Raw genomic sequence first — 72089 nt, forward strand, 5'->3', positions numbered from 1 at the left:
ATCAAGAAACATAGATAAACCGTAAATAACCATAAGTATCTACGAATTAAGGTAGCATACAAACAAAAGAAACATGTTTAAGCCAAATGGGCCGAATTAAACAACATGATTAAGAGCTACTTGGGCCATAAACACAAGTAGGATGCCAAAAATGGACCGAATGGTAGTTAGTTTAGAAGGCAAAAGAAACGTAAGGCAATAAGAGGAAAATGCAAAAACAGGGGAGAGGTAAGGCAAAGCTAAGTGTGACGGGTTTTATAAGGATTAACGTAATCGGGACGAGTAAGAAATTCCAAGGCATCAAGACGATCAAACGAACTCCGCACAAGTGTAGCTTGGGCTTGAAGGCTTGTCTCGAAGTTAAGAACCTTCAAAGACAAGGCCTTTGTCGCCTCCAAAGTAAGAGCTTGATCCGCCATGATAGCTTTTCCGTCTGTAACTAAAGCGCCCCTTGACTAGTAAGGTAAGAAAGACGATGACCGTGTTAGAACACTTCCTCGCGAATAGCCGCCAAATCCCTCTCGAAACCCGCAAGCCTCTTATCGACCCCTTCCATCCACACATAAACCCGAGCACTATCCAATCCTTCAACCGAGGACCGTGATGGTCTAACCAGAGACATAGCCGTAGCCAAGGTGGTGGTTTGCTCCTCAAACATAGCCATTAAGACCCCATAAAAGCATCTAATTTGGCTTCCATAGCCAATGCTTTTCCTTGGTGACGGTTATGCTTGTTTGAACAATTCAGTTAAACACAAGAATAACCAAATTAATTTTCCGACCCTCTAACCATGAAAACACAATTATAGCCTCATAACTCGACACTTTATCCCGTCCACCCCTTCTTGGAACAATGGTATTCCACAAAAAGTTCAAAAACAACTTGATTTTAGCCGAGAGAGGACGGACCACAATGTTGCTATTTTCGGAAGCAACATCATCAAAGTACCTTTTAATGACCAACTGTTTATCATCATCAACATTAGACCACTCCAAACTCGGATTAATATTGATTCCGTCATGAGGAATCTTAAAAGCAGAGCAAAAGTCGTCAATAGTGACGGTGATATCGACACCAGTCACGACTGCATGCAACACACCCTCCTTAACTTTTACCGATGCAAAGAACTGTATAATCTCGATCGGGTAAGTGGGACCCGAGAACCTACTAACATCACTCAAACCTTGAAATTCAAGAAAATCGACAAAGAACTTAAGAGACGGAATTTGAGACAACCAAGATTTAGGGTAATACCTTCCACCATGAATTGAATATTGCAAAACCCGAGAGACCAAGATGCTTTCTCGCTTGGTCATGCGAACCTGGTTCAAACCGGCCTTGGTTGCGCTTTTCGAGGGCTCCCGAAATAGAGTCCTTGAAATCCCGTCCCGAACAACAACTTTGGGTTCATGATCTTCCTCAACTTCATCTACTACCATCTTATTTTTTTCTTTAGTAAGTCGACGCCTTTTCCCTTGGAAATCGTCTCATCCCGACAACGAAATAGGATAGTTGATTTTGACGGTTGTGGGGTTGTTGAATTAAAGGTAGAGGAATTGGGATGATGAGATGGTGGTTGTTGTGGTCGATTGCATGGGTGTTGTTGGTGTTGATTTTGGGTTGAGGACCGTGTGTGTGTATGTGGAGGTGTCATGGTCAAGAGGTTGAAGATGATGATGATGATTGAGATTGTGTAAAGATTTGGTAAAGTAAAAAAGTTAAAGCAAGTGGGGGGTTTGATCAATGTTACAAAGTTTAGGGGGTAATTATAGGTTATAGTTTAGGAATCTAGGTTTAGGTATAGGGAGGTAGTTGTTTGCATAAATATGGTAATTAAAGATGTAGAGTTTAGGATAGATATGGTAAGTTAGACGAGATATTGTATATAGAAGATTTAGGAAAGATTTTGATAGAATTTGGAAAATAAAATAATATGGTGTATCTCAATTTTGGTAAAAGATAAAATTTTATGCCACACAAATTCTTAAATACAAATAGAATATATACGATAAACCAATTTCTATAAACGTAAATATTCATGCAATACAATATACGGACACAGTCATACAATCTTATCTCTACTAATCAATCATTGAGAGATTAAACATTTATAGAAGCTTAGGTACCATCGATTAAACCAATTTCCAACCGTAAAGTCTCAAAACGTTCTGTTGCTTAAGCCATGATAATTGAGTACATACCAGTCCTGCTGCAATATATTTGGCTTCTGTTGTAGAAAGGGCAACTAAATTTTGCTTCTTTAAACCCCATGTAATAATGCAAGGTACAACAAACGTGGCAACACCTGGCGTAATTTTCCTATCTAGTGAGGATCCTGCGTAATCGGCATCTGAGTATCCGACAAGATCGAAGTTGCATTCCATAGGATACCACAGATAGAGCTTGGCCGTCCTAATAAGATATCGTAAAATTCTTTTTACGGCTGTCATATGCGATTCTTTGGGAGATGATTGATATCTCGCACAAACGCATACGCTGAACATGATGTCTGGTCTACTTGAAGTTATATATAGCAATGACCCAATCATTCCTCGGTAAGTTGTTTCATTAACTGACTTACCGTCTTCATCTAAGGTTAATTTCTTGTCTGCGACCATCGGAGTAGACATAGCATGAGAATTTTCCATACCGAACTTTCGAATTAATTCCTTAATATATTTCTGTTGATGAATTTTGATGCCTTCTTAGGTTTGTTGAATTTTCAGACCTATAAAGAATTTCAATTCTCCCATTATACTCATCTCAAATTCGGAAGTCATCAACTCCGAAAAATACTTGCATAGGTTGCGGTTGGTTGATCCAAAAATAATATCGTCAACGTAGATTTGAACGACCAAAAGGTCAGTACCCTCGGATTTTAGGAATAGGGTTTTATCAACAGATCGTCTCTTAAATCCACTGTCAAGTAGAAATTTTAATAATATGTCATACCAGGCCATTGGTGCTTGCTTCAATCCATATAGGGCTTTGTCTAACTTAAAGACATGGTCTTCAAATTTGTTATCCTTAAATCCAGGAGGCTGTTCTACGAAGACTTCTTCTTGTAGATAACCATTTAGAAACGCTGTCTTGACGTCCATTTGGAAGAGTTTCATTACCTTATGGATTGCGAATGCTATCAGAAGTCTAATAGCTTCAAGTCAAGCAACGGGAGCAAAGGTCTCGTCATAATCTATTCCTTCTTGTTGATTATAACCTTGTACCACCAATCTTGCCTTATTTCGAACTATGACCCTGACATCATCTAACTTATTTCTGAACAGCCATTTGGTTCCAATTACAGATTGGTCCTTGGGTCTAGGAACTAAGTGCCAATCATTGTTTCATTCAAATTGTTGAAGCTCTTCTTGCATAGCTATAATCTAATCTGATTCTTCGAGAGCTTCCTTAATATTCGTTGGTCCAATTGTTGATAGAAACGAATAGAAGGAGCAGAAAGTTTTCAAGGATCGTCGCGTTTGAACTCCCTTCTTAATATTACCAAGTATACTTTCCATAGGGTGTGAACTCTTATATTTCCATTTTGTTGAAGTACTTGGTTCTTCATTATTTGAACTTGTTCCAACATCATTTGGCTCAGAGTTTGAGGATGTTCCCCCTGAATCCAATCCTGGTGTTGTAGTAGAGTCGGGTATAACTTCAGACTCATTACCTTGATTTAGATTCAATGTTATAGTAACATCATCTATAACATTAGACTAGAAATCCTTATCTTGAGACAATGTTATACTATCATCAACTATAACTTTAGTTTTCTTCTTTTTATCTTTAGAAGAATGATCAAGCTCATCATTAATTCCTTCAATCTCATTTTCTTCAGTTTCCAATTCTAGTGGATCATCTCTAGAAAGACGAAAATTAGGTTCATCCATGTCTTCTTCCTCATCCTGTAAAGGCTTATCAAACACATTATCTTCATCAAAAATAACGTGTATACTTTCTTCAATACAAATTGTTCTTTTATTGAAGACCTTATAAGCCTTGCTATGGTCCGAATAACCTATAAAAATAGCCTCATCACTTCTAGGGTCGAACTTACTTAACCTTTTTTTACCATTATTATGAACAAAACACTTACTCCCAAAACAACGAAGATGAGAGATATTAGGTTTACGACCTCTTAAAAGTTCATAAGGGGTTTTATTTAGGATGGGTCTAATCATAGCACGGTTATGAATATAACATGAAGTACTAATGGCTTCAGCCCAAATATTACGAGGTAAACCACTACATAAGAGCATTGTACGATCCATATCTTCTAGTGTTCTATTTATACGTTCAACCATACCGTTTTTTTGAGGAGTTCGTGGTGCAGAAAATTTATGTCCCACACCATTAACTCTACAATATTCTATAAAAGCTTGATTGTCAAATTCGGTGCCATGATCCGTACGAATAGAAACAAGGTTAGTCTTATATTTATTTTGAACAAGTTTTATAAGACAAACAAATTCATCAAAAGTCTAATATTTTGAATGAAGAAAGATAGGCCATACATACCTGGAGTAATCATCTATGAGGACGAAGACATACCTGGATCCTCCTCTACTCCTTACCTTCATAGGACCATACAGGTCCATATGTATTAATTTCCAAGCTTGATTCGTGCTTACCACTCTTTAAGGTTTGAATGATGATCTCACATGTTTGCATCGAGCGCAAGTGTCACACATCTTATCTTGATCGAACCTGATTTTAGGTAGTCCTTCAACCAAGTCTCATCTCTTGAGTTTACTCAAAATAGGTGAGCTAATATGACTAAAAAGCTTTTGCCATAGACAAGGATCATCAAGTGTAATTGTCATACACAAAAAAGAGTTAGTAGGCACAACATTTAAATCTACCTTATACACATTCCTTTTCCTATGGCCTTCAAGGACAATATTACTTGTACCTTCAATTATGATGCGATAAACATCTGTATGAAAAACGACCTTGTTACCTTTGTCGCATAGTTAAGATATGCTAAGTAGATTATGCTTGAGACCATCCACTAGATAAACATCACTGATTGCGTGTGATTTAGAAATTCCAACTTTGCCCACGCCAATCAATTTGCCCTTCTTATTATCCCCAAAAGTCACCTTTCCTCCAATGAAAGGTTTGAGTGAAAGAAACAAATTCTTATCTCGAGTCATATGTCTTGAGCATCCACTGTCAAGATACCATTGATAGTTTTCTTTCACCATCACCTGCAAAAGGATTAGATACAGTTTTTAGGTACCCAAGCTAAGTTGGGTCCTTTATGGTTAGTTACCCTATATACTAAATCCTTTAGTACCCAAACTTGTCTAACAATCGTGTTTCTAAACTTTGGGTACTTTTGTTTAGGAGGAGTTCTAGGTCTAGGGGATTCCCTAGGTCTCACATATCTGGTCTACTTGTGTTTTGGTCTATTTTGTTTAGGTTGACAAGGAGTTTGTGAAGTGCTAGGCTTTTTGGTATAATCAAAGGCCATGTCATAGAACTAACGAAAGTTATTATTCCTTTCTTCATTAGGTTCATCTATAAGGGATTCATCATCCTCGACTGTTGTGTCAACCGTTTTAGCAAAATCGGTATTTTTCCGAATATCATGTGCTCGTTTGACACAATTGTCTTGGATGTGACCCGTATGACCACAATAATTGCAAATCAGATATTCAGGAAGATCATCATATTTTCTTTTTCTGAAATCGTGATCAGAAGGTGTTGATTTGCATTTAGAGTGATCTCTACGGCTGTAGCACTCATGTCCTAACTCCATCTTCATATTATTGCCATATTGTTCGGTTAGGAAGTTTAGGACTTTTGTGCTACCTTCCCATTTGTCATGGACCTTTCTTGCGTGTAGGAGTAAGTCCTTTAGGGTTCTAATCTCCTCAAGACATTTTGTGTGTATCCTTCTTGAAATTATCACGAAAGTCTTGGAACCTTTTGTTAAGAATAAGTACAACATCCGAATGTTGTTTCTTAACATTGATCATGTTAGTTTTAGATTCCTTCAATTGCTTTGTGAGAGAATCGATTTCTTTCTTTTGGTCTAAAATCACTGCTTCATCAGATGTGATTTTAGTCTCTAAAAGTTCTTTGGCTTTTCTAAGTTCTAAAGTTATAGCTTCACTAGCTATAACTTTGGCTTGAAGGTGCTTAACTTTAAGCTTTAGATCTGAAGTTATAGCTTTATTAGCCATAACTTTAGATTATAATTCCTTCTTTTCAGCATTAGCAATATCTAATGCTGTAGCTTTATCAGCTATAACTTTAGATTTCAACTTCTTAGCTTTTGCCTTTAGAATGTGATTCTCCTCAGCAATATCAAAAATTTGTTCTTTTAGATCCTTAAGTTCCATATCCTGTTCATGACATTAATGTGACTCTTAATTGTGCCCATTTAGTCCCCTAATTGAGCCTATTTTGTATACTATTATAACATTTCATGGCCATTTTATCCGTCAAATACTTTCTATTTTGCTTTCCTAGTGCATTTTATATGTCGTATAGGAAAGGAGATAATAAGGCGGAATTCCCATCTCTCGCGCATATTCGGAAGCTTGTTGACGATCTTATATGGACTAGTATGAAGAGTAGGCAAGAACGATGACCGACGAAGTAGGAATAAAGAGTACACGTAGATCATAGGCCCTAAAGCAAGACGGTGGAAAACTGCTGCAGGATCTGTGCGTCTTAAGCACAAGACGGTCGGATTGCCCTAGCCAGATCCGAGCGGACTCCTTCACAATCCGGACGTGCTCCAAGATGATCCAAGCGGATCGTGGTAGGAGTAGCTACGTCATATGCGCATCTCCTTCGAGACTTGCAATTCCCTATTTAAAACTTAGCATTGTTATTTACTAATCCACCCTTGCTTAACCTAATGATGTACTACTACTCCCTCCATTCAACTCCACTTTACATGTTTGCTTTATCACGTTTGCCAACACGATTTTTACGCGGTAAATATCTTTAGCTACGTATTTGTAAAAATTATAAAAGTTAGATATTTTTAAAGTACTCTTAAAGACGAATCAAATAAGATCTCACATGAATATATTTTAACTTATATATCGAGAGAAAACTGAAGTTGAATGTCCGCTTGTAAATAGTGTGCAAAAGAGAAACCTGCGAAGTGGAGTTGAATGAAGGGAGTATATATTTACTCCATTTGTAACAATAAAAGGAGGGGAGGTTCACACAAGAGAAAATCCTCTTAAATTAGATTAGGAGTAGATTAGAATAGATGAATCTCAACCATTCCACATTAATATTTCCTTAATTATTGTTCAAGTTTATTATTATTGGGTAATTGAAAACTAATGGATTATTTATTGGAGAATTGACAACTCTTCATCAATCAATCAAGTTCTCTTCTATTATTCTTTCCTTTCCATTTATTCACCTTAAGTTTGGTATAATCTCTTTACTCCTTACTGTTAGAAATCTATATCTCCTTACTTTACATATTCATATATGGGATGAATTAATTTAGTCATAAAATTAAATATTGATCTTATGCATGCAAACAAGAATAAAATATAGAGAAGAAATCATCATCCTTACATTGAGATTTCGAATCAAAGGGCACAAATGAGTTCTCCTACTCACTTGTTCTTGAGCTTCCTAAAATGGATGAACAAAGGATTCAAGTAGAGAATCCCTCCCAAGGAATAATACCCAAGATAACCTCTTAATAAAATTAATATTATTAATACTAGAACAATATTAATTTAATTGAAATTTAGCCAAAAATATTTATTTGAGTCTCTTAATTTCGGTTAAGGGAGAAAAGAAGTGATTTTTATCTCTCTAAAAACTCTATATTTTTTAGATGATGGAATGAAAAATACACTAGCATTCAAGTAGTGTATATTAGACAAATTATAGAGAAAAACCCTTTGGCATTTCTCTATGAAAAACCGGGTAGGGGGGGTGGTATTAGCCAATGCATGATTAAGTTGCTCTTCACAAAAACAACTAGGTTTGCATGGCTATGTATTAGGTTAAATGATTATGTTTTCCACTCAATAAATCAACACAATATTTATCCTAATACACCCTAAATTTCGGTACATTTAGTGTAAAATGGGAAATCCATTTTACACATTATTTTGTCAATTTGTCACATGTAACATGTTTCATGACATTAGGTATATCAAATGTATTTTTAACAATTAAAAAATCAACATATTAATAAAATATGTCACTTATAAAATTAACCTAGTAATTCATAATTACTTGTACCGTAATGGGTTCCCGAGTCATAAAATACAACATTCTGTATCTATATTAATCAATTCATTCCGTTTCATTTGTTTCCGTAAGCAATCATTTCATCTAAGTAATAAAACAATTCGATTACTTAGACCGTATCTAATTTAATCAAATTACAATGAGACACGTAAATATAACTTCAAAAATCGTCCTTCAATTTTAAGTAATTTAATTAACCCGTATCGTTATACGATTTAATTAAATAGTCAATTAAGAGTGTTACCCTTTAGGTATGACCTAAGGGGATCAACTGATCACCACCGTCGCACGACAGTAATGTCAAACTCTAGTCAGCCAATCATTACCGATATGTGTGGACCGGTTGATAGTAAAATATTACTTCCCACATGTATTCTTAAAATGAGACTTAAACATGTGATCATCATGATCGATAGTTGTGATCGCATTATTGTCGAAGGACACATATTCCAAAAATCTCCCACTTGTCCTCGACAAGTGTGCGTCACCAATTCTCTTGTCCTATTACTATCTCCTACTCAATGCAAGGTGTCTTTCAGGTCGTACTTGCAAGTGATCATATCGAGAGTGATTTCCTCGATCTGGAGAATAACTGATTGACCGGATTTATCTACCATAGATATCTTCCGAGCGTGGCCACGCATTTCCAGTTCATTACTCCTCGAGTGGCCCTGAGATATTGTTATAACCCTGACTAGGGGTAGACAGTTCCTATCGCACTTATTCCCTTCGACTAGCCACAGCCATCATAACCCAAAATATGCCCATTTGACCCCATTTACGAAGGTCGTAGTAACACAAATCAAAGTTAATCTAAAACTGTGCCATCTTAGGCGAACAGTCTTTAGTCAAAAGAATCGACTCATTAGAATACTATAGTAGCTCTCGCCACGACCAGGCTATATAAATTTGTCAGAACTCTATAAGCGGTCAGAAGGCCCGACAAAGTGTTCCTAACAGTCTGCCTATGTGATCGACTAGTCATCTCACATGACTTCATGGCACTTGAACTTGCCATCAATCGCATCACACTCTAGTCACTTCGAGACGTCACCTCATGTAAGTAACTATGGGCGAATACAATGCTAATCCGCGTTCACTTTAATGGGGTTCAATTGTCTCTAGAGCCCGTTTGGATATAACAAAGTATAAGGTGAGTTAATAAAAACTCAAACGACGAATGTCGACATCACATCTGGGTAGTCAATACCATATTACAACCTTGTGATGTATATCGTAAGCGTGTAAACACTAGTCGATTGCAATAGAAGTTTAACATACCATGTGTCCATGTGTTCAAACTTCTTTTATTATATTTTTCTTTATATTCACGTTATCTTTTATAGCATGAACCTTACCAAGTACACATATAGGTTCCCAACCTAGGTTTGGGTTCTTTATCTTGAAAGAATTTTCTGGTTGTTTATCACATAACAACCGAATTTGTGGTGGTGATATAACTTGCACTGGTCAAGTGTTCAACCCACTCACAATGCACTAGGTACACGTTTTGTAGAGTCTTGCAACAATTGTCAAGGTGATTAGCCTAGCACTTCTCATAAGTCCTAGCATATTAGAAAATATTAGTTTTGAGTAACTTCTTACTTTAACTAAGTATCTTTCCAAACTTCTTATTTCTCCTTTTAGCTTGAATAGCTTAGGAATTTCATAAATCTTTACGTGTGTTTGAACTTCAATATGTGTAACCTCTTGACACATAACAGAGTGTTCTGTCCAACACTGGAATCGCTCGTTGGTTCTCCTCGAGAATTTATGACGATTCTTCTATGGCTTGCCAATGAATCATCATGCTCTTATGCATATGATTCATTAATGGACATGTGCATGATTATTCTAATGGCGGAAACATTAGTAACTAATAATCATTTGATCAACCATTCTTAGGTTCAATGAACGACCATGACTGCTAATGGCAATTCCATTTTCATTGACGTGAATAACCTACGTTTCTCGTTGATTCGATGTGTATATCTCAATACTTATCCAACATCTCATGATGTGATTGAATTCATCATAGTGTTGGGGCTGGTGTCCTTTACAGTTAGTGCAAGGACTTATAAATCTCTAAAAGGATCAAAGGGTATACTTTTGTATCATAATCAGTTGGTCCACGTTTATCAATAACGGTTGGCTTGCTAGATAAGTTTGACGTTATTGTCATACAGATGGCGGTGATCAACTGGTCCCTAAAAGTCACACCTATAGGATACGTTTGAGAGATGTGACGGTATGAAAATACAGTCATGTAGATGCCAAAAAATTGACTAACCAGTTAGTCTGAGTTATTTGACTAATAATTAGTCAAAATGTGATGTTGAGATATTTTATTTAATACGGATTAAATAATAACGGCTAAGGCGAATTAAGCAATTAATTCGTAAATTAAATATAAGCGATTTATATTTGATTAATGTATATTGAATATAATTATACAATATCGTCTTTGTCGGACATGTATTAATATTTCAACTAATCCGTATTATTAGTTGATGCTTTAATAACCGATAACCGATGACGATTTATAACAAAACCGCGTCATATACATTTTAGCGATTTGCGAACCAGACCATGAGCTAAAACTAAAAGGAAGTGGAAGCCCACTTCCCAAGGGAGCCCATGGCCAGCCAAGTGAGGACAAAAGAGAGTTTTTTCTCTCTTTTGAAACCTAATTCATTTTGATAAAAATTTTAGGGTTTTGAGAGACATTTTTCCTCTCTAAACCTAGATCTCTCATCTAAAGAAAAACTCACAAAAATAATCCTCTCAATATTGCAAGGCAATTAGAGGATTCATTCTAGCACAAGGGCATTTCTCAGACGATCTTGGGTGCATCATTTAGGAGGAGATCTACTTTGATCTCTCATTGCCAATTTGCACTAGGACCGAAGGTTAATCCTTGATCTTTATCGTTTCATTGTTGTTTTCGTTTATGACTATAAATCACGTATTAAATTTGCGTTATAATCCTTCAAATTATGGGTTTTATACGGATATTACCCTACAAGTGGTATCAGAGCGAGGCCACGTAAATTTTTCTATGTGATTTTCATCAAACGAAATGGATCGATAATTTTTTTTTTTGCTTTAATCCACACGGCTGAAAATTTTTCCACGGCTAAAATTTTTTTTTTGCACGGCTGATCTTTCTTGGAAACCGTGTCTAATTTTTACACGGCTGTTTTCTTGAATTCCGTGCCTTTTGTTTTCGATTTGATCTTTGCATATTATTTTGTAATCGATATTCATTGTAATATGTTAAAGATCTATCAATTGCAATTACATTTCTATACGGATTAGGTGATATAGCAATTGGTTTTTATCAAACCGTGTGGCTTTTTGTGTCTCGGCCTGTTTTGCGTTGGGAACCGTGTCCAGTTTACACGGTTGCATTGTCGATCTTTTGTTTTGTTTTGTTTTCGATTTGTTCTTTGCAAATTGTTGTTTTAAACGATAATTACAACAATATGTGAAGATCATGTCAATTGTAATTTTGTTTTAATCCGGATTATGTTCAAATTGCAATTGAGTTTTGTCAAATCGATTCGGTATTGGATGTTTTGCTCCCGGTTAGAGCGGCTGATTTTTTTTTTTCCTTTTGCTCACGGCAATGAGCATCTTTAATAAAAAAAAAAAAAAAAAAAATTTGGTACTGTTCACGTAATCAGACGTGAAGAAGAAAAAAAAAAAAAAAAAAAAAAAATTTTAAGTTTTTTTTTTCGTCCATAACTAGTGTACAATACGAATTTTGTGCATTTCGCTTGATAGTGAAACGGTTCACTCACGTACCATTTAGTTACTTTAAAACGATTTAAAGTAACGGATTATCATGAATTAAAATTAAGTTGATGAAGCGGTTTTGTCACATAATTTTAATTATCTTTGGTGGTTTGGATAATTTAACATAATTACGGAATTATGTCACGAATAAATTTAATTTAGTTGATGCATTTTATTTATCGTTTTTGATTATTTTGAATGCTTTTAATTACGTATTTATTTATTTTTGCAAACGGTTGTAACTTAGTGTGGCCTTAGTAGAACGTGTTACCGTAATGATGGAACACGGTCTTGGTTGTATTTTGAGATCTCGTATCTCCCTTTTTTTTATTTCTTTTAATTACAGTTTTTATTTAGAATGTAAATAGGTTTATATTTTGTAAATTTTAATTGTAATTTTGAGAAGACTAAAGAAGGAGATCGGATGCTCACTCCCGCTGCATGGACTAAGATGGAACATCAAGACAAGCTATTCGGGTCCAACGGTGGATTCCAAAGTTGTATTATGTTCTTTTTACTAGGATAGGCCACACTAGGAATTTTATTTACGTATTGCATTCTTTTATTTATTTTCATGTAACGATAGTATGCATCATTTTCCGCCTAAAATCCAAACCACCTAATTATTGCATGAAAACTGACACATATAGAGGTCACGAGTTAGTTTTCTTTGACATTCTTATGTCACATGATTTTAAGCCATCACCCAAATTAATTCATTCACGCAGACGCTAGTTATTCGTTCACTTAATATGAATTACAATTTAGTTGATGGGATCTTCCTCGTATAAACAAAAATTGAGAAAAGTCTTTATAGGTCAAACTCCAATGAGTCCCTTCTTCGTCGGTAGGCATAATATGACCCCTTCTACGTCGGGTAAGTTGGAACCGATTGACCTATTTTATCTCAACACTATGGTCACTCGTACGATCCTGTGATCATGGTGGACTATAGATAGGATTTACAGAAATCTATCGACCAAGAGTTCTTACGGAAGAATTAGCTAAACAGTTGGCTTATCAATTTACGGAAATTGAGTCTTGGGATCACTTGTATTATTCTTGAGGGAGATCAATTATGCAAGTGCAATGAGTCTACACGTTAAAATGAATTTTAAATAGACTTAAATCACCTCGATTAATTGCTTAATTCGGCTTTTTGGAGGAAGAGTTGTACATGGTACAACCCGAAGGTTTCGTCGATCCAGAACATCCTAAGAAAGTGTGCAAGCTTAAGCGTTCCATTTATGGACTTAAGCAGGCATCTCGGAGTTGGAATCATCGCTTCGACCAAGTGATTAAAGAAAATGGATTTACTCGATCGGTCGAGGAACCATGTCTTTATATCAAGTCGAGTGGGAGCAAGATTGTCTTCCTAATATTGTATGTCGATGACATACTCCTGATTGGGAATGACATACCTCTCTTAACTTCGGTGAAAGTATGGTTGAAAAACCATTTCCAGATGAAAGATCTGGGAGAGGCACAAAGAATTCTAGGCATCCGTATCTATCGAGATAGATCACGACGGATGTTATCTCTCAGTCAGGAGTCTTACATAGACAAAGTCCTAGAGAGATTCAGCATGACTAACTCCAAGAAGGGGTTTCTTCCTATGGCTCCGGGGTGCATTTGAGCAAGTCTCGGTCACCGAGACACCGGAAGAGAAAGAGCGCATGACACGGATTCCTTATGCCTCGGCTATAGGATCAATCATGTATGCCATGATATGCACACGTCCGGACGTGGCATATGCATTGAGTATGACAAGTCGATTCCAACAAAGATCCAGGTGAATCACATTGGATGGTCACAAGAACATTCTTAAGTACCTACGGAGGACTAAAGATTGGGCATTGACTTATGGAGGCTCTCAAAAGCTATGCGCAACCGATTCGCAGATGCTAGCTTCCAAACGGATCGTGATGACTCGAAATCTCGGTGCCTGGATTCGTTTTTACTCTTAATGGCGCTACATCACCGGAAGAGTTCCAAACCAATCACTGTTACAAGATTCTACGACGAGTCCGAGTACTATGCCGCGTCTGAAGCTACAAAGGAAGCGATATGGATGCGTCAATTCTTACATGGACTATCTGTAGTGCCTAGTTCGAATGACCCGATCACCATTTATTGCGACAATTGAGGTGCCATCTTCCAAGCTAAGGAGCCAAAGTCTAGCAACAAGTCTAGACATGTACACCGGAAAGCTCATCTAATCCGAGATTACGTGGAGCAAAAGGAAGTAGTGATAGAAAGGATTGCTACAGATGATAACATAGCAGATCCTCTCACTAAACCATTACGACAAGATAAGCATGAAGGGCATGTTAATTCCATGGGAATTAAACGTGTTCCTAAGTTGTAGTACTCTTTTATGGATTAGATTCATCCTCTTTTGTACTCTATACGACATCATCGTTTTGATATTTTATATATTTTGTTTTTTCATGTGGATTTGTACGACAAATTTTGAACACCACAAAGTGAACTGAACAAACATTATATTTTTGGTCCTTAATTGCCCACGTGAGCTGATAACTCAATGTAATTATTTTGTGACGTTGGTTGATGGTGGGTTCAACGAGCCATAAGTCAACAAAGTTGACGACCAATCACGAAGCGTGTTATACGGTTATCACGTAGGACACAATTGTGACATCAACGTGGAGTCCTAAATGTTTTATAACATTCGGTGCCCGGTCGTGGATAGGACCTCCATGGTGATCCTAAGAGTCGATTCTTTTGACTATCGACTGTCTCTTGAGACTAAGGCAGATTTTGGGTGACTTTGGTTTCTTTCTCACGGTCATCCGTAACAGGGGGCCAAGTAGATTGTTGTCTTTGGGTCATTTCATGCCGTGCTTAGATCGGAAGGAGTTCGAGTTGAAGGAAATATTCAGCCTTTATCGGTACTCGATATTTCTCGGGGCCACTCGAGGAGTCAGAATCGAAATGCATGGCCATGCTCGAATACGAATTCGTTTTATCAGTTAAGTTACTCTCTAGTCGGGGAAACCACTCTAGATACAGATCGATTGTAAAATACGACCTTTGCGGATCCGGATCTGCAAATTCTTTTACATTGAGTGGGAGAAATTTTAAATGAATATGAGAATCGGTTATCGCACATACATTTGTACGGACAAGTGGGAGTTTGTTGGAGGTGGTGTCCTCCAGTTAGTGCGGATAACGTCATTGCACATACACTTGTACGGACAAGTGGGAGCTTGTTGGGGCTGGTGTCCTTTACAGTTAGTGCAAGGACTTATAAATCTCTAAAAGGATCAAAGGGTATACTTTTGTATCATAATCAGTTGGTCCACGTTTATCAATAACGGTTGGCTTGCTAGATAAGTTTGACGTTATTGTCATACAGATGGCGGTGATCAACTGGTCCCTAAAAGTCACACCTATAGGATACGTTTGAGAGATGTGATGGTATGAAAATACAGTCATGTAGATGCCAAAAAATTGACTAACCAGTTAGTCTGAGTTATTTGACTAATAATTAGTCAAAATGTGATGTTGAGATATTTTATTTAATACGGATTAAATAATAACGGCTAAGGCGAATTAAGCAATTAATTCGTAAATTAAATATAAGCGATTTATATTTGATTAATGTATATTGAATATAATTATACAATATCGTCTTTGTCGGACATGTATTAATATTTCAACTAATCCGTATTATTAGTTGATGCTTTAATAACCGATAACCGATGACGATTTATAACAAAACCGCGTCATATACATTTTAGCGATTTGCGAACCAGACCATGAGCTAAAACTAAAAGGAAGTGGAAGCCCACTTCCCAAGGGAGCCCATGGCCGGCCAAGTGAGGACAAAAGAGAGTTTTTTCTCTCTTTTGAAACCTAATTCATTTTGATAAAAATTTTAGGGTTTTGAGAGACATTTTTCCTCTCTAAACCTAGATCTCTCATCTAAAGAAAAACTCACAAAAATAATCCTCTCAATATTGCAAGGCAATTAGAGGATTCATTCTAGCACAAGGGCATTTCTCAGACGATCTTGGGTGCATCATTTAGGAGGAGATCTACTTTGATCTCTCATTGCCAATTTGCACTAGGACCGAAGGTTAATCCTTGATCTTTATCGTTTCATTGTTGTTTTCGTTTATGACTATAAATCACGTATTAAATTTGCGTTATAATCCTTCAAATTATGGGTTTTATACGGATATTACCCTACACATAGTCCATTTTCATCCAGAATTGAAAACTCAAATACTTCTTTGTGAAAGATAGTATTAGCTCGTCATTCTCAATGAGTAGTGAGTTATAAATTTTACAAGATGATTGCTCCCACTAAATTCCATGTCTTCACATGATAATTTCCAACTCTCACTTAATTCCACATGTTTCGTAGTTGACCACTCAATCGAAACAATACAATTTGCTTTGCCAAGTTATTAAGATTTAAACCATATATGTTCCCAACATATTATTTCAAAATACCTATTTAGAAAAGGTTTCAATCTTAAACTTATGAAAAGAGATTTTTAATCTCTAACTCATTCATTTTATAATGATGCGTAGCAATGTCATTATTTAAATGTGAATTTCATTTATTATACGTCCTTCTCAAAATACCCTTTTCGGAAGGAGGTTTAACCATTTCATTTTCATTATTGAGGTTAAGTAATGACACTAGCGTGGTTAACAATTAATATAGCTTTTGTAGATATCGGCATATCGTTTTTTGCAACTTTTAGTCATAAATCACATTTATTTTCGAGGATGCAACTTTGTTTCATTTAGGCTCTTAAGTAAATATCAATATTGAAACTACTGGTCAAAAGTCGTTCATATACTAGCCAAATCTCTTGATAAGACTTTACATTAGTCATTCTTCTTCCAAAACTTTCTTTTGGTCTCCCCATGTAGTTATCTTGAGAACATATTCTTTTGATTACTTCATTTGGTCTCTTTTGTCATGTAGATTTCATCTATTCGAGACCATAGATCTCATCTATTCGTGTACACTATCTATATAGGTATACAAATCATTCTTTCTTGCGTAGATCTCATATACACAAGTACACAAATTTGCTTTGTGTTCTTTGTGTCTTCATTTTTCTCCCACTCTATCTTTAGAATAAATACACTAGAGATTCAAAGATAGCTTATGAGACACAAATAATGATTTAGATGTATAAGGAGGACTATCTCATAGGTTGACTAATTGTTTTAGATTTGATAAGTGTACTTGGTGATTGACATTCCTTTAAGAGAGTTCATCAACTCAACATCACTTTATAATTGATCATATACAAGCCTTAAGCTTCTGGACATATAATGAATCCCATCATTATATTTGCCTATTAGATCACTTTAAGTGGATGATCATATCTTTCTATGTGCAAGCATATATAGACGAATTTTTAGAACAAGAAAAAATACGATAAAACGGGTGACTTGGGTTGCAAACCAAGCCACCATAATCCAAAATACAACAATTGTTTAGAAAGGATCAAACATTTCCATGTCGAACACGGAAATCAAAATAGTTCTAAAAATCCGAAACATAAATTAAAATAAGACAATAAAAAGCCAAGCTTCATGGAAGCTACTCCTAGCTTCTTGATGATTTCTCAAGCTTGCTTTTCCTTTCCCTTGTCCTTGCTTGGTGGAGGCCCTATTTACAATAAAAAGGGAATACATTATCACAACTTTTTATCACAATACCATAGTTGAATTAGAAACATAAAAGAAAGGATAGTCATTTACCTACTGGAGTGATCTTTCCAGCTTTGATGCCACCAAGATACTTGGAACAATTTCTTTTCCAATGTCCAACACCATTACAATAATGGCATTTATCAAGAGGACCCTTCTTGATCTTGGAAGTGCTAGCTTCAAAAGTCTTAGCTGATACCGTCGTAAAGTATCAAAAATAAAATTTATAATACTGACTACTACTATAGATAGTGGTAGCACGGGTCGATCCGCAGGGAGGTAGGGAATTTATAGTTGATCTAAATTTTAGTCTAAGGAAGTTGGGGGTTTTGGATTTTGAACTATATCTAAATGCGATTAAAAATAAATATAACTAAAATGCAAATAAATAAGGAAAATAAATAAGATGATTGTTAACTATAACTAAAAGAATGCTAAGACGTTTGGTTCAGTGTAGCTGCGACGACGGTATCTAAGTAAGTCTGATAAATCACGATAGGTGGACAAATAAGAAGTCCTCTCGGTCCAACTTAACAAGTATCGCTTCTCGGCCTATGCTACTGGTCCCTAGGTCTCACTAATACTAGCTCTCGCCCTAAAATGTGATTCCTAATGCCTAAATTACTTATCTCTCGATCTTAGCGTAATTTAGTCGTTTCAATTTAGTCTATTTCCCTTCCCTATCTCTCGATTTGTGGGTTGGTCAATTCCTCAGTATTTAACAAGTCTCCTCTCGGTCTCGTTGTCAAATATTGCAATTAAAACATTGAAACGGTGCTAATCTATCGCGCGTCAGTCGATCGACTAGCTAAGCCAGTCGATCGACCAACGGGTCCAGTCGATCGACCGACTAGGTCAGACATCAGGTTTACTAATCTCCGTTGTCTTCGCTGCAGATCCCATCACACCTTAGCACGGGGTAATTAGCTACGCATATTTAATCTAACTATAACTACGAGATTGATAATAACGATAAAAGGGTGCATAATTGAAGTAACTAAATGATAGAATTGCATAAATTAAAACTAGGGCTGTAGGAACTAACTACCAATTCCATACTAATGAAGGAATTAAAGTAAAATAAACTGAAATTAGGAAGAAGAATACCGAAATAAGAAAGGCAGGAACTGAATCCGAATGCTAAAGATAACTTTATTGATAAAACTAAACTAATTGAAATCCGATGTAAAACTAAACTAATCTACCGTTCTTCTCTCATGCCAGAGAGACCTCCCCAAACTGATGAATGATGTTTTGTTTTTATAGAGAAGTCCCGTAACATATTCCTAAACCTAATTACAATTGGGCTTCGAAATTCTAATTTTAATTTGCGCGTCAGAGTCGTGGGGTGGTCGATCGACCACTGAGACCAGTCAATCGACCAAGGGTGCTGTACAGTAATGCATTCTGACGAATTCTGCAGCGCGCACCGATCTTAAAACAGCTGCCATTTCTTCGTTACTTGGTCAAATCAGGCGTTCTACACGGTCTTGGAAAGCTAAGAGGATACGCTTTCACCTACAAGTGGAATTAGTCGATTATCTGCTATAGAACTCGAGTTATATCCATCTGAATAAGGCTGCAATGTCGAGAAGCACTTCTTCGCATGTTTAAGCTTTGCAACTTGTACGCAACCATGCTTTTGCTATCTTTTAGGCCTTGAAACGCACACCAAGTTCATCTCTCGAGTCACTACTTCATGTCAAATCCTATGCCAAGCACTCGGGGACGGATTCGGTTCGATTTCCGCTGAATTCTTCACATTTCTGCAATATTACACAAAAACACGAAAGTAGACGGAAAAAGGGAATATAGTAGAATAAACTACACATTTGAGCTCTAAAATGCGTGTAAAAGAGGGTGTAAAACATCATATTTTCGACACGCATCAAACTTCCCCAAACCAAACCCTTGCTTGTCCCTAAGCAAGAACTAGACTCAATCGTAGGACCTAATGGAACAAGTTCAATCTCAGAGCGAAATGCAAATATAAAGCCTAAACCAGTTTAATGCAATAACTAACAATCAATTAGTAATATGAATCATGCAAACGAGTTATGTAGTCATTAAAAACTGCTGAACCGTCAACTATAGAGACTTATCATTATGAACTCTCACGGGTCGCTCATATCACACATAAGCACAGGTGAATATATGTAAAGATAGAAAGAAGTAATATTTGTAAAGACTCTCACTTAACTACGACCTATAAAAACATACCTGCAATCTAATATGAAGATAATCTCTACAACCGTACATATGCATTCCAACCATTAATGACCATGACACATGCCGAGGCACAATTTGGATATGTGAGGTATGGGTAAGAAGGGGCTAAGATAAATTTGGAATAGAGGAGTTAAAGCCAAGCTAGTAACTTACTAAACACCAAATCATAACAACATCCAACTTTCTTACTCAAGATTCAACAATAAAACCGGTGCTAATGATTAGCACTAATCTCACAATCTCCAATAATAACTGTAATTCCCCAAATGATAATAATAAAACATGGGAATAAAATCACCATCTACTCAAAACTTCAACCATGTGATTTTTTTTCTTTTCTCGGGCTTCAGTCAATCGACCAAGATGGTCATTCGACCGACTGAACTTTTCCTCTTCCCAATACGGTGCTCTCGGTCGATCGACCAATGATGCAAGTCGATCGCCTGGATTTTGCTCTTTTGTCGAACACTGTTCTGTTTTTGTTCTTTTTTTTTCACTTTTTTTTTCTTCTTTTCTTTCCCTTTTTCATCTTCCCAACATCATCTCAAAATGAGCATTAGCTGCCAAAAACGAAATAACAATCCCAAGAACATAAACTACTAGCTTGACAAGGGCATGCTAAATGTAGGATGTAGTTAATGGGACAAAAAGGCTATTTTTGGCAGTGTGGAGCTCATCGGACAAATGAATAAAAAGGGGGGCCTCTTCCACATGTGTTAACAAACCACAAACCCGAATGCATACAGGTATTAAGCATATTAAGTTCATATTTATGCATATTGATGTAACATGTCTTATAAGGAGTAACTACTCACATCCTAAATGAACTGGTCATGAACGCCACCAGTTATAAGCTCTAAACCTCAGAAATTTAAGTAGTTTGCCAAAAATCTAAGTCAAGTCTAAGGTTCAGCAAATAATTTAACAAAAACTCGTAGACTATGCAAATGATTCTACTAACAACATGTCAATTTAGCACGGCTTAGGCATAAACAGATGAAAATGCAATGTCATCATTGAAATACTACCGTTCCGACTCAACCTATATGCTAAAATAAACATGCATTTTTTGGATTTTTGGGATTTTTCAATTTTTTTGAATTTTTGTATATATATATATAGGAAATGAAATAAACAATGCAAGACAAAAACTAAACGTGAATGCAAAACAGAATGAATGCAACGCAAAACCCTTCCCCAAACCAAATCACACAATGCCCTCATTGTGGGAAATCATAGTATAAAGAAGCGAAAGGAAATGGGGAGTTGCGATAACTAACTAAACAAGACATGAAGTTAAACTCGGAAACTCACAAGACTTTAAGCGCGCAAAAGGAAATCTCCCCAAACCAGCGTGAGTTAGGAGGTTTCAGTAGCCAGCAGTGCTACCATAAGTACCTGAAAGGACAGAAAATACCGTGCATTATCCGAGAAAACAAAGTTGAAGCGGTAATTTTGTGCAAAGAATTAAGCTGAAGAAAGCGATAGATGAATGAAAAGGAAAGAAAATAAAGGGAAAACTCCCTAAAACTCCCTTTCGTGCTCCGCAAAACGACCAAACACAGCAGGGGAATGATCGAAAACAGGTACAGCAGCGGGAAGCGGTCGATCGACCACACAGTCCAGTCGATCGACTGATATACCTGACAAGGACAGTGCGTTCTTCGAATTAACTCAAATAGCGTGAGTCAATATGGTCTAACAACCTGCAAATTCACATAATACAGCGCCCAAAATTGCGCTAAACCCAAATGTAAAGTCTATAGCCTAAATAAATCGTAAGCAAACCATATTAAAGCGAAGTCTCATGCACACCAAAAAACAGTAAATAGTCTAAAATGGAAGAAATAGTCTTAAAGTGGTTTATAAAACTAGATAGATCAACGGAAGCTGCGGAAAATCTCCGACCAAGGCTTCTGACTATATGAAGTACCCTCCGCAATGCTAATCTCAGCAGCTGGACTCCACTCCAGTCCTTCATCTAGAATACTCAACGGGTCATCAACAGCTCTAGCGGCTTCCCAAGCTCTTGGATCGTCCGGCTCATCAAACTCTAAGTCATAATTCGACACTTTTCTCGGCTCTTCCTTCCCCAAACCAGTTCCTGCAACAGTCAAAACAGAAGAGTTTTCCTCCATCGTGCTCCCAATCTGGGGCGGAGGTGTTAGAGCAGGAATAAGCACAGGGGTAAGAGGTGGAGTATCATCAAATTTGCTCGACAAATTAGCAGCTTGATTAGCCACTAAAATTGCCAACCAATTTTCAAAATTCTTATCAGATTCAATCCTAGCTTCTTCCATTTTTATAACTTGAACCAAGAGCGTTTGAACTACCTTTCTCAATTCCGCAGTTTCATTTGTAGCATTCTCCAGCTTTTTGAACCTGGCATTAATGGAAGCTTCTAGTGCCGCAATAGCATTCATTTCAATACTTGGTTTTCGCGAATTCCCACGCGAACTTCCCATCTATCAAGAGTACTCAATCCTTCCTCCTGAAATGATTCTGCTAAAAGTCTCTATCTAGCGCAAGGTGACCTGCGTATAAGAAGAAACTACAAGAAGAAGATAAGGACTGTCTCAAGGAACGGATGTTCCTTGAGACCAAAATAAACTAAAATAAAACAACTAAAAATTTACGCTGCCTCCCCGGCAACGGCGCCAAAATTTGATACCGTCGTTTTGTATCAAAATTAAATTTATAATTCCAAACTAAAACTATAGCTAGTGATAGTAAGGGTCAAACCACAGAGAGACAAGGTCAGTTCTATTTGCTATTTCCAGTCTATAAAAGTAACAATTAAGTGGGGGTTTTGAAATTGTTTGATTCTAAAAACTAATTGACAAAATAAGAGAATTCGCAAATAAGATAAAAGAGAGATTAGGAACTTCGGTTCACCATGGCTAAGGTCGGGTCAAAAAGGTAGTAGAGGTCTTATAAAACGGTCTCGGGGAACATGAGCAAGTCCTTCGATCAATGCTCAATAACCTTACGGTCTTCTAATTCCCAAGGATTTCTCAAAGCTTTCGCTCAAAGAAAATTCCAAACCCAATGAAAACCTAACCTACTAATCTTTCAATCTAGCAAGACGGATTTATCAAAAGGTAATAAGATTGATACGGAAGAATTCATACTAACAAGACAACCCTAATTTATGCCATGGCTCACCTCCTTCCCAATCAATAAAATTAGCTATTCATAATTGAAACTAAAACAATTGCAAAATTGATAGCAAAGAACAAGTTTGACATGATTTGATTGAATTAATGACAAAAGATAAGAACTGAATTGCTGAAATTAAATTGGTAATAACAAGAATTGAAATAACAAGAAATTAAAGAAGAAAGAATTTGCATAAAAAATTACTAATTAAAATGATGAACAAAGTAATTGAATTCGGGATTCGTCGTCCCTCTTTCTTCCTTTTTTCTAGATCTAAAACTGAGTTCTTCAATAATGAAAAGCATAACCTAAAAGTATTCTGTGTTCTACTGATAAACGATGCCAAAAGTTAATTACAAATTGGGCTTTTAAAAGTCTAACACGAAAAATAAATCTCAGCTGCGCGGCTTGGTCGATCGACTAAGGGGCATGGTCGATCGACTGGTGAGTGAAGTACAGTAGCATCCGCTGAAGTTCCATGGTCGATCGACTGGTGTTGTTGGTCGATCGACCAGCTGAGCTGTGCAGTAACCTCATTTCCTCTTCCAATCAGCCTCTAAGCTCCATGCACGCATCCCGAGGTGAGTGAGTACGAACTCCCTTCTTCCAAGCTTCCCTGAAGTTGCCTCCGGAGGACGATTTAGGCTTGATCTAGCCCACTTCCACTCATTCCTACAATAAATCATAGAAATTGCAAAGTAAACCGTTTCGGGAGAAATAGTAGCCTTAAGCTAACAATTATGCATGGAAATATGTGCCTAAACTGCAAATAAAGTGTATAGAATATGCACGTATCATTAGCCTTGGTGAAAGTGGGAGCTTGCTTCTTACCCTTCTTCCCATTCTTTTTGAACTTCCCCTTGCTCTTTGTGCTTATGTTAAGCACATCCTTAGGTGAGTTAACATTTAACCCCATGTCTCTTTCGGCTTACACAAGTAGCTTGTGCAACTCTTCAAGAGACACGTCCTTGTCTTGCATGTTAAAATTCACCCGGAATTGAACATATGCCTTGACTTTGGATAAGGAGTGTAGAATCCTATCTACAATGAGTTCTTTGGGGATTTCAACTTTTTGAATCTTCAAAGTCTCGACTAGCTCCATCAATTTGAGCACGTGAGGGCTAACCTTTTGGCCCTCTTTAAAGTTGAGATCAAAGAATGCCGCGACCACCTCATATTGGACGATCCTCGGAGTTTGTGAAAACATTGTCACAAGCTTGGAATAGATTTCATTAGCGGTGCCCATTTTAAAGGCTCTCCTTTGGAGATCCGCCTCCATCGCAAAAAATCAACACATTTTTCATTGCGGCGGACTCCTTGTGGTAAGCCTCATATGCTTCCCTAGTTGATGTGACCATAATTAGCGCATATTTAGCCCCCGAATTAGCCTTGTTCCCATGCTTTTTAGTGCATATTTGGGTCATTTATTGTCTTTAGTTCTTTGTTTTGCATATTCTTTGAGATTTTGATCCCTTGGTAAGAAAGGAGTGCAAATCTTGCATTTTCATGGCAAAACGAGACTAAATTGATTGAATTCAATGACCAAGCATCAAGGAGAGACAAGATTAGAAGGCCTTTGTACATATTATAGTAGATGAGCAATGTTGAGAAAGGATCCTTGAGTCCCCGAGGAAATCCCCAAGGATTTTATGAAGAAAAGGGAAGAAAAGAAGAAGAAATAGTGCTGAGCTACAATCCGAGCGGATTGTCCACAATCCGTCCGTCCTCCTCAAGCACAATCCGAGCGTCTTCCTTCAAAGATGCCCGGACAGCAACCACAGAATCCGCCCGGATTCACCTGAAGACGCCTGTTTTCCCCCGCCTGAATCCGCCCGTCCCGACTCCAAAACGCACGGATTCCAGTACAGCGAAATTTCGTCTTCTCCAAGCTACAAAGAAAGAAGCCCTTCCTTCGAAAAATACCGGCTCCTCCCTGCTCAAACTAAAAAAGTGTAATTACTAGTTTAGCCTTTAGTTAACCCTAATGCATCCACCTAATTTCCACTATAAATACCTCATTAGTCTAATTAGAAGAGCATGTTCTTCTTATCAATAATTAGAGTAGTTAATATCAATCAAATCTCTCTTTAGTATTGTAATCAACAATTAATCAAGTTCTAATACAAGTTTTATTTCCTTAATCTCTCTTTTGTTCATCCTTTATTTTGGGTAATTGAAGATTATTTGGGTTATTATTGGGAGATTGACAACCTCTCAATCAAGCATCAAGTACTTCTTTTATTCTTTGCTTTATTATTGGAATCATTAGTAGGTATAATTCTCTTAATCCCTCTTTAATTATTGTTAATTACTTTCATTTATTCATCGTGTTTCCTTTTGTTGGTATGATTGACAACCTTGCTAGCATGATCAACATGATAATGAGTGAGTAGTGACCTAGCTAGGGTTAATGGGTAATTAGGGGAAACCAACATGGGGAATGATTCATGCTTAAATTAATATGCTTTCATGGTTTATTTGCTTGCTTGTTTTGATCTCAACTAATTCACATGTTATGTTTGATGAAATGTGAGCCTATGAATCCTTGCATTTTTTACCCATCACCTATCTTTTCAATAAGACTTGTAAGACATAAACCAACTCGAGTCTCATTAGACCATACATGTTGTTGAGTAGGGAAGACTAAGTCGACTTGTAGGTGTTGTACAATCTAATCGATTTGGCTCCGGGACCCAAACTTTCCTAGGATTGTAAGATATAACCCAACTCAATCTATCACAACAATAATTGCTTGCTTATAATTTGAGAACATGTTTGTATGATCAATTCCCATGATTCCCCTATGACCCCATGACACCCTAGTGCTTTTTATCAATTGTTTACAACCCTTTTAATTCATCTTACTTATTTACTTTCTTTGCTATTTAGTTAGTGACCTTCTACATCAACCCAAATTGTGACACCCCTATGACACCACTAGTTTCAATAAAAATCTCATCTCAATTCCCGTCCCTTGGGATCCGACCTTTACTTGCCTCTTTACTAATTGTAGAGTTGTTTGTGAAGCTATAAATTGTGTTTTGATTAGGACGTGACCCAACGACAACACCTATTCAATTCTGAACACGAAACGGACCGATCAAAAATGGCGTCGTTGCCGGGGACGGTGTTTACTTGATTTAGATTTTCTTTTATTGTTATTAGTGTGTCTTTCTTTGCCTTGGGGAAGTAAAACTCCTCAAGGTTTGTTCTAATTGTTTTCGAGTTGTTTGATATTTTGCATGTCTAGAAGGTCACAAGGTGATTTGTTACATTTTGACCGTGAAATTGAAAGAACCTTGACAAACAATATGAGATTTTCTAGGAGGAATTTGAGAGGTATTAGTGAGGTTGTTCAACCAACTATTGAGTTAATCAACCCTTTTGCAAGAGAAGGTGAGGAGAACCCATCACAAAATACCCCACAAAATCAACCTACATTGCCTAAATTTTCATGGCATTCCGTACCTACCGAGGAGAACCTACCCAATGGTACTCCCACACCACAACATCTAACCGGAAATTTTATTGCTAAATCCGCCTTTCTCCAATTAGTCGAAAGTAGCCAATTTGGGGGGATGCCTAGTGAAGACCCTCATTCTCATATGGAAACCTTTTGAGACTATTGTGATGCGATTTCTCAAACCGGTGTGACTCAAGACCAAATTCGATGGGTCTTATTTCCTTTTTCTCTAATCGGCACCGCGAAACAATGGTTGAAGGGCCTTGATAAGGCCACTCTTGGAATAGATTCTTGGAAGAATTTGGCTCTAGCTTTCTACAAAAAATTCTACCCACCGGAAAAGACTAACATGCTAAGAGCTCAAATTACGGGTTTTAAGCAAAGGGATGAAGAATCTTTGTATGAAGCTTGGGAGCGGTTTAAGGGAATTTGTCGCTCATGTCCTCACCATGGACTTAGCGAATGGTTCTTGGTACAACAATTTTGGAACGGTTTATATGAAGATTCAAGGAACATTCTCAACATGGGATCAAATGGAATGTTCACCGAAGTTGATGACAATCAAACATGGAACAAGATTGAGGAAATGGCGGTCCATAACTCACAATATAGTAGACCTCGCAAGGCTACTAGAGGAGGAAGGCATGAAGTGGACTCTTTTACTCAATTGGGTGCTCAACTTAGTGCTCACATTGACACAATCAATTTGAAGTTTGAACAAGCTATGGCTAGACTTAAAGAAACCTCAAAATCACCAAAGGATCATGTTAATGCCATGACGGCATCCTCATCAATCCCAAGTGGGATATGTGAGAATTGTGGAACTTTGGGACACGACCAAAGTGAATGTAGGGGAACAAATGAACAAGTAAATACTTTCCAAGCATACAAGAGTGGTACCCTTATTCCAATTATTACAATGAAAACACCAAGTTTCATCCAAATCTCTCATACAAAAGCCAAAATGTTCAAAATCCTCAAACAACTTACACCCCACCTCCCATGAGAAACAAAAATCAAAGACCCTTTTACAACCAAAACCAAGGTTACCAAAATCAAAATCCATACAATCACCAAAATGACCAAGGTTTTGATGTTCAAAAAGCGGTCCTCCAAATGCAAAAGAATCAACAAGAGTTTTTCACTCAAATGCAAAAAGATAGTCAAGCAAAAGAAACCACCATCAACAACATCCTAGCTCACACCAAGATGTTGGAAACCCAATTGACTCAACTAGCATCTTCAAGCTCACATAGACAAAAGCGGCAATTACCACCTCAAAGTAATCCCCGAAGACATGAAACGGTTAGTGCCATTCACTTGAGAAGTGGTACAAGGTATGAAGCACCGAAGAAGCAAGTTGAGGATGAAGTTGTGGAAGCTAGTGATAAGGAAGAAATTGTGCAAAACTCCAAAGATGGAGAAACATCAAAAGAAGAGATTTCAAAGAAAAATGAAGACAAGGTCAAGGAGAAGGAGCCCATTGTGATTAGACTTCCTTTTCCAAGTCGTCAAGCCAAGCCCAAATTTGATGACCAACTTGGAAAGTTTATGGAAATTGTGAAGAATTTGGAAGTCTCAATTCCTTTCACGGAATTAATCAATCACGTACCGGCCTATGCGAAATACATGAAAGTCATCCTCACAAAGAAGAAGTCGATTTGGAAACTTGAGACTATCGCCTTCACTAAGGTGAGTAGTGCAATACTTCAAGGGAGTTCACCTCCAAAACTAAAGGATCCGGGAAGCTTCTGAATACCGTGTACCAGTGCCGACACCAAGATCAACAAAGCCTTATGTGATCTAGGGGCTAGTGTGAGTGTTATGCCGTACTCAGTAAGTAAAAGGTTGGGTATGGGAGAGCTTAAATGCACCAATATCACACTCCAAATAGCCGATAGATCGACGAAGACACCATTAGGGATATGGGAAGATGTGCCCGTGCGAATTGGGAAGTTTTTCATCCCGGTGGACTTTGTCATTGTTGATATGGAGGAAGACTCCAACATTCCAATCATTCTTGGAAGACCCTTCTTACACACCGCGGGTGCGGTGATTGATGTAAAACATGGTGAGCTCACTCTAGAAGTGGGAGATGAGAGTATAACTTTTAATCTTGACAAGACTATGAGAGCTCCCCGTTTACATGAACCGTGTTTTATGATCGATCATTATAGTCGGAAGGATGAAAGGAAGAAGTCGGAACTCCAATGGAAGAAGAAAATTAAAGATGCTCCATTCAAAGAGCAAGTGAATTGTGACAAAGAGAGCTTTCAAAGCTCCTCAAAGACAAGCAATGAAGAAGATGGCCTCATTGGCCAAGAAAAGGAAATGGGAAAGTTGTCTCCATCAAATCAAGAGATTTTCAATGATCAACTTAATGAAGTTTGTGGTCTTTGGGACGACGAATTTGAAGGGATTTTTAATCCCTACATTGGTAATGCCATCGATCAAGACCGACAAAAAGGGCCAAGGTCTATTGAAGACCTCTACCATGATAATGAACAAGCTTTTGATTACTTTTTCAAGGTGTTGAGCAACATCAACAACACCTTGAACATGCCCCCTTGACATCTCATCAAGAATGAGAGTTTGGTGGAGTCCTCCCTAAACCACCATTTGTAAATATTTCTAACTCCCTAACTTGCATTTCAATTCTTGTATTGCATTTTTGTTATTTTTGGATTTTTATACTTTGATCAAGATAATTATCATGTTTGAGAGAAGTGAGGGAGGGAGTAATAATTTCAATTAATGTGTAGTGCTTTAGCTTAGTGTGGGGATGACAATTGCCTAGGCTATCCATGCCTTAGTAGTGCCCCCACAATGAAGAACACAAGATATGAAGAAGAATGGAAGAATAACAAGAGATATGCGTTGTACACGGATGGAACTGAATCCGGGTACAAAGGGGTCGAATCCGAGCGGATTCAGTAGAATCCGCCCGTTTTCAAGCAATCCGGGCGTGTTGGGTAGAAGACGCACGTCCTGAAATGAGCTGAAGTTTTTAAATTTTTGACTGTCAGCGAATTCGGGCGTCCTACATCCTAATCCGCCCGTCTTCAAAAAACCGGTGGCTTTACATGCATAGGGGAATATTTTTCTTTTGTTTTACTCTCTTGTAAATTTTAGGTAGAGTAGTGTAAGATATAGGCATGATTAAAGCTTTATATGACAAGTCACTATCACACTCTAACCAAAATAAACAAAGACAAAAGAGCATCTTTTGACTCTTGATTTGGCCGAAATATTGGACCTATTTTGGTCCATTTTTGCCTTTTGTCATTTGTCCCACAAATGCTTATAAGTCATATGTTTAACTATCTTATATAATTAAGTATTAATGTAATTATTTAACACTTAAATATTACAATTAATAATATAATATACACTCCACTTTTTTAGTAGTATACTACCATTATATCAATATATAATGGGTCCCATAATTACTAGTTGGTTAAAATTATAACTTCTTATAACTTTAAATAACTAATTACCTCTACCTCAAAACTTATATAATACCTCAACTAATTTAGTAAATTAACACTTAATTACTAAATTTAAATCTTATTTAATCACATTACAATAAGACGCAAAATTGCACTCTCATAATTAAGGAATTAATTAATCTGTATCGCATACAATTAATTAAATATCTATTTGGGCCTCATCCTATAGGTGTGACCTAAAGGGATTAACTGACCACCACCGTCACACGACAGTAATGTCAAACTCTAGTTAGCCAATCATTACCGATTAATGACGGTCAGTCGACTGTATAAAGAATCATCCCTCACGTATTCTTACTATGAGATTTAATTATGATATTTAAATCATGTGATCGCACTATTGTTGAAGACACATTTCCCAACAATCTCCCACTTGTTCTCGACAAGTGTGCGTCACCAATTCTCTTGTCCTATTACAATCTCCTACTCAATGCAAGGTGTCTTGCAGGTCGTACTTACATTTGATCATATCTTAAGTGGTTTTCTCGATCTGGAGATTAACTGTCTGACCGGAATTATCTATCAGAGATACCTTCCGAGCGTGACCACGCATTTCCAGTTAACTACTCCTCGAGTGGCCTTGAGATTTCAAAGAACCCTGGCAAGGGGTGGACAATTCCTATCGCCCTATTCCCTTCGTTTAGCCACAGTCCATCATAACCCAAAATATACCCAGTTTGACCTCATTTACGAAATCGTAGAGTATAAATCAAAGCTAATCAGAAGTTGTGCCAACTTGGGCGAATAGTCTCTAGTCAAAAGAATTGACTCATAAGAATACTATAGTAGCTATTGCCACGACCAGGCTTTATGAATTACCAGAACTCTATAAGCGGTCATCGCCGACAGGTGTCCCATACTGATCCGCCTATGTGATCGACTAGTCATCCCATATGACTCTATGGCACTTGAACTTGCCATCAATCGCATCACACTCTAGTCACTTGGAGACGTCACCTCATATAAGTAACTAGGGGCGAATACCATGTCAATCCAATTCACTTTAATGGGGTTCAATTTGTCTCTACAACCCATTCGGATACGACAAGGTAGCAGGTGAGTTTAATAAAACTCAAACAATAAATGTGATTATCACATATGAATAGTCAATACACTATTACTACTTCATATTCTATAATCATTAGTGTATTATTAACACTAGTTTAGATGCAATACAAGCTTGGCAAGTGGATATACCTGATATCCATATTTTCCAACTTTATTAATTGATATTTCCTTCCATTCAATGTCATCTCTAATGACATGAATTCATTTCTAATTATTTGTCTAGACTTATTGCTAGACTTGGGCTCTTTAACTTGAAAGATGCTCCCACTGTTATCGCATAACATGTGATAAAGTCATTTGTAGAGGGATTCACCCTTAATCCATACATTGACGTTTTTATCACAATTTACTTAGAATCCTTTTGTAGAATTTGCAATGCGCGAAACTAAAACACCTTTCTTAGTCTCTTGCTCCTTAGTCAATAGGTCACCTAGGATTTCAACAAATCCCTTTTGAGTTTGGAAACTAAAGTTTGTGCAACACTTCAACACCCAACTTAGTTTGTCATCCAAACATGTGAACGAATCCTTAATTCTTCTCAAGAATCTCAAGGATGTTCTTTAAGGCTTTCACAAGCCATATGATGGGAATAATATTGTTATTGACTTATAATTCCCTAGGCATATGTTTCATCACAACACGTGCGTCTGTTGGCATACATAATCGTTCTAATGGCGGAAACATTAGCAATCGATTTCATGTAATCAACAACTTAATGGGTTCAGTGGACGACCGTGATTTCATCATAGTAATTCCACTTTCATCATCATGAATAAACCATTCAACCTTTTTGATATTAAACAGATACGAAAAATATTATCCTCATAAGACTCTCAACTCTATGCCAATATTCTCTCACATAGATTCAAAATCTAGAATACTTTGCATCCCTTTCCAAGTCTCCCAATTACTCTTGCCAGAAGAGACCATTGGTACATTATTCTCAATAAGTAATATGTTATCAACATATAAGACATGGAGAAACAATTCTAGCTCCCACTTAACTTCATGTATATCATGATTCTTCAATCATGTGAATGAAACAATTCACTATAATCACATGAACGAAAAGTATAATCCTTTAATGCTTGCTTAAGATCATTCTAAGATCACTTAAGAAAGCTACGCATAATATGTTAGGATTCTTAGATCTTCATCTAAGATTTTGTGTTTCAAACACTTCCTTCTCTAAATTCCCATTTTAGAAAAGTGAATTCTATTTGCCATTCTTCATTAAAATGAAATGCGGCAATTCCTAACACAATTTATCTTGATCAACATCTTCATGTAAATCTTATGCATTTGTATACTCTAAAGCTCTATTCACCTTTAAAGAGACCCTCACTTTAAAGTAAATCTACTCATGAGCAACAATTTTTGGATTGTAATGCTTCGGCTCGTATGTAACAAGGTCGTGATACTATTACTTTCACAAAGTAATATTTTAAACAATAAGACATGTGCGATAAACTCCCACTAAACTATGCTCTCATACTATCTTCATAGATTATAGTTCAATACCAACTCCCACTCTATAATTCAATTACTTTCACAAAGTAACATTTCAACCATAAGAGATGTTTGTGACGATTCAATCTACTCCCACTCTATCTCTCAGAAATACATCTATATTCTTGAGAGATAGCTTTGTGAGTCACAAACATAAATATTTAACGGAGTATTAGGAGTTTAACTTAGACTAGGTATTAGCTTTCAAAAGGCCATCCTAACATGGCAGCTTGATAATATACGAGTCTTATCCATGTCATCTGTTTAATAGACTCTCTATTCTAGGTATCTCATGGATGACCATTCGTTTAGAATAATGTGTCCATCTGGTATCGTAAATTCCCTACTTGATGAGTTCAAAAACTCATTACAACTTTTCAGTTGATCCTACATAAGTAAATTGTTACTTTAAGTAATGATGACATAAGGAGAATCAAATTCATAGCTTATGGACATATAATGATCCCATCATCATAATCGTCTATTTGATCAATTTGAGTTGTTTATCTAATGTTTCTCTACGCAAGTAATTTATGATGATGATTTTAGAACAAATAACATAATAAAACAAGTGATTTGGGTTGAAAACCAAATCACCAATATCCAAAATACAACCCGTGTTTAAAGGATACAAACCAATTTCCAAGTCACACAAGGAAATCAAAATAGTTCTAAAAATATGAAATACATCATAAAATTAAAGACAAAGCAAATTAAAGCCAAGCTTCTATTGATCCATCACCACGGTCGGCTACTCTAGCTTCCCACATGATCCTCTAGGCTTGCTTCTCCTTGTCTTTGTCCTTGGTAGGAGGCCCTATTTACAATAAAAAGGGTAATCATCACAACTTGTATCACATACCAAAGTTGAGATTGAAACATAAAAGATAGAGATAGTTATATACCTACTGGAATAACCTTTCCAGCTTTGATGTCGCCAAGATATTTGGAACAGTTTCTCTTCCAATGCCCAACACCACAACAATAGTGGCACTTGACCCCGGTGGGGGCACTGTACTTGGGCTTGGAGGTACTAGCTTCACAAGCTTTAGCTATATTCCTGTTGGGAGTTCGCTTTTTCCCCTTCTTCCCACCTTTCTTGAAGGTTCCCTTGCTCTTATGATTGACATTGAGCACATCTTTTGTGGTGCTAACACTTAGCCCCATGTCCCTTTCGGCTTGCACAAGCATTTTGTGCAACTCATCAAGAGAAAATTTCTTATCTTGCATATTAAAATTCACCCGGAATTGAACATATGCTTTTATTTTGTTGAGGGAATGAAGAATTCGATCAATTACGAGTTCATTAGGAATTTCCACCTTATGCATTTTCAAGGTCTCAACATGCTCCATCAACTTGAGCACATGAGGGCTCACCTTTTGGCTCTCTTTGATGTTAAGATCAAAAAATGCGGAAGCCGCCTCATATTGAATAACCCTAGGAGCTCGTGAAAACATGTTCACAAGCTTCATGTAGATCTCATGAGCGGTGCTAATCTCTATAGCACTTCGTTGGAGTTCGGCCTCCATATCAAAGATCAACACATTTTTTATCGCGGCCGACTCCCTTTGGTAAACCTCATAGGTTTTCCTAGTGGCGGGGGTGGACCTAGCATTAGGTTCGGTGGGAGATGCCTTGGTAAGGTAACGAAGCTTGTCGTCACCTTGCGCGGCCAAACGAAGTTGCGCGTCCCATTCGGCGAAATTAGACCCATTCTTTTCTAACTTACATCGATCCATGAAGGATCGGAGCCATGACACATTGGTAAGCGTGGTGGAACTAGTGGATAAGGACGTGATTGGAGTTGCCATTGCGGTTGATTAAAACAAATTTGACTACAAAATAGGAAATGAAGGAATTAATTATCATCTATCGTTTTAATAATACTCGTAAATTTAACTACAAGTATTTCATTTATATAGTGACCTCCACCCAACTACATAAATGATTCCGAGATCCAAATTCATATCAACTCGGGCACGGTGAGCCGACTCATCCCTTATTAATATAACTCGGTGGATTAACTCTTTAATCGATTCTACTTTTAGAACTCTCGGTCGATAAAAATTACTCTAATTCTTATCTTTAGCCCGGAACACATGCGACTACGGTCAACAATACTTCCGTTGAGCTCAATCCAAATTTCGATGTAATAACATTTTACTACCCCACTTCGCCAACGTAACAAGGTTTTGTATTACGGTGAAGCTGGATTAACTCCCTTATGAAATTGGTACTTCATGGGTTCTACTATTTGGTAAGGCTAATTCTCAATTATTATATGAGAGAGGTCTTGTCAATTTATTATCTATCACGTTTTAAGTGAACTAAAGCGGTGAACTACGATAATTATAATTGACACGGTCGATGACTCGATATGATATGCATGTGTTGTTATGGCGATTTGGCAATGCATGCAACATATTAAAAGAAATGCAAAGCAATAAATAAAATTCCTAGTATGGCCTTCCTAAAATAGAAAATCAAATAATCTATTACATATTCGGAAACCAGCTCCTTTGGTCCCTTGAATCTTCAATTTGGCACGCCTCCCAAGACACCGTCTTTGTCGGATCACCTTTCCATATGGCACCGTCTTGAAGATTCTCCATAATTACAAATAATAATAAAAATACAAAGCTATTCCTATTATACATTTGTAAAATGGAAAAACTAATAAAAATATAAAAGTGCTACGAGATCACATTAAATTACAAACGAATCAATATTCCCTTTCATTACGGGTAATATCGATTAAAACTAAGGCCATACTAAGATAAAATTACATAATTCAAAATTATATAAATAAAAGACATTCAACAATTGAAATATGCAGCATTATAATATGTACCTATCATGCAAAATCATGTGCCAAATCGCCCTATTTAACTTATGTCGTACATATAACCCGGTTTTATGGAAATGCGTGATAATAACCTTTTAAAATCACTAATTAACACTTAAATCACATCTAAGCTCAAGTTAATTATCCTAACACCTTTTAGGACTCAAAAATCAGTCATCACTAAATTTTTGACAATAATTCAACTTGATTTAATTTTATGCTCTTTTTTTACCTTAAAATCATAATATTAATGAAATAAATCCAAATTAATTTATAAAAATTTCAAAATTTCAATTTTAAATTTTTGACCATTCTGGAATAATTCCATGACACTCATAATGTCAAAAATCATGGTTAAAGTTTTCGAATTAATTTTGAGAAAATATAGATGCATTTTATCGGTTTTATCTCATAAAATATATAAAGTATCCAAAAATTACTCCAATAATTTTTACAATCTTAGATATGATTAGTGCGATATTAATGCAACTTAAAATAATTTTCTCAAGTCATGCAATACGTTTTAGCTAATTTTGCTAAAATAGTCACTATTTATGCCATTTTTACTCTAAAAATCCATAAATCATGGTGATTTCGTGGCTTATACTTATAAATCACAAATTTTTAGTTTTATATGTTAACCTTTTAACTCGGAAAAATAATAACCGATTATGCATGCAACATCCTTGTGCTCTGATACCACTTGTTAGGTTCATATACCTATTATTAGACTCCTCTAATAGTGAACTAATTAACTTGTTAATTATTTGTTCTTTAGATCTAGTGCATGCATAACAAAATGAAACATTTATAAGAAAAACAATGTCCCTTACATTGATGGTTGGTTTCGAAATATAGGGCACAAGTAAGGTCACCTTCCTTCACTTGTTCTTGAGCTAAATATGATGGATGATCCTCCTATAACTCCAAGTATAGAAGCCACTCCAATAAATTGCACCCAAGATTAATCCCAAAAATTCCTACTAATATTAACTAGATATGTAGTAGAAATGTAACCTTAATAATACTAATATTTCTATTATTACTACTTCTAGTAATAGATTTAAGGTATTAGTATTTGTGAGAGATTTTAGCAATTGCATGTGAGGAAAAACTTGAGAGAAAACAAGTAAGGAACAACTAGAAAAATTGAGCAACAAAATGCTCTATATGTAAGAGCCAAAACCGGTGGCTTTACATGCATAGGGGAATATTTTTCTTTTGTTTTACTCTCTTGTAAAGTTTAGGTAGAGTAGTGTAAGATATAGGCATGATTAAAGCTTCATATGACAAGTCACTATCACACTCTAACCAAAATAAACAAAGACAAAAGAGCATCTTTTGACTCTTGATTTGGCCGAAATATTGGACCTATTTTGGTCCATTTTTGCCTTTTGTCATTTGTCCCACAAATGCTTATAAGTCATATGTTTAACTATCTTACATAATTAATTATTAATGTAATCATTTAACACTTAAATATTACAATTAATAATATAATATGCACTTCACTTTTTGAGTAGTATACTACCATTATATCAACATATAATGGGTCCTATAATTACTAGTTGGTTAAAATTACAACTTCTTGTAACTTTAAATAACTAATTACCTCTACCTCAAAACTTATATAATACCTCAACTAATTTAGTAAATTAACACTTAATTACTAAATTTAAATCTTATTTAATCACATTACAATAAGACGCAAAATTGCACTCTCATAATTAAGGAATTAATTAATCTGTATCGCATACAATTAATTAAATATCTATTTGGGCCTCATCCTATAGGTGTGACCTAAAGGGATCAACTGACCACCACCGTCACACGACAGTAATGTCAAACTCTAGTTAGCCAATCATTACCGATTAATGACGGTCAGTCGACTGTATAAAGAATCATCCCTCACGTATTCTTAGTATGAGATTTAATTATGATATTTAAATCATGTGATCGCACTATTGTTGAGGACACATTTCCCAACATTCCTTTCCCATAATCTTCACATTATATAATATTGTATATACCCTTATTTTTCTTACATTTTCCTACATGAGAGTAATGAGGAAGAGTCGCTTACCCATTTATTGAGCATATTTTTAGAAAATGATAAGAATGAATCACAAAAGGGTGCAAGGGAAACAAATTCAATAGAAAGGAATAAGGATTTGATGAAGAACGGCAGAAGATGCCCATCCTGGCAGAAAGACGCTCGTCTTGAGCGATGCTACGAGCACGAATTGGCACTGTTTATGAATCTGCCCGGATTGTCAATAAGACGTGCATCTCCGCCATAAGACGCTCGGACCGGCCTTGAGACGCTCGTCCTGGGAAACGTCCCAAGAAACTTCTTGCACTGGATGAGAATCCGCATGGATTCCCAAGAATCCAATCGTCCCAGCAGAGACGCTCGTCTCTCCAAGAATCTGCTCGTCCCCAACTGGATTTAAAACACCCAGGCTCACTGACTTAGAATCCGCGCGTCCTCCCAAGCAAGACGCTCGGATTGCAGCCTCAAGACGCTCGTCTCGTGCACGGGACGCTCGGATTGGCACGGCTTTTTGCTAAAACCTCGAAAGATCCGCCCGATCCCGACCCTGTTCCGCTCATCTCCCACCCCTTTTTCCTTTATAAACACCCCCACCATCCCTTATTTTCCTTATATTATCTTCTAAAAATCTCACATCATCATCTCTCAAAAATCCCCATCACAAAACCAACCCAAAACCCTAACTTTTCAACCAAAAATGATAAACCTAAGAGGCAAGGGCAAGAAATCCGCCAAAGCCGCACCTAAAAAGCGCAAGGGTACTTCTTCATCCACTCCAAGGGAGACAAGGCGCCATCACAATGTGGTGATACAAGGTGTTGAACAACTCGAATACTTCCCCGAGGTAATCTTCACTTGCGATGAACACCGCCAAAAATTCGTACATTTTCTAGATAAGCGTTACGAGCCCACTCAATTTATTGATACCGCTGTTTTAGAAGTTCTCGGTATAAGGTATCAAACCGAAATGTTCTTCGATGGTTTGGGTCTCGGGAAGTTATTCTATGCTCATGAGGATACCTACCTAAGTCTTACCATCGAGTTTTTGTGTAGTCTCTGCATCGTCACTGATACTCAAAGAAATGTTTGTTTGGAGTTCCGACTTTGTAATCAAGACCATAGGTTAACCCTTGACCAATTTGAAAAAAAATTTGGACTTGAAGTGCCGAGGGAAAACACCGATAAGCCCTCCGACTTCAATGTTCAACACATTTCGAGAGCCATCTTCGGGAGGGAACTCTTTGCCTTAAAACAATGTTATACCTTTGCCATCCAACATCCGGTGATTCGAATCACCGAGCGTTCTATAGCCGGAACCATCAATGGGAGGCTAGAACAAGATAGGTGCACCCTTCTTGACTTGACCTTCTTAGAGTCCTACTTAAATGTTCAAGAGACAAGGGCTTAAAATTTCAACACGCCTCTTGAGATGCTTATAAGGCTTTTTGATTACGCTCAAGGAAATTCTAACATTAAGTCCTTTGTGATGGGAGGTCTAATCACAATGTTGGCAAATGATCTTTGCCCCGGGTTTAACCTTCATGGGGCCTATGAGAAGATCCAATGGAGCACTTTGATTGACAAATATGCTATCTTCAACCACCACCGGTGGTGCACTTACACTCAAACCGGAAGTGTGGAGTGGTTTACAAAGGGATGTGCTTCAATTGTCCTCATGGGGTGGAAAGTACCACCGACCGAGCCACGGTTGAGTCGGTACTCACCTACACTGAATTACCTCCTCCCCATTGAGATTTACCCTAAACCACCAAAAAGAGAAGAGGCACCTCGCCAACCTCGTCAACCTCGTGAGTTGCCGGAACGGGGTAATGCACCACCATCCTATGTACCCATTCCGCCCTACCCCACACAACATGTGCCTTTCGCTCCCCAAGATCCAAGAGCTCCAAACATGCATGATTTAATGGAGCTCATGCAACATGTCGATCTTAGAGTTTAGGATGGGAGGGTCGACAACTATCTGGCTCAATACCCCTCCTAGTACAACATAGCTCAACAAGGGTACATCGACCATAGAGGCCCTCGCCCATCTTGGGCTCAACCGCACCTTTTATTCCCCAATCAAGGGAACCAAGATGGGAACTTCGGCGGCCAAGGTGGAGGATTCTTTGGCCAAGGAGGAGGGTATGACCAAGGAGGTTCTAGTGGGTGTGGATATCGCAATGATGATGATGATGATGATGATGACGAGTGAGATGGCAAGAGGTGTCTGCCACACAACCTCTAATTGTAAGATATTCTTTCTTTTCCTTTCCCTCATGTATAATTGTATTGCATTTTCATTTATCTTGCATTTGTATTATATTCCACATTGCATCTACAATAGCTAGTTCATATAGTATTGTAACATGAATAGATTAGTTTGCATTGTAATATATTCCATATAGTAGTTACATTCATGCATAGCCACTAATGACCAAACCTATTTCTTTCTACACTAGAAATAGTGTTTAAATCGGTTTGGGGAGGTTTGATCATAGGTGACCATAGTTCACTAGAAAACATGCATCATTTAATATAGTGTAGATTGCATTCATTTGTTATATATGTCATATAGAATTGCACTTAGTTAGAGCATGCATTCATATCATATCATTGCATTTGTACCTCATTTCCATAAAACTTTAAAAACCCAAAAACATGTATTTCTTTTTTCATTCCTACTCCTACATGTACATTGAGGACAATGTCCAAAATAAAGTGGGGGATGGGAATTTATATTCCAAAATACAAAAAAAATTGAAAAATTTCAAAAAATCCCAAAAATATGTTCTTTAATTTCATTAAAACAAAATCCATAAAAATTTGAAAAATTCAAATACCAAAAACATGTTCTTTAATTTAGTAGAGTAGAATTGTATATACTTGTGTTTTTGTTCTCTTCTCACATAGATACAACACTACATTTGAGGTATTAGCAAGGGAAAATCAAGACCTCTTGGTATGATCACTCTAATCTCCATTTCCTTTCCATTTCTTTTCATACTCATTTGAGGAGGATGGGCTTACATGTCAAGGAGAATGTGGTGTATTTTGTTGTTACGGTTTATTTACCTATGTGTTGTTAGGAGTTTTCATTTAGTTTATGTGGCATAATAGTTGATAGAAGCATGTGCATTAAAGTTCTATATATGTTAGTTGTATCATGGCATGTAGTTGCATGGTTAGAAATGTTTGTGAAAATGCCTATTTGGGAAGTTTGACAAGTGTATATAAGGCCCTTGTAGATAATTTTTCTCCGTGAGACTTTGTTTGCTAGAATACCCTCAAGACACCCTAGAATGTGTCATACTAGTATCTTTTGACCCATGGAGTAAGGCCTAGTCAAAAGTACCTTGTAGTATGATAACTCATTGGCTACCGTTTATTCCAAGGTGACCTTTGAAGCCATGCAACCGTTCTTTCACTTCTATCATCATATTTTGTCAACAAAAAGGGAATGGGCACAAAAATCTCCAAATTGAGTTCAAGTACGAAAATAAAAATCAGAAAGTTTGCACAAAAATTGCATCAAAAGAAAAGAGGAGTACAAAAATGATAACTCCTATACTTCAATAAAAGCACCCTTGCTAAAAAATGGGGTTACTTTGAAAAATGTTCAAAAATGCAAATATTGAAAATTTTGCCAAGTATCAAAAATGCCAAACATCAAAGAAATGGCAAAGAAATGTTCTCAAAAGTCAAATACCACAAGAAATTGGAGGGAAAAACAAATCAAAAAGCAAACTACAGATGTGAAACTCAAAACATCTTGATCCCTTTTATCCATTGATCTTTTTTGTTGCATGGTGGAGAGGGGACGACCCTTCTTCTTGTCTAGGCAAGAGGGGGAATTCCGCGATCCTATAATGTTTCTAATACCATAAGGAGACTACTCTTGAAAAAAGCATTTAGCAATTGTGGACAAAGGTAACCTAGTTTGACATAACTTGGAGGTGATTTGTTGGTATCCTTTTAGACTTTGTAGCTTGGAGAAACAATATCTATGATGGAGTGTGTACCCTTGAATTGTTTCCCCCTTAGATGATTTCCGCCACTTAGATGACGAAAGTGCCAATTCTTTTGTAGATGCATCCATTAGTTGTTTTGTGTGCTTAATGCTTGGATGTATCGCCATTTTCGTAAGCCCCACCTTGCCTTGCAAGAAGGCATCTTACCTAATATATGTCTTGTTGTGAGTTGAAGGGGTGGAGTGAGACCCGCTAATTGTCTTACCTCATTTTGGCGCCGTTGCCGGGGAGGCAACTATTTTATTTGCTTGTTTATTTTTGTCTGTCTTTAGCCTCAATGGATTAATTCCTTGAGGCAGTTCTCATCTTTTTCTCTAGTGTTGTTTTGATAGGTCCTACAGGTCCTACCTAGACAGTTCTAGATAAAAGATCGTCAAAGGGAAGGCTTGAGTACCTTTGATCTAGGCCATGAAGAGCAATGCAACGTCACTTAGGTTCATTCTAGATGACGATTTTGCTGAAGATAATGGTTACAGTGAATCTCCCATTTTCAAGGCCGAGCTGGATGCGCTTGAGGCTGCGATTTACGGGACGGATTCCTCTAAGGAGGGTGATGATAAGACAGTTGAGTCGGTGATTGCTCATAGCACGGAAGAGGTAATATCTTCCTTTATCAATGATTCCATCATTGCGAGCGACCACACCGAGGTAGTTGACGATAATTATATTATTGTTTGTTTAAATAGTACATTGCCTCATTTGACTCATGCTTCGTATTTTAATGCTATACCCCTTCCTAGGTGGACGATTAATTTAATAGTTTTTCACCGTACATGTCGTCAGAAATTTGTCAACCTGAATCAGCACCCTAGATTATTGATAATTGCTCCCGAGCTCCTTTATTTTGTTGACAAATTTAGGAGCTCTCATAGGAAATTTGTTAGACTTAAGCGTTTATACATGTTATTTTCCTATGTTTCTATTATACTTTGGTGCTACTTATTGATGTGACCATTATTTGAGCGTATTTAGTCCCCGAATTAGCCTTGTTCCCATGCTTTTTAGTGCATATTGAGGTCATTTATTGTCTTTAGTCCTTTGTTTTGCATATTCTTTGAGGTTTTGTTCCCTCGGTAGGAAAGGAGTGCAAACCTTGTATTTTCAAGGCAAAATAGAGCTAAATTGATTGAATTCAATGACCAAGCATCAAAGAGAAGACAAGACTAGAAGGCCTTTGTACATATTATAGTAGATGGGGAATGATGAGGAAAGATCCTTGCATCTCCGACAAGATCCCCGAGGATTGTTGGAAGAAGAAAAGAAGGAAACTGACGAAGAATCCGAGCGGCTTGACCCTCGGGATGCTCGTCCAAGAAGGCCAGAATCCGAGCGTCCGGCCAATGAATCCGCTCGTCCAACAGCTAAAGAATCCGCTAGTCCCGCTGCCTTGGACGCTCGGATTGTGTTACAACAAATTTTTGTTTTCTTCTTGTTCTATGAAGAATGCGCATATTTTGGAAAGACCGGAAAAAAGGAGACCGGCATCTCTTTTGAGAGGAGCGATTCCTCAAGGACTTAATCGTCATTTAAGCCCTTAGTAACCCTAATTTGTGTACCTAATCCCCACTATAAATACCCCATTAGTCTAATTAGATAATCATGTTCTTCTTATCAATCTCTAGTGTAGTTGATATCATTCTAATCTCCTCTTAATATTGTAATCAACTTTTAATCAAGTCTTAATACAAATCTCATTTCCTTAATCTCTCTTTTGTTCATCTTTTATTTTGGGTAATTGAAGATTATTTGGGTTATTATTGGGAGATTGACAACCTTCCAATCAATCATCAACTACTTCTATTATTCTTTGCTTTATTATTTGAATCATTAGTAGGTACAATTCTCTTAATCCCTTTTTAATTATTGTTAATTATCTTCATTTATTCATCATGTCTTGCTTTGTTAATGTGATTGACAACCTTGTTAACATGCTAAACTTGATAATGAGTGAGTAGTTTCGTTAACTAGGGTTAATGGGTAATTAGGGGAGATCAACATGGGGAATGATTCATGCTTAATTTAATATGTTTTCATAGTTTATTTGCTTGCTTGTTGTGATCTCAATTTATGCACATGTTATGTTTGATGAAATGCGAGCCTATGAATCCTTGCATTTTTTACCCATCATTTACCTTTTCAATGAGACTTGTAAGACATAAACCAACTCGAGTCTCATTAGACCATGCATATAGTTGAGTAGGGAGGATTAAGTCGACTTGTAGGTGTTGTACAATCTAATCGATTTGGCTCCGGGACCCAAACCTTCCTAGGATTGTAAGATATAAACCAACTCGATCCATCACAACAATAATTGCTTGCTTATAATTTGAGAATATGTTTGTATGATCAATTCCCATGAATCCCCTATGACCCCATGACACCCTAATGCCTTTTATCAATTGTTTACATCCCTTTTTAATCATCTTGCTTGTTTACTTTTATTTCTATTTAGTTTAGTGATCTTCTACTTCAAACCCCAAATTGTGACACCCCTAGACACCGCTACTTACAATTGAAAATCTTACTTCAATACCCGTCCCTTGGGATCCGACCTTTACTTGCCTCTTTATTAATAGTAGAGTTGTTTGTGAAGTTATAAATATTGTTTTGGTCTAGGTGCTCCTAACGACAAGTACCGAAAACTAAACCTCCAAGTGAGTGCGACCAAAAATGGCGCCATTGCCGGGGACGGTGTTAACTTGATTTAGATTTTCTTAGATTGTTATTAGTTGTGTCTTTCTTTTCCTTGGGGAAGTAAAACTCCTCAAGGATTGTTCTAATTATTTTCAAGTTGTTCGATATTTTGCAAGATGGATCTTATAGATTGTTTTGTAGAGGACCACTTAAGTATACCTTTCTTCAAAGACCCCATGCAAGCATTGGAAGCCTTGGAAGCAAGTGAGGCCAAAAATATGTATTGGGAGTTAGAGGTAGATCTTTTTGAGGCCGCTTTAGCTAACAAAGAACTTACTCATGAGCAATCCGAATTAGTACATAACATCCTTGTGGAAGCATATAAACCTATAGAACATGAGCAATCAATCCTAGAAGATATCTTACAAGCCGAAGAGCAAGAAGAATTCGTCATGGAATTCGAGTATGACGAAATTGACGAGCCCAAAGAACAAGTTGAACATGCCATGAGAATGGAGTGTCTAATGGAAATGGAGCAAATTCTCAATGAACCTTCAAAGGAGGAAAGTGAGGTACAAATCCCTACTTTAAAATCCCTTCCCCCAAATTTGAAATATGCTTACCTTGATAAATCTAAGGCCAAACCCGTGATTGTTAATGATAGACTTGATGAAAACCAATTGGGAAAATTGCTTGATGTGTTGAAGCAACATGAAAAGGCTACAGGATATAGTCTAGATGACCTTAAGGGGATAAGTCCCAACTTTTGTATGCATAGAAATCATCTAGAGGAGGACCATAGACCTACCATCCAATCTCAAAGGAGATTAAACCCCCACATGCAAGAAGTTGTCAAGGGAGAGGTTATGAAATTACTTGATGCAGGAATCATATATCCCATATCGGACTCCTTGTGGGTTAGCCCCGTTCAAGTGGTGCCTACGAAAGGAGGTACCACGGTGGTGACAAACAAAAAGAATGAGCTAATACCCACAAGGAAGATCACCGGTTGGCGTATGTGCATTGACTACCGAAAATTGAATTCCGCAACAAGAAAGGATCATTTCCCCCTACCATTCATTGACCAAATGCTTGAGAGGTTAGCCTCCAACAAGTTCTTTTGTTACCTTGACGGGTATTCGTGATTCTTTCAAATCCCTATACACCCAGATGACCAACACAAGACCACCTTCACATGCCCTTATGGTACTTTTGCATATAGGAGGATGACTTTTGGCTTGTGTAATGCCCCCGCCACTTTTCAAAGATGCATGATGAGTGCCTTCTCCGATTACCTAGACACCATAATGGAAGTTTTTATGGATGATTTTAGCGTTTATGGAAAAGCTTTTGACTCATGTTTGCATAATCTTTCTCTTGTATTGCAAAAATGTGAAGATGTTAGTCTTGTCTTAAATTGGGAAAAGTGTCACGTCATGGTCAATGAAGGAATTTTTTTGGGTCATTAAATCTCGGAAAAGGGCATCGAGGTCGATAAAGCTAAGGTTGAGGTGATAGAGAAACTCCCACCTCCCGTGAATGTTAGAGGGGTGAGAAGTTTTCTCGGTCACGCGGGTTTCTATCGCCGTTTCATAAAAGATTTTTCAAAAATAGCGAAACCCCTCACTCAACTCTTACTTAAAGATGCTCAATTCCATTTCACTGATGAGTGTGTTGAAGCCTTTAATAGAATCAAGGAAGCACTAATCTCGGCACCGATCATTCAACCTCCAAATTGGGAACTACCGTTCGAGATCATGTGTGATGCTAGTAACTACGTCGTTGGAGCGGTTCTTGGCCAACGGGTAGGAAGGGCTCTACATGCCATCTACTATATAAGCAAGACTCTTGATCCCTCTCAAGTGAACTATGATACCACCGAGAAAGAGCTTCTTGCCATTGTCTATGCTTTGGACAAATTCCGTTCCTACTTACTTGGATCCAAAGTGATTGTCTTTTCGGATCATCGTGCTCTCCGACACCTCTTAATAAAGAAGGAGGCAAAACCAAGGTTGTTGAGATAGATTTTTCTTCTTCAAGAATTCGACTTGGAAATAAGAGACAAGAAAGGAGCCGAAAATGTAGTGGCGGACCACTTGTCAAGGATCCGGTTTCATGATGAACAAGGAGAAACGCCGATCAATGACTCATTTCCCGACGATATCTTGATGGCCATTCAAACACAACATGAAAGTCACATCACCCCATGGTTTGCCAATTATGCCAACTATATCGTTGGAAGAGTACTCCCTCCAAATTTGAACTACAACCAAAGGAAGAGGTTCTTATTCGAAGTAAAAAGGTACTTTTGGGATGACCCAAATCTTTACAAAGAGTGTAGTGATGGGCTCTACCGGAGGTGCATCGCTCAATGGGAAGTCCAAGGAATCTTGGAAGGATGCCACTCGTCACCTTACGGTGGGCACCATGGAGCAAGGAGAACCATTGCAAAAATTCTTCAATCGGGCTTCTATTGGCCTACGATGTTCCAAGATACAAGGGAATTCATCATTCAATGTGATGCTGGTCAAAGGACGGGGAATATCTCTTGGAGGAATGAAATGCCACAAAGAGGCATACTAGAGGTGGAGATCTTCGACGTTTGGGGGATCGACTACCAAGGGTCGTTCGTGACATCCAATGGGAATAAGTATATCCTTGTGGCCGTAGATTACATCTTAAAGTGGGTGGAGGCAATTGTCACCCCAAACGATGATGCAAAGACGGTCACCAAGCTCTTCAAGAAAATAATCTTCCCAAGATTCGGAGTCCCTAGAGCCATCATAAGTGATGGAGGAACGCATTTTCATGAAAAGAAGCTCGCATCCCTTTTGACCAAATATGGTGTTCAACATAGAACCGGCTTAGGATATCCTCCTCAAACAAGCGGTCAAGTTGAAGTTTCGAATAGAGAGATCAAGCAAATTCTTGAGAAAGTTGTAAACAAGACCCGAAAGGATTGGAGCACAAAGCTTGATGACGCTCTTTGGGCTTATAGGACAGCCTATAAAACTCCCATAGGAGCCTCTCCTTGCAAGCTTGTTTATGGAAAAGCATGCCACTTGCCAATCGAATTAGAGTACAAAGCTTTTTGGGTAATCGGAGCCCTTAACCTTGATCTTAAATTATGTGGTCAAAAGAGGATGATACAAATTAAAGAGTTAGAAGAATCCCGACTACAATCTTATGAGAATGCCAAGATCTACAAAGAAAGGACAAGATTGCTTCATGACAAGAGGATCAAGCAAAAAGCCTTGCACAAAGGGGATAAAGTACTTCTATTCATTTCCCGATATCGACTCTTTCCTGGGAAGTTGAACTCTAGTTGGATGGGTCCCTATGTGATCACCGAGGTTGGAAAGTATGGGGATTTTGAAATCAAGGCGGAAGATGGAAGCAAATTCAAGGTCAATGGCCAAAGATTGAAGCCATATTATGAGGGAGCATTTATTGGAGAGGTCGAGGTCACCTACCTCGGGCCTCCTCATCCTTGAAGGAATCATCAAAGGGGGAGTTTGGTGGAGTCCTCCCTAAACCACGACTTGTAAATATACTAACCCCTCTAACTTGTATTTATAATTTTATTGCATTCCTTTTATCATAAACATAAATTCTTTTCATGAGAGCAAGTGAGGGAGGGTCACTAATGATTTTTGATGAAGGAAGGAACTAGTTTTCAAGTGTGGGGAAGTTTTTTATCGGAGTAAAGGAAATCGAGGAGAATCCGCTCGTCCAGCAAGGAATCCGAGCGTCTGAGGAGGAAATCCGCTCGGCTTATTCAAGACGACCGTCTTACTGACAATCCGCTCGTCTTTTCACTGCATGACTTTGGGATACTTTCCTGTAAGAGAATCCGAGCGTCCCTCAGACAAGACGCTCGTCCCACTTCAGAAAAGACGCTCGTCCTAAGCTCGATCCGCTCGTCTTGGCTGCTTCAAATTTTGGAAAAATCCGCTGTAAGAGAATCCGAGCGTCTTTCTAGGAATCCGCTCGTCCCAGAACAAGGAAATCCGAGCGTCCCAGGCCCGAATCCGCTCGTCTCCCTGCGGCCTTCACTCCCGATTTTTACGATTTTAATTCTCCCCACCACACAATTTGTGACACATCACCCTTCCTTCCACTTGTATTATAAAAACCCACCTTCTTATTACTCCAAAGCATATACCAACCACTCTTTCATTCCACAAAAACAAAAGCCCCAATTTCTAGGGTTTCAAAAGCAAGATTCAGTCCAAAAAGAGCATCTCCATACTCCACCAAATCAAAAATTCCAGCTCCAAAATCAAAGAATGGGACCAAGGGGATCTTCATTTAGGGATAGAAGAAGACCAAGAGTGAGGGGAAGTTCTTCTACTTCTCACATCAACACTCTAAGAAGGGAGCAGGAAGAAATTGTGGATCTTACCAAGCTTGATGACTTCTCTAATATTGAATTCGTAAATGATGTGCAAAGGCTCGTTTTTCATCGACTTCTTGGTAAGAACATTCTCCCTACAAAGTTTTTATGCCATAGAACTTTAAGGAAACTTGGGATTTACTATCAAATGGAAGCCCTTTTTGAGTTGTTTGGTCTCTCTACCCTATTTCGCATGCACGAGCAAACCTACCGATTCCTTGTTCTTGAATTTTTAAGCTTCTTGAAAATCACAACCTTGAATAGAACGATTTGCATAGAATTTAGGTTGGAAAGTGTTTCGAGAATGATGACTCTAGTGTAATTCGCTAATGTGCTTGGCCTTGATGTCTCGCCTACCCGGACATCAAAACCGAAGAAATATAGTGTTGCACCCCTATAGAGAGCCATGACCGGCCGAGATTTCATGTACATTAAGGAGTGCCTAGCTTTCCACATTCAAAACCTTATTTTGAGACTCACCTACCGGTTCCTTTCCGGCATCCTCCTTGCACGCCGAGACCCGGCAATTGTGAACGAACTCGATCTTGTGTTCATGGAGTCTTATCTCGATATCCAAGGAAGGGGTGGATACCATTTTAATGCGCCTCTTGTACTACTTGAGAAGTGGGCTAAGTTTAGAAACGGAGATGATGATGGGATGAAACATATCGTTAATGGAGGACTCATTACAAAGATTGCAAAGCATTTTAATCCAAAATTTAATGAGAACAATGAGTACACTCCTCTTCCCGGGAATACAAGGATAAATGAAGAACTCCTTCTTGTGCATTATCATTGGATAACCCTTGAGGGGGTTGATAAAAGGATCAAGTGGATACCAAAGGGGAGTGATCCAATCTACTTACCAATGACCGGTCTACCAAGAATCTCACCAAGAAATGGGCCTCTATCACCGATCCCGTCCTACATCATCCCTGCAAATCCAGCCCAAGCAAGGCAAGCACCACCACCACCAAATCCCCAACAACAACAAGAGCAACAACAACAAGATGAGAAAATCAAGATACCTCCCTACCCTTTTCCATACCAACCATACAACCACCCTAACTCCTTTATCCTCCCCCGTGATGACTTTGTAACGGGAATTCTCCAAGACTTGCATTTCCAACAATACGAAGCTACCGTGGATAAATATTATGCACTTTACCCTCAATTCCACGATATGATTCAACGAGGGAAGATTAGCGAGGAGGGAGTGTTTCCTTCTTGGGCACAAATGGATATACTCTTCCCAAATTCGGAAAAAGCAAATGAAGGGGAAATGGGCAAAAATGAAGGGAGCGACAAATCTTTCTCTTGTATTGCAAAATGGAAGTTTTTATGGATGATTTTAGCGTTTATGGAAAAGCCTTTGACTCATGTTTGCATAATCTTTCTCTTGTATTGCAAAAATGTGAAGATGTTAGTCTTGTCTTAAATTGGGAAAAGTGTCACTTCATGGTCAATGAAGGAATTTTTTTAGGTCATTTAATCTCGGAAAAGGGTATCGAGGTCGATAAAGCTAAGGTTGAGGTGATAGAGAAACTCCCACCTCCCGTGAATGTTAGAGGGGTGAGAAGTTTTCTCGGTCACGCGGGTTTCTATCGCCGTTTCATAAAAGATTTTTCAAAAATAGCGAAACCCCTCACTCAACTCTTACTTAAAGATGCCCAATTCCATTTCACTGATGAGTGTGTTGAAGCCTTTAATAGAATCAAGGAAGCACTAATCTCGGCACCGATCATTCAACCTCCAAATTGGGAACTACCGTTCGAGATTATGTGTGATGCTAGTAACTACGCCGTTGGAGCGGTTCTTGGCCAACGGGTAGGAAGAGCTCTACATGCCATCTACTATATAAGCAAGACTCTTGATCCCTCCCAAGTGAACTATGATACCACCGAGAAAGAGCTTCTTGCCATTGTCTATGTGACACCCTCATTCATTGCGGAAAAATAAACACGTAATTCTAGAATAAAATTGCATGGATATGTTTGTAATAGGTTCATTTGGGTAAAAACCTGTAATTTTTAAAACCTGAACCTGTTATAAAAGTATCCAAATGGGAAGGTGTCAAACATGCAAGGTCTAAAATAAATCTCATAATAAAAATCGCTAAAGTCGCGAAACAAAGTTATACAACCCAAATATGATAAAGGGAGACATATGTCCCTAAAAAGTATATAACATAAAAAGTGTTTAAGGGTCATAATAAAATAAAGCCAATCTAGGTCCCAAGGTTACTTTGCTCGCTAGCTCGTCCATGTACCCCATATATGCATCACCTACCTGTCAATCGCATTTTATACAAATACGAAAGCCACAGTCAGTGGGGAGTAACTCTGAGTTCTCCCAGCCACGAAATGTCATAATTAATATAACATGTAAACATAAGAATATGAATACGAATCACACATAGCCTTAGCATATAGATGCTAGACAATCGTGCTTATCATGTGAACAACAATATAACAACACATAGTCCTAGCATGTGAATACTAGACCGACTCATACTACACTATCATGTGAATCACATAACATCCAGGAATCCAAACTCTATCAACCATAGCCGGCTTGCATCTCACCTTCTGTGATTCATAGAATCATCAAACAAGAAAGGACAATATATCTAGAGACAGGCATAAGTTCTTAGGACGGTCAATAGTCACTCTGTAACTCGAGTCTATACCACGAGGTAAGGTAAACACCCTAGTCCTAAACCTGCGCAGACCTAGCGACATGCGGAAAGTACCGCATCCAAGACCCATGATCACACACATGAGTACCCCTAAGGAGTCCACCAAAGGGTTGGCTAGTACTTAAGCTGACCACATACTTCTAAGAGTACGTCAGGAGGTCATGCCCTAACTTGGATATAAACCCACCAAGCTAAGACACAAAGGCTATTAAGCCGCAAACATACACTCGTCAAAGACCATAATGGCCTATCTATGACGAAGGCCGAAGTACTCACCTAGGACCTAGTCCCAGCTTGAATACTTTAGCCCACGCCACACAAGACAAGTAGGACACCCAATTAACCATAAGAGGGGCAAAGAGTCCAAACTTGCACCAACAAATGATCATACACACCCTAGTATATGAAAGGCTTCGCAAGAGCATATTTAGCTGACAATCCAACAATATCTCCAATATCAATAATAATCCAAATTCCAACTAACCACTAGTACCATAATCCATGAGAACAAGCTAAAATGGCAAAGAGGCAACAAGACTCACGCATAAGGCATCCAAAGCATCCAACAACCAACATGTGGAATGATAATTACAAATATCAAGGAATCAACATAAAACATCCAATGACAACCAATATCACCTCAAAGACAAACCCTCGACCCGAGTCCCGCAACGGGTCATCGGTCAAATCGAGGCTGACCGGTTTAAACCTAGTTTGACCAAACTCGTTCGGTCAATCTGGCCCAGCTCAGAGTCTTGGCCTACTTTGGCCCAAATCACAAAATTCATTACAATATCATTTTCATGCACTATTCCAATTTCTATCATGTGAAAGACTATCAACATAAGAAAATATATTCCAACTTACAAAATAACTAATTCCACAAAATTCTCGCATAATAAAATAGCATAAATAACCGTCTCACACAAGGGTAAACTTTTCTATAAATTTTATCGATAAAACGACGCCATTTACTCATACGGACTCCGAATTGAGTGATTCAAGTGGCTAAACCACCTAATTTTTCGACGCCGTTCAATCTGTCATATTTTTGGAAACATTGGAAACCGTCTCGGTCTGGTACTAACGCGTTCCAGCCAAAACACGGACTTGTCACAACACATAATTCCTCATCCAAATTTGTTCTAAACAATAATATACAAATGGGTAACATAAATTAAACATAAGCATACTCATATTACTCCATTCATTCATTTATCAACAAGATCGTCTCAAACAACAATAAACAACAACAAACAACAAATACAACTACTAATGTGACATTAATTCGTCGAGTAACTCGGAATAGTTACCTTAAGCTAGCAAAGAGACAAGTAATAACTTGAGAAAGCTTCTAAAATCCAAAATTACTCTCTTCAACAACATATGAGTCACCTAACTCATCTTCAAATTCTTCACCTATAAGAACAACAAAAACACAATTATTAAGCTTAAATTCGAAACCCTAAAAAAAAGTGTCTTAAACAAAAATTGGGGGAAATGAAAATAAAGCTTACTAGTAGATGAAGGATGAAAAGGGGATTCCAAATATATAATTTTTATGCAAATTGGTGGAGAAATGAAGGATTTATGGTGGATTTAGGGATTGTAAGGAGGATTTTTAGTGGGTTTTTGGTGTTTGAGAGAAGGAGGAGATAGATTGAGTTATGGAGGAAATGAAAATTGGAAGAGGGGACAAATGGAGGGTGGGTGGCCAGCCAAAGACATGGGGAGATGGGTCATTTGTTTACGTTTTGGTTCGTTTGGACGGAAATTAGAAATATTCGTCGAACGCGATTTCCGAGAAAAGTAAAGTTCTTAAACACGATTTTACTAAAAGATTAAGTACTCATATGCCCAATATCCAAACTCGTTTACCCAACGACCGTAAGAAATGGGAAAATCCCAATTTTACGACTTTTATCCGAAATCTATTTTAACAAAGGAAAAGGTTTAAATATAGTTTAAATCACTTTTAAACATTTCTAAACTATCAAAAATGATTACATTTCTTCAAAATAAAATAAAGTTATATTTTATCAAATAAATTTTATTTCAAATAAATTAATATTAAATTAAAATAGATTAAAATATTACTCTTAAAATATAATAAAGGTCTTCAAATTTACGGGGTGTTACAGTCTATGCTTTGGACAAATTCCGTTCCTACTTACTTGGATCCAAAGTGATTGTCTTTTCGGATCACCGTGCTCTCCGACACCTCTTAATAAAGAAGGAGGCAAAACCAAGGTTGTTGAGATAGATTTTGCTTCTTCAAGAATTCGACTTGGAAATAAGAGACAAGAAAGGAGCCGAAAATGTAGTGGCGGACCACTTGTCAAGGATCCGGTTTCATGATGAACAAGGAGAAACGCCGATCAATGACTCATTTCCCGTCGATATCTTGATGGCCATTCAAACACAACTTGAAAGGCACATCACCCCATGGTTTGCCAATTATGCCAACTATATCGTTGGAAGAGTACTCCCTCCAAATTTGAACTACAACCAAAGGAAGAGGTTCTTATTCGAAGTAAAAAGGTACTTTTGGGATGACCCAAATCTTTACAAAGAGTGTAGTGATGGGCTCTACCGGAGGTGCATCCCTCAATGGGAAGTCCAAGGAATCTTGGAAGGATGCCACTCGTCACCTTACGGTGGGCACCATGGAGCAAGGAGAACCATTGCAAAAATTCTTCAATCGGGCTTCTATTGGCCTACGATGTTCCAAGACACAAGGGAATTCATCATTCAATGTGATGCTTGTCAAAGGACGGGGAATATCTCTTGGAGGAATGAAATGCCACAAAGAGGCATACTAGAGGTGGAGATCTTCGACGTTTGGGGGATCGACTACCAAGGGATGAAACATATCGTTAATGGAGGACTCATTACAAAGATTGCAAAGCATTTCAATCCAAAATTTAATGAGAACAATGAGTACACTCCTCTTCCCGGGAATACAAGGATAAATGAAGAACTCCTTCTTGTGCATTATCATTGGATAACCCTTGAGGGGGTTGATAAAAGGATCAAGTGGATAACAAAGGGGAGTGATCCAATCTACTTACCAATGACCGGTCTACCAAGAATCTCACCAAGAAAGGGGCCTCTATCACCGATCCCGTCCTACATCATCCCTGCAAATCCAGCCCAAGCAAGGCAAGCACCACCACCACCAAATCCCCAACAACAACAAGAGCAACAACAACAAGATGAGAAAATCAAGATACCTCCCTACCCTTTTCCATACCAACCATACAACCACCCTAACCCCTTTATCCTCCCCCGTGATGACTTTGTAACGGGAATTCTCCAAGACTTGCATTTCCGACAATACGAAGCTACCGTGGATAAATAGTATGCACTTTACCCTCAATTCCACGATATGATTCAACGAGGGAAGATTAGCGAGGAGGGAGTGTTTCCTTCTTGGGCACAAATGGATATACTCTTCCCAAATTCGGAAAAAGCAAATGAAGGGGCAAATGGGCAACAAGATGAAGGGAGCGACAAATCTTGGGGTGGGGATACGGTGGAGCTTAATAGCGAAGAAGATGAGTTCATGGACCCTAATACAAGTGATGCATCCAAGGAAATATGGGATAATGACCTAGAGGGGGATGATGGCGATCTCTAGAAGGTCTCTTCATAGCTAGATGGAGTGGGCATGAGACACCCATCTCAAGCTTAAGTGAAGTTTCCTTATCCCCTCTCTTTATTTTCAATTTTCGTGAAAGAATTTAATGTTTCGATAACTTGTACAATATTTATCTTTGGTTTGTTTTGAGAGTCCTAGCAACACGAAGGACTAACACCTTGGCTCCATTAAGGTGTTCTTTTTATTGTTCCCACATGAAAAATCCCAAATGACAATTTATTGTTTCATGCATTGCATTTCGTGTGTATGAACTACCCCGAAATTTAAGACATTAGAAATAATGTCTATTTTGGTTTGGGGAAGTACATGCATACGCATCGGTAGGTAATCTAAATTACGCTCTCCGTCATAACAAAAACCCATGCATCATGTAGTGTAGCTTAGTATAGCTTGCATTTAGTTTAGAAATTATGCATCATACTTGCATAATTTCCTATCATATTGGCCATTGAGGACAATGCCCATACTAGTGTGGGGATGGGAAATTCTAACTTGACCTTTATTCAAAAATCCTAAAAAAATTGAAAAAAAAAATTCAAAAATTCAAAAAAAAAAAAATTTGAAAAGTTGAAAAAATCCAAAAACATGTTCATTTCCTTTGTAGTGTAGTCTTGTATATATTTTGTATATATTATGTTTGTCTATCCTTATTCACATTGATCGACTACGCCACATCCGAGACATGAGGATATTGAAGACCGCATGGTATGATCTTTCCAATCTCCTTTTTCCTCTTTATGTTAATGACTATGTGGCTTTATTTTGATTGATGCGGTATAAACAATGTGAATTTAGGACTTGCATATAGATTATTTGGCATACTAGTTGGTAGAATCATATGCATTAGGATGTATATATGATAGTTGCATCATGGCATGTAGTTGCATGTTAGAAAAATTTTGTGAAACCGTCTACTTGGGAAACTTGACAAGTGTATATAGGCCCTAGTAAATGCTTTTTATTCTTAAGACTTTGCTTGCTAGAATACTTGTAAACCACCCTAGGATGTGTCATGCTAGTATCCTTTGACCCATGGATTAAGGCCTAGTCAAGAGTACCTTGTGGTGTGATAACTCCTTGGCTACCGTTTATTCCAAGGTGACCCTTGAAACCATGCAACCATCATTCATCCATGTTCTACCATATTTTGTCATCAAAGGGAATGGGCACAAACAAAAATTGTTCAAATTTGAGTTCAAGAAATGAAAAGAAAAGAAAAAGTTTGCAAATGCATCAAAAGAAAAGAGGAGTAACAAAAATGAAAACTCCTATGCTTCAAAAATAAGGCACCCTCGTTACTAATTGGGGTGACCTTGAAAATGTTCAAAAGAAAAATGCAAAAAGTTGAAAAGTTGTCAAGTGTTGAAATGCCAAACATCAAAAGAAATGGCAAAAGAATGTGCTCTCAAATGTTATATGCCACAAGAAATTGGGGGGAAAAACAACAACAAAAGCAAACTCCCAAATAAAACTCAAATATCTATTGATCCCTTTATCCATCGTATCCACTTTTGTGCATGGTAGAGAGGGGACGACCCTTCTTCTTGTCTAGGCGAGAAGGGGAATTCCACGGTCCTCCAGTGTTTCTAACACCATAGGGAGTCTATTCTTGACAAAAGCATTTAATGATTGAGGACAAAGGTACCCTAGCTTGACACAATTTGGAGGTGATTTATTGGTATCCTTCTAGGCTTAGTAGTTTGAAGAAATTGCATCTATGAAGGAGTGTGTACCCTTGAATTGCTTCCCTTGTAGATAATTTCCGCCACTTAGATGAGGAAAGTGGCTATTCTTTTGTAGATGCATCCATTACTTGATTTTGTGTGCTTTAATGTTTGGATGTGTCGCCATTTTGGCAAGACCCACCTTGCCTTGCAAGAAGGCATCCTACCTCATGGTTGTCTTCTTGTGAGTTGAAGGGGCGGAGTGAGACCCGCTAATTGTCTCATACCAGCTATGCTATTAGGTTAGTTTAAATAACGGTCCTAGTCTTTGTCACCTCTTTACTCGGGACGAGCAAAGGTTCGGTTTGAGGATATTTGATGTGACCATTATTTAAGCGTATTTAGTCCCCGAATTAGCGTTGTTCCCATGCTTTTTAGTGCATATTTAGGTCATTTATTGTCTTTCGTCCTTTGTTTTGCATATTTTTTTAGGTTTTGTTACCTTGGTAGAAAAGGAGTGCAAACCTTGCATTTTCAAGGCAAATCATATTTAGTCCCCGAATTAGCCTCGTTCCTAGGCTTTATAGTGCATAATTGGGTCATTTACTATCTTTAGCTTCCCATTTTGTATATTCTTTGAGGTTTTGTTTCCTTGGTAGAAGAGGAGTGCAAACCTTGCATTTTCACGGTGAAATGGAGCTAAATTGATCGCATTCAATGATCGAGCATCAAAGGAAAGACGATACTAGAAGGCCTATATAGATAATAAAGTAGATTGGGCAATGATGAAAGGATCCTTGCATCCTCAACAAGATCCCCGCGGATTGTTGAGGAAAGAAGAAAAGAGAAGTGCCTGTCTCACAATCCGAGCGGATTACAAGCAATCCGAGCGTCTCCTCCATGATCCGCTCGGATCCCCTTACAGATTCCACCGTGCCAGTTTCCTAGACGCTCGGGACGAGCATATCTTCGTGGGACTAGCAAAACGGAGATGCGCATCTCCTTGGAGAGGAGCACTTCCTTAACTTTTCTGAAGGGTCTTAATAGTCATTTAAGTCCTTAGTAACCCTAATATTTGTACCTAATCTTTAGTATAAATACCCCTTTGTACTACCTAGATTAGCATGTCATCTCAATACAATCTTAATCCTATCTTAATCTTGTCTTAATCTTATAATCAACTTTTAATCTAGTATTAATACAAATCTCATTCCTTAATCTTTCCTTAATTTCTCTATTGTTCATAATTTATTTTGGGTAATTAGAAGATTATTGGGGGTTTATTCGGGACGAGCATATCTTCGTGGGACTAGCCAAACGGAGATGCACATCTCCTTGTAGAGGAGCACTTCCTCAACTTTTCTGAAGGGTCTTAATAGTCATTTAAGCCCTTAGTAACCCTAATCTTTGTACCCAATCTTTAGTATAAATACCCCTTTGTACTACCTAGATTAGCATGTCATCTCAATACAATCTTAATCCTATCTTAATCTTGTCTTAATCTTATAATCAACTTTTAATCTAGTATTAATACAAATCTCATTCCTTAATCTTTCCTTAATTTCTCTATTGTTCATCATTTATTTTGGGTAATTAGAAGATTATTTGGGGTTTATTTGGAGGATTGACAACCTTCCATCAATCATCAAGGACTTCTATTATTCTTTGCTTTAATATTTGGAATCATCTTCATAGGTATAATTCTCTCTTAATCCTTTTTATTATTGTTAATTATTTCCATTTGTTCATCATGTTTTGTCTTGCTAGTATGATTGACAACCTTGTTAGCATGTTAAACTTGACAATGAGTGAGTAGTTTCCTTAACTAGGGTTAATGGGGAATTAGGGGAAACCAACATGGAGATTGATTTATGGTTAATCTAATATGTTTTCATAATTAATTTGCTTGCTTGTTGTGATTCCAAATTATGCACATGTTATGTTTGATGAAATGCGAGCCTATGAATCCTTGCATTTTTTACCCATCAATTACCTTTTCAATGAGACTTGTAAGATATAAACCAACTCGAGCCTCGTTAGACCATGCATATAGTTGGATAGGATGGATTAAGTCGACTTGTAGGTGTTGTACAATCTAATCGATTCGGCTCCGGGACCCAAACCTTTTTAGGGATTGTAAGATATACACTAACTCGATCCCATCATAACAATAAGTGTTTGCATCTAGTAGAGAATATGTTTGTATGATCAAATCTCATGAATCCCATATGAACCCATGACACCCTAGTGCTTTTAATCAATTGTTTACATCTAATTTTAATCATCTTGCTTATTTTCATTACTTTATTTACATTGTTGATTAGTTTAGTTGATCTCCTACCTCAATCCAAATTGTGACACCCCTAGACACAACCATTTGCAATTGAAAATCCTACATCAATACTCGTCCCTTGGGATCCGACCTTTACTTACCTCGTTACTAAGAGTAGAGTAGTTTGTGAAGTTATAAATATTATTTTGGTCAAGGTAACTTTTGATGATGAGTAACAAAACCGACGAACCATTGATCTCAGGCAAGGGTGCCATCAGGTGAAAATTAGGGAAGGAGATTAGTGGAAAACTGCTTTTAAAACAAAGCATGGTTTGTATGAATGGCTTGTATGCCATTTGATCTTTCAAATGCTGTAACACCCGCGAATTTTCCACTTTGACATTTATAATTTAATTAACCGTTCTATTGTCTTATTTATATTTTTTAATTATTTAATTTAATTAATTACATTATTAAACATGATTTTTTATAAATATTATATTTTTAAAGCTTAAGTTATACAAAATAAATATTTTGGTCGGATAATAATGATAATAATAATAATATTTCCCGTCTTGAGTTGTAGTGGGCTTGAGACGTAATTTCTAGTGCTTATCGACTCAATCTTGCATGTTGGGCCTAGTATGACTAATGGGCTCACATACTACTCTTTCCTCCTCATAAATATCATGAAGGAAACCCTAGAACACACCTCCCTCCTCAATTTTTCAGCATTCATCTTCAACAACCACCACCATTTTTATACATTTCTCTTACAAATCTTCAAAACTCCATAACTTGCTCAATTCTTGTCCAAATCAAGTGATTTTCGCGCCTATCTCTCCCTCTAATCGCCCTCCATCTTTCTAGGTAAGAAAGAGTCCGACTTTCCTCCTTATAAAGAGCTGTCGAACTATTTTACACTTGGTAACCTTTTTCTAGTTTCGATTCTTAGTCTTATTTTGTGTTTTCTTATGTTTAGGAGAAAGTTTAGTTGACCCGGAAGTGGATTCTTGAAAGGTAGACGATTCTATTGTGGATTAAAGAGCTAAAAGGTAACGGTGATGGGTTACTCGACATTATGTCAATTTAATGTGTTTATATGTTGTGGTTTATTCTTGTGTTTGTTAAAGTATGAATCCTTACATGTTTCACATGTTCATTGTTAGATAAATTGGTTTGTGAAACCGTCTTATGGTTGTTTGAGGAATTTCTAGTCTTTTGTCACATGTTTGTTCAATTGGATTAAATGGGTTGTTTACATATGTTAATTAGAGAAAAATCCGTCTTAATCATGCTTAGTTGACATGTTTAATTGTGTCATGAGATTATTTATTGGATTAATATTGTAAATGATGAAGTTGGTAGTATGGTTGTTTTGAAATATGTCTTAAATGGTGAATTAGTATGTGGGTATGTTGAGATCTAAGCTTTTGAGTGAAAAAGATGGAATCTTTATGTTGAGTTTACCTTATTAAGTCTTATTCATGAATATGGAGTAATTTATGAATGTTGTATGTTGTGGATTCTTGTTTTTAATTGTATAATTGTTACTTGGAGGTTGATTATGTGTCCAACAATGATGTTGAAGCAACTTTGGGTAAAATTGGTGGTGTGTTGGTTGAATTCCTTCATTATAATGGTGTTATTTAAATTCTGGTGCAAATGAGACGAAGCTCATCCTTGACAGAATTTCTGGAAAGTGACATTTTAAATGCTGTAAAGTTTGAGCTTGACTCATTGTGGACAACATTCATTTTAAGGTTGTTTTCTTATCAAGTGACCATCTACTTGGTTAAGTTAAGTGTTTTTATACGTTATGTTGCACGATTTACTTCATATGCTTCTTACTCTTTGTTCCAATGCTCATAAATGGCGCGGGTTTGGTCCCCACCCTACCGGGAGTTCTCTTATGGTTTCTCTTCACTTATAACTTCTATTAATCATTTATTTAATTACGCATCCTTCTTATGATTGGTAAATGGTCAATTTAGGATTTGTTTATGTTATGATAATGCGAATTATTGTTGTTACTCGTATTTGTGACCGGAGTGTGACGATTTACATTGTGTGACTACTCGACATTCCTTATTTGTTTGCCCTCGGACATTGGGTCACGATTAGGTGCCATTGTTTCCGAGTTGGGCTATCTTCCTTCCGCCTCTTCGGACTTTGGGGTACGGCTAGGTACCATTGTTCCGATTTGGGGTTACTCGACCTTGGGGCACGGCTAGGTGTCATGGATCGAGTCTTGGATACGATTTGGGATTGTATGTCGAATCGGATGTCGTCCATCCCGAGAGTCTGGCCAGATTTAGACTAGGACCGTATTATGATCGTCGTCCTACCAGGAGGTTGGAGTCTAGGGGTTTGTCTTGTTTTGAGTCAATCCTTTGTAAATGTCTTGCTTGTTACGGTCATTGGCGTGTTCTTATATACGAGAGTGCACGTCTTCTATGATTGTTTGTGAGAGTCTTGGTCCTATCGGATACTAGTGGTGAGATGCAAGCCCCTAGTTGCGATATGATCGCCGGGATCGATGTTCCCATCCGTTCTTATGGTGAGATGTAAGCCATAAGTATGAATGTGACATTAGTAGCCACGTCCCGTGCTATGGTTGTTAAGAGGTTTTCAAGTAATGGCTATTGGTTTCCATCCATGTATTTTCTATTCAATTGATCCGTTGTTTACCTTCTTCATATGATTCGATGCCTAATCTCATATCCATGTTTTGGTTACCTTGAATGCATGTTTAATATAATGTACCATGCCTATCTCATTAAGAATGCAATGTGCCTATCTCATTAAGAATGCAATGTGCCTATCTCATTAAGAATGCAATGTGCCTATCTCATTATGATTACCGTTTATATTCCCTTGTTCATATTATTCAAGTATGATGCATGATCAATATGTTTAATTAAGTTCTTGCTTATGTGCATTTTGACATATTGTGGTGGGAGAACCCCGAGTTACTCCCCACCGACGTATGCGTTCATGTTTACATGAATGACAGGTTTGTGATGCAGATTATGGGGAAGACGTGTGAGCTAGCGAGAACGTTGAACCTTGGACCTTAGTTATAGTTTGCTTAGACTCACCTATCGTTAGAGTTGTGTTTATTCGTGGGATATCTTTTCCCCAACGCACTTCGTTTTTTTTAATTGTAAAACTTATTCATTTTACTTTTCATTTTCGTTTGGTCACTTATGGTGAATTTCACACTTTAAACTTTAAAGGTTTTAAAAATCCCTTATTTTCCGCTTAGATTTAATAGTTCTTTTGATGCCTCATCGAGGGGTGTCACAGTTGGTATCAGAGCATATGTTGCTCCCGACGCACACACGTGTACACCGAATTTAAATTGATCTTGACCTCAAATACTAAATGAGAGATGGGTAGAAATAAGGTCCTAAGTTGGTAGTCTCTTTGTGCTTGCTATTTGTTAGGTGCTAACATGGTTGACTCTTTTGGTGTCTTGCGAAGATGGTACGACCAACCAAGGTGGAGAATACTATCATGGAAGCTCTTACTCTAATTCTTCGGAATCAACGAAATGCTAATGCTCAAGTTAATCATCGCTCTAACCGCCGTGGCAAGAGGCCATTTGTGCCCTCATCCTCGTCGTCTTCTAGCAAGGAGAGGTTGGCGCCGAGAGTCCAAGGACAAAGAGTACCAGACCATGGAGGACAAGAGCCAATAGTGAAAGAGCCAAAAGGACAAGTCCCTACATCTACTAATAGGCTTAGGGAGAACCGCAAGTGCTTCAAGTGTGGGCAAGCTTATCACCCCGGGATTGGATGCTATGATATGCCCTTGAAGTGTTACCATTGCAAGAAGCCCGGACATCTCTTCAAGAATTGCCCCGAGAAGAAGACTACCCCTCCTCCTCTCCCTCATGCTCCGGAAGCCGAGCCAAGAAGAGTCATTCTTGTCGAGAATCAAGTCGGAACCGCCGTTCCTCCCGACACCGTTATGGGTGTGTTTTCTATCCTTGATCCACCTTTCCTTACTTTTATCCCGCGATGCTCATCCTCCCTTTCTAAACTCCCTTTTGCTTTACCTTGGAAGCTAGTTTGGTACCCACCCGACCTATCCTTCGTTTTTGTTTCTTCTTCCATCACATCTTGCTTGTGGATTTCTTTCTCTTGAAGGGTGTCTTTACCGTCTTGAAGATACCTCCCTCTCTTCGAATGCCTTGTCATATTCCCTTGTCTTTGTGCTTCTATACCTTTCGCAACTCTTATCCCATATCTTGGGAGTTGTCTTTGTACCTTTTCTTCTCATAAGACCCCTCATGTACACCTTCATCTTGGCTTTATGGAATGTTAACTTTGGTCGAATAATTTAACTTTTGTGGAGTTTGTTTGTGTTTGACCCTTGACCCTAGTTTTGAGAGGTTGTGACGTTAGAAAGGCTTAGGTAGTGTGATGAGACGTGCTTAGTGATTCTTATACCTAGTTCCTTGATAAAGTGAGTATATTTGATTGGTGGAATTCCTTGTGTAAGTGTGAGTTGTATATGTTACTTAGGCTATGGAACTTGGCTTTGTTGTCTACGCTTGGGATTTGAAAGCTTAGTAGGTTGAGCGTTGTTACCTTAGGAGTAATCATGGAGTAAGGCTCATGATATGAGCTTGGAAGAAAACCCATTTTTAGAGGTTAATGATCCCGTATAGATTGGGGATGTGATTTGATATTAGTTGTCCCTTGAGAATTTTGTGGAGGAGTCTTTGTTAATTCGTTCTTTGGTTTTTAAAAACATCGAGGTTGTGTCGAGAACTTGAGATAAAGAGATGTTGTTATACTTGAGTGGTAGACTTACTTTAGGGAGATCCTAATATGTGATAGGATAGGTGAACAATGAATCTAACCAATTTATCAACCCTTAAGCGGCGTTTATTTTTACCTTGATCGATCATAGAAGTGTAATCCTTTAAGAGAGACTTGCATATAAGGAATGAGATGAATTGCCTTGACCCTCATTTTGGAATTTGGTCGTTTTGTTATGATGGTACAATATCCTAATAGGCGTGACCTTGTTAGAGAGAACCTTAAGTCTTAGAAAGCGTATGGTTTAAGCCTTCAAAATCCCCCTTCGTACCTTTAATCATCTTCCTTCCCTTCGTTCATACCTTGATTAGATTTAATTCTTAAGTATAAAAGTTTACTTGTATTTTCCTTGCCTTGAATACCTCTCTAATTCTAATGTCTCTTACTGGTGTTAACTAGTTACCTTTACTATTGACTCTTTTGATCTCACACCTTGTCATGTTCTTGTATCCCTTTGAAGTTTCCTATCATTTCTTGACCTAGTTATTGCTCTTGTTTCTTTAGTGGAGTGATGGCATTGTTGGCTACGTTGTAGAGTGAGTGAGATGCTCTTTGAGGATTCTTTGTGAACCTTGATTTCGTCATAATTGGATTAGTGGAACTCGAGTTGAGTTGGGTAGGAAAAATTGTATGACAAACCTATTTACTTTTGGTTGGTGGTCTTTATGATTTGGGGAATGTGATCATCTATGCTTGTGAATTCGGGTGTGAATAAGATTTTGGTTTGGAGTGTTAGAAAGTATAAAGACCTTGAGATTTTGACCTTTGATTAAGGATTTTACCATAGTGAGAACTCCTAGTAGTCGATAGTTGGTTATGTGTATAACTCTGTTAGTAGTTTTGATCTTTTGTGGAAATCGTTTATAGATGACTTATATTTGAGGGTTATGGAATCACAATTGTGGTGGAGTGACTTGACCCACGGGATAGCATAGGAGTAAAGTGTGCAAGTATCTTGAGGAAATTCTTGGGAGTTATGTGGTCATGAGTTACCGTTCAGGATGACTTTGTTGTTTGAGATTTGACTTTCTGGCATTTCCTTGTTGTTTAAATTCCTTCCTCCCTTAAGCATGAGCATTTCCGTTCATACCTCTCTTCTTCGCTTCATCATGCTCCTCCTTTAAATTTGATACTCGTAACTTGTGAAATTCAATCTTTGATATCCTCGTAGACTCGATTTCAACACTTCTCCTAGGAAGTCCATCATAGCTCTTTTGTTGGTTAAGTCTGAACCCCCTTAGCGTACCTTGTGTTCATGATATCTAAGTTCTCTTCATTTCGTACCATTTCTAAACATTTCAAGCTACCACTTTTGATCCATTGTTAAAAGTTTATGTTACTTTTATAAAACCCTACCTATTTTAAAGGTTTGAAAATGGGAATTTGATTTAGTTCTCCTTTTGTTCTATGAGTACAACTCCTTTTTATTGATTTTAATTGCTAAACCCGAGTTACTTTTAATTTTGCTCAATTTCTAACTAACTTTGACCTACTTATGATTCCTTTGTCAGAGTTTAATATTATATTTTCGGAAATTTGACTCCATTTGAGTTTTAAAGTGAAACCTCTATCTCTAATTTGGCTTTGGCAAAAGAAAATTTGAGTGAATTACCTTTTTCTTTTGATTTTGACGTTGATCGGTTGTTAGAACTCGTTATTTGAAACGTTTAATAACTTGTTCTACGCTTGTCGACGAGTGACTTTTGTCTTAGATTTGTCTTTGACTTGGAAAGTTAGCGTTCTTGTGTGCACGACAAGAGCAATTTCGTTCCATGAATGAGACTTATACTTTTGAAAACTCTTCATTAATGTTTTTGAAAGTATTTTGAGTTTCGATTTGTACAAATGTTTTGCTTTTGACCATATCTTTGATTTGGAATGTGATATTCTTGAATACGTAACAAGAACACTTCCGTTCCTTTGATGAGAAGTTGGTCCTGTTGGAAAATTTTATTTGGAACTTCTAAAAGAATTTTAATTCTTGCAAGCAAGTAACCTTTTAATGTTTTGGTTACCGATTTTAAAAGTTCAGTTTTACTTTTCATAACCTTCTTTTCTACCTTCAAGTTTCGAGGACGAAACTTTTTAAAAGATGGGATGACTGTAACACCCGCGAATTTTCCACTTTGACATTTATAATTTAATTAACCGTTCTATTGTCTTATTTATATTTTTTAATTATTTAATTTAATTAATTACATTATTAAACATGATTTTTTATAAATATTATATTTTTAAAGCTTAAGTTATACAAAATAAATATTTTGGTCGGATAATAATGATAATAATAATAATATTTCCCGTCTTGAGTTGTAGTGGGCTTGAGACGTAATTTCTAGTGCTTATCGACTCAATCTTGCATGTTGGGCCTAGTATGACTAATGGGCTCACATACTACTCTTTCCTCCTCATAAATATCATGAAGGAAACCCTAGAACACACCTCCCTCCTCAATTTTTCAGCATTCATCTTCAACAACCACCACCATTTTTATACATTTCTCTTACAAATCTTCAAAACTCCATAACTTGCTCAATTCTTGTCCAAATCAAGTGATTTTCGCGCCTATCTCTCCCTCTAATCGCCCTCCATCTTTCTAGGTAAGAAAGTGTCCGACTTTCCTCCTTATAAAGAGCTGTCGAACCATTTTACACTTGGTAACCTTTTTCTAGTTTCGATTCTTAGTCTTATTTTGTGTTTTCTTATGTTTAGGAGAAAGTTTAGTTGACCCGGAAGTGGATTCTTGATAGGTAGACGATTCTATTGTGGATTAAAGAGCTAAAAGGTAACGGTGATGGGTTACTCGACATTATGTCAATTTAATGTGTTTATATGTTGTGGTTTATTCTTGTGTTTGTTAAAGTATGAATCCTTACATGTTTCACATGTTCATTGTTAGATAAATTGGTTTGTGAAACCGTCTTATGGTTGTTTGAGGAATTTCTAGTCTTTTGTCACATGTTTGTTCAATTGGATTAAATGGGTTGTTTACATATGTTAATTAGAGAAAAATCCGTCTTAATCATGCTTAGTTGACATGTTTAATTGTGTCATGAGATTATTTATTGGATTAATATTGTAAATGATGAAGTTGGTAGTATGGTTGTTTTGAAATATGTCTTAAATGGTGAATTAGTATGTGGGTATGTTGAGATCTAAGCTTTTGAGTGAAAAAGATGGAATCTTTATGTTGAGTTTACCTTATTAAGTCTTATTCATGAACATGGAGTAATTTATGAATGTTGTATGTTGTGGATTCTTGTTTTTAATTGTATAATTGTTACTTGGAGGTTGATTATGTGTCCAACAATGATGTTGAAGCAACTTTGGGTAAAATTGGTGGTGTGTTGGTTGAATTCCTTCATTATAATGGTGTTATTTAAATTAAGTGGTGCAAATGAGCCAAGCTCATCCTTGACAAATTTCGAAAGTGACATTTTAAATCTTTGTAAAGTTTGAGCTTGACTCATTGTGGACAACATTCATTTTAAGGTTGTTTTCTTATCAAGTGACCATCTACTTGGTTAAGTTAAGTGTTTTTATACGTTATGTTGCACGATTTACTTCATATGCTTCTTACTCTTTGTTCCAATGCTCATAAATGGCGCGGGTTTGGTCCCCACCCTACCGGGGAGTTCTCTTATGGTTTCTCTTCACTTATAACTTCTATTAATCATTTATTTAATTACGCATCCTTCTTATGATTGGTAAATGGTCAATTTAGGATTTGTTTATGTTATGATAATGCGAATTATTGTTGTTACTCGTATTTGTGACCGGAGTGTGACGATTTACATTGTGTGACTACTCGACATTCCTTATTTGTTTGCCCTCGGACATTGGGTCACGATTAGGTGCCATTGTTTCCGAGTTGGGCTATCTTCCTTCCGCCTCTTCGGACTTTGGGGTACGGCTAGGTACCATTGTTCCGATTTGGGGTTACTCGACCTTGGGGCACGGCTAGGTGTCATGGATCGAGTCTTGGATACGATTTGGGATTGTATGTCGAATCGGATGTCGTCCATCCCGAGAGTCTGGCCAGATTTAGACTAGGACCGTATTATGATCGTCGTCCTACCAGGAGGTTGGAGTCTAGGGGTTTGTCTTGTTTTGAGTCAATCCTTTGTAAATGTCTTGCTTGTTACGGTCATTGGCGTGTTCTTATATACGAGAGTGCACGTCTTCTATGATTGTTTGTGAGAGTCTTGGTCCTATCGGATACTAGTGGTGAGATGCAAGCCCCTAGTTGCGATATGATCGCCGGGATCGATGTTCCCATCCGTTCTTATGGTGAGATGTAAGCCATAAGTATGAATGTGACATTAGTAGCCACGTCCCGTGCTATGGTTGTTAAGAGGTTTTCAAGTAATGGCTATTGGTTTCCATCCATGTATTTTCTATTCAATTGATCCGTTGTTTACCTTCTTCATATGATTCGATGCCTAATCTCATATCCATGTTTTGGTTACCTTGAATGCATGTTTAATATAATGTACCATGCCTATCTCATTAAGAATGCAATGTGCCTATCTCATTAAGAATGCAATGTGCCTATCTCATTATGATTACCGTTTATATTCCCTTGTTCATATTATTCAAGTATGATGCATGATCAATATGTTTAATTAAGTTCTTGCTTATGTGCATTTTGACATATTGTGGCTGGGAGAACCCTGAGTTACTCCCCACTGACTGTGGCGTTCATGTTTACATGAATGACAGGTTTGTGATGCAGATTATGGGGAAGACGTGTGAGCTAGCAAGAACGTTGAACCTTGGACCTTAGTTATAGTTTGCTTAGACTCACCTATCGTTAGACTTGTGTTTATTCGTGGGATATCTTTTCCCCAACGCACTTCGTTTTTTTTAATTGTAAAACTTATTCATTTTACTTTTCATTTTCGTTTGGTCACTTATGGTGAATTTCACACTTTAAACTTTAAAGGTTTTAAAAATCCCTTATTTTCCGCTTAGATTTAATAGTTCTTTTGATGCCTCATCGAGGGGTGTCACAAATGCACCTAGCACTTTAATGAGATTGATGACTGAAGTGTTGAGGCCAGGCGAGTTTGCTGTGGTTTACTTTGATAACATACTGGTTTAGAGCAGCAGCAAAGAAGAGCATCTCAAACACCTTTAAGTAGTGTTTAAAATACTCAGAGAGCAGAAGTTGTTTGGCAAACTAGAGAATTGCACTTTCATGGTTAAAGAGGTGACATTCCTAGGATAAATTCTATCTGGGAGGAGTATCTAGGTGGATCAGAAAATTTCAGCAATTTAGTCATGGCCAGTCCCTAAAATAATCACTGAAGTGAGGGGATTCCATAGATTGGCTTCCTTTTATAGGAGATTCATAAAAAACTTCAGCTCAGTTGTTGTACCAATCATTGAATTCATGAAGAAGGGAGAATTTCAGTGGACATCAATGCTCAGCGGTCCTTGAAAAAATTAAGAAGCTGATGTGTAAAACTCCTATCCTGAAATTACCAGATTTTGATCAGTTGTTTAAGTTAGAGTGTGATGCCAGTGGAGTACGCATTGGGGCAGTTTTGATTCAAGCTTAAAAACGAGTGGCCTATTTCAGTGAGAAATTAAATGGAGCCAGATTAAAATACTCTACCTATGATAAAGAATTTTATGCTATCATCAGAGCCCTGATGCATTGGAGTCATTATTTAAAGCCTAAATCATTTGTGTTGCATTCAGACCATGAGGCCCTAAAATATATCAATGGCCAACACAAATTGAGTCACATGCATGCCAAGTGGGTGGAGTTTTTGCAGTCATTCATATTTTCTAGAAAGTATAAGGAAGGAAAGAAAAATGTGGTGGAAGATGCATTGTCAAGGAGGCACTCCCTACTATCAGTCATGGGAAACAAGGTCCTTGGATTTGAATTTATGAAATAAATGTACAAGGAGGATCCTGTTTTCTTTGAAGAATTGGTAACTCAAATTGGGGGGCATAAAATTCGGGGAAGTAAGTATCTCTTGCAGGAAGGGTTCCTGTTCCAAGGCAACAAATTGTGTGTGCCTAGGGGCTCTTACAGGGATCTACTGATAAAAGAGGTTCACTCAGGGGGTTTAGGAGGTCATTTTGGAGTCCCAAAAACACTGGACATACTTCAAGACCAGTTCTATTGGCCTAAGATTATGGGAGATGTTCAGATCATCCTCAGGAGATGTTTAGTGTGTCAATAAGCTAAGACTTCTTTCTAGGCTATGTCATATATTTCATTGTCAGTGCCAGTCAAGCCATGGGAAGATGTGAGCTTCGATTTCATTGTTGCCTTACCCAGGACACAAAGAGGGAAGAATTCCATCATGGTGGTTGTTGATTGGTTCAATAAGATGGCTCACTTTGTGGCCTGCAAGAAAACTGAGGATGCTCCCAGTGTTGCTGAAGTTTATTTAAAAGAAATTGTGAGACTTCATGGGGTACTAAAGACTATTGTCTTAGACAGGAACACAAAGTTCATGAGTTATTTCTAGAAAACCCTATGGAAGCTCCTGAAGACAAAGCTCTTGTTCAGTAGTTCCCACCACCCTGAAACAGATGGCCAAACTGAGGTCACCGACAAGACTTTGGGGAGGATACTAAGGTGTCTAGTCAGTAAAACATTGAAAGACTGGGATCTGAAGCTAGCTACAGCGGAATTTCCATTCAACAGGGCACCCTCTGCTACCACTGGTCACAGTCCCTTTGAAGTAATTTATGGGGTTCTGTGGACATGGGCCACCCGCACGCTAAACCAATCTGTGTACATGCGGTGGTCGGAAAGCCACGCTCGGGGGCATATTAGATGCTCTCGACCATATCTTTTTAGATCGGTCGGTTTCATCTCGGCAAGGGTCTCGAAATGATGCAGAGATGTTCGGAGTTGCCACCAAGCAATTATGGGATTCTTGGAAACCATTCGAATCCACTTTATACCTAGGTCAATCAAGGTAAAAGCGGTGCTTGACATTGTTACTAAAGATAAGGAATCGTCCCTCTTTAGCATCCTATCGCTAGAATGACTATCGTTCGCTCTGCATAAGGTCGTCCACTATCCAAAGGTTCTGAGTAAGAGATGAAGGTACATATTGGGAAGTCCTTTGATTGGACACCCAATCCCGCCAGCGATAGCGGCCTCTACTGATCGATCTTGGTTGGTTGAATGCAAAAGTTGATAAAACGGGTAAATGCATGAATGCGCATCCACAAGTTTAAACCTAACATGTGAAATTTACTATGTCGGTTGTTTATTCAAATATCAAGTAATTGATGTCAAGTTGGATTTAATGTTGATTTGCATGCAAGACGAAAATTAAACATCCATTTACCGAGTTAGGTTTATGGTGCATAACGTGATCCATTTGTCTTAAAAAATTGTTTTGTAAATTCAAAGTGTAAAATGTGGACTCGTCAATCTGATTTGTCCTGTATTCGGATTAACCGAAGTTAGGATCATCCTAGACGAGTGCTGGAAAGGAAATAGGACCTGCATCAGTCAGCCTATTGAGGCGCGAGGCATAGGGCGATGCAAGGGAGCCTGCCCATATTTGAAAACTGGAAATCAGAGGGCATGTTTAGGCGCGAGGCAGGTGACGACCCAAAGGGGTGTCTCCTGGTTGCTGAAAATGTTTGTGAAATCGTTTGTAAAAGGATGTTGGAACCCGTTTTGTTGAAAAAGGTCATTGAGACCGCTTTTGTGCTAATATGAAGAACGGGACTCGAATAATTATCATTATGTTGACAATATTCGATGTCGGGTTTCGGGTTTGCAAGATTGACATGAATTTTTTTACAAGAAAAGATGCTAAAATGTGTTTATTATGAACTAATTATGTTAAGTTCATTGTTTTGTAAATAAAGTGTAAAAAGATGTTTGATATGAACTAATTATATTAAGTTCATTGCTTTATAATTAGTCAATGTTCGTCATCGTACTCGGATTAAACTGACATGGTATGTAGAACCAAGGATGATTACTCATGTATGACTAATATGGTTGTTTTGAAAATGTAAACAAATGAATAAAAGGCTTTAAAACACCCTTTATTTTTTTAGGTGAAATGTGAAAATTGTATTAATAATTAAGCAAGTTACATGATCATCACCTTACAAACACCAAGCATAATCCGACTAGTACACTTAATGAACTAGGATATGATTCTTAAACCAATCATGCTCTCTATGACTACCCATAATTTGTTCAAAACCTCTCGCTCTTAATGCTGTTAGACTCTGCAGTTTCTTAAGAAGACAATCAGGTCTGGTTACTCGTTGCTCAACACGACTAACATTCCTACTTTCCCAGATCAAGTACACA

General features: G+C 37.6%; 1 long non-coding RNA gene and 1 other non-coding gene across 2 annotated transcripts; one reads left to right on the forward strand and one right to left on the reverse strand.

Annotated features, from left to right (window-relative positions):
* Positions 1-26951: 26951 nt before the first annotated feature.
* On the reverse strand, positions 26952-27058 carry LOC141645646 (small nucleolar RNA R71). Its single transcript, XR_012545124.1, has one exon. It is a non-coding gene; the product is annotated as a small nucleolar RNA R71 (small nucleolar RNA).
* A 32612-nt stretch (positions 27059-59670) lies between these two features.
* On the forward strand, positions 59671-62045 carry LOC141629789 (uncharacterized). The gene is made up of 3 exons (XR_012537354.1): positions 59671-59813; positions 59926-59998; positions 61960-62045. It is a non-coding gene; the product is annotated as an uncharacterized LOC141629789 (long non-coding RNA).
* Positions 62046-72089: the final 10044 nt, after the last annotated feature.

This window comes from Silene latifolia, chromosome 2 (assembly GCF_048544455.1).
Source record: "Silene latifolia isolate original U9 population chromosome 2, ASM4854445v1, whole genome shotgun sequence".
In the NCBI taxonomy this organism is placed as follows: domain Eukaryota; kingdom Viridiplantae; phylum Streptophyta; class Magnoliopsida; order Caryophyllales; family Caryophyllaceae; genus Silene; species Silene latifolia.